This window comes from Corythoichthys intestinalis, chromosome 13, assembly GCF_030265065.1.
Source record: "Corythoichthys intestinalis isolate RoL2023-P3 chromosome 13, ASM3026506v1, whole genome shotgun sequence".
NCBI lineage: Eukaryota > Metazoa > Chordata > Actinopteri > Syngnathiformes > Syngnathidae > Corythoichthys > Corythoichthys intestinalis.
Genome location: NC_080407.1, coordinates 28,060,001 through 28,111,553, shown reverse-complemented (window position 1 = coordinate 28,111,553; position 51,553 = coordinate 28,060,001). Strand labels below are relative to the sequence as shown.

The 51,553-nt window shown below is 40.4% G+C and overlaps 2 protein-coding genes and 1 long non-coding RNA gene across 4 annotated transcripts in view; 1 reads left to right on the top strand and 2 right to left on the bottom strand.

Moving 5' to 3' along the window:
• Window positions 1-249: 249 nt before the first annotated feature.
• LOC130927909 (zinc finger protein 771-like) lies at window positions 250-36,415 on the bottom strand. Of its 2 annotated transcripts, none has more exons than XM_057854027.1 (3): window positions 35,914-36,415; window positions 8,341-8,712; window positions 250-1,549 (listed from the first exon to the last, which is right to left on the bottom strand). In XM_057854027.1, exons 1-3 carry the CDS (start codon window positions 35,918-35,920, stop codon window positions 486-488), a joined length of 1,443 nt encoding a protein of 480 aa, XP_057710010.1. In that variant the 5' UTR covers window positions 35,921-36,415; the 3' UTR covers window positions 250-485. The 2 variants fall into 2 exon arrangements, 1 of the variants encoding a protein (XP_057710010.1); XR_009066542.1 differs by lacking the exon at window positions 250-1,549 and adding an exon at window positions 13,511-13,568 and having other exon boundaries at window positions 8,606-8,712.
• Window positions 24,283-24,976, bottom strand: LOC130927917 (uncharacterized). Its single transcript, XR_009066551.1, has 2 exons — window positions 24,642-24,976; window positions 24,283-24,435 (listed from the first exon to the last, which is right to left on the bottom strand). It is a non-coding gene; the product is annotated as an uncharacterized LOC130927917 (long non-coding RNA).
• A 12,192-nt stretch (window positions 36,416-48,607) lies between the features above and the next one.
• The window catches only part of LOC130927906 (zinc finger protein OZF-like), a 37,912-nt gene continuing 34,966 nt past the window's right edge, over window positions 48,608-51,553 (top strand). Inside the window, exon 1 of the mRNA XM_057854022.1 lies at window positions 48,608-49,018. Coding sequence (XP_057710005.1) covers window positions 48,892-49,018 — 127 coding nt within the window. The 5' untranslated portion in view covers window positions 48,608-48,891. The remainder of the gene's footprint in view (window positions 49,019-51,553) is intronic.

Here is a 51,553-nt window from a genome sequence, read left to right as displayed (position 1 = left end):
AACGACTTTACTTTTGAAATTTTTCTTAATTTTTCTTTATTTGGCCCTATCACTGTCATAATGTCACTGTCAATCACGAGTAGTATTTTTTTTTTTTTTTTTATACGTATATACATTAATCTCACCACAAAAATCTAATTTGTGAGCTAGTAGTTTTAATTATTTTTACAATATATCATAACTTTTCATATTTAATCACAATATTCATGAGATTGAATTTTTTAAATTTGGGGTCTACTGTTTCAAATATTAACTGTGAAAAGTATTTTGAAAGAGGGTATTGTATAAATAATGACACGAGAATTAAATCAGGTGATAGAGCATTTTTGTAAATAGTGTGGATGCACATCATACAAGGATTGGACAAAGCACACATGAGGCACGAAAAGTAGCAATTCTTAACAAGGATTTGAGGAAGCTTTACAGAATACAATCATCCTGCGTTCAAAATCTGATGAAGCCAGCATGGATGACAGGCAAAACAGTCATTGGCCAAGGCTTCTCACACCAACACACGTGTCTCTTAAACCAATCCTTTCGAGTGAATCCTTGACCACAAACCGAGCAGGAAAAGGGTTTTCGCCAGTGTGGGTTCTTGTGTGGAAGAGCAAGGTGCTCTTGCGAGTGAATCTTTGACCACAAACTGAGCAGGAAAAAGGTTTTTCTCCAGTGTGGGTTCGTCTGTGTTGTGTTAAGTAGCCTTTCCGCGCGAATCTTTGACCACAAAACAAGCAGGAAAAAGGTTTTTCTCTGGTGTGGTTTCTTGTGTGCAGTTTCAAGTGTTGCTTTTGAGCAAATCTTTGACCACAAACTGAGCAGGAAAAAGGTTTTTCTCCGGTGTGGGTTCTTTCGTGTGTTTGTAAGTTGCCCTTGCGACTGAATCGTTGACCACAAACTGAACAGGAGTAAGGTTTTTCTCCCGTGTGGGTTCTTTCGTGTATTTGTAAGATGTTCTTGTGATTGAATGTTAGACCACAAACAGAGCAGGAAAATGGTTTTTCACCAGTATGGGTTCTTGTGTGTGTGTTTAAGGTGCTTTTCTGAGTGAATCTTTGACCACAAACTGAGCAGGAAAAAGGTTTCTCACCAGTGTGGCTCCTCATATGCGTGCGACAGTTATACTTATTAACAAAGGTTTTCCCACACTGAGGGCATTTACAGAGTTTGTTGTCACGGTGAGATATCTTATGAATATCATCATTTTTAGGTGAGTGTGACGTGGCGTCATTTCTGTCTGATGGAGCGAAGAAAATGTCTGCTTGCAATCCTTCTGTTGAGCTACTGCTGCCGCCGTCGCCGCTTGGAAGCTCCGCCCCTCTGCTGGCCTCACTCGGAACATCTTCACTCTGCAAGGGCTCACCAGTCAACGTGGTGATAGCTTCCTTCTCTTTAAAATATGGCATCTCCTGCTCCTCCTCCTTTATGAATGAAAATTGCTTATGTTGACAGGGCTCTGGCTCCTCCTCTTTGATTTGGGGGAGCTCAACATCCTCTTTAACACCAGGAGATACTGGCTCCTGCCGCTTAGCACCAAGATATTTTCTGAAAGCTGCAAGACACAAGAAAAAAACATTGAAATATTTTATGGACCACCACTTCGTCATCGGCCAGTCTTTCCTTTGTGCAAAACAAACGCGAGGACAGTGACCCCTCGCAACTTCCTGGATTACGTTTCACGGATTCAGTGCGTCTAGGGGTTCAGTTCAATGGTTCAGTTAGCCCACGGTTCGGTTTGAACCTTGGTTTTGGGATCACGGTTTGCATTTTGCATTTTTTTTTTTTTTTTAACTGCCTTTATTTTGCTTTTAAAAAAATGAAATAACACTTAAAATGTAAACATTTTCGACTGTTAAAATGCCTCTTAGCTCTTTGGCTAGTGTAGTGACTGACTACTGAAATACACATACAGTAGTAAAAATGTTACTTGGCAAAGTAACTGGTGATACCTTTCGTGTTTTTTTTTTTTCATTAAAAAAACAAAAAAACAAAACCATAGTAACCTTTGCTATGTTTGGAGCTCATTTAATGTTGTGAATCAACCGTAAAAGTCGAGAAAATTGCTCCCGTTTTTGCATTAGTTCCCTTCTGTCTACTTTCGACGTGAAAATTTTAAAACAGTTTTGTCCTTTTAAGACAGACTCAAGATTTTGCCGATTTAGGAATATTTTAGATAAAAAGTTGCTTAGGTTCGCTCGGAAGGTTTACTACAACAGCCTTTCTGAGAAGTTTACTGCTCTAAAATGGCGGCTGTTTACTAACACTACCGAGTCTGTCATTTCGCATGTAGTTCTATATGCATGAGATATCTAGGCGTAGATTGTATGCTGTCGGCTACACCCAGGAAATATTGGAGCCACCTAGCCTAGCATCGCGTTTGCTACAGCATCTCAACAAACACTCTTCCCTCTCCGTGTCTGACTTTTCTCGCGCCATTCAACCAACGTATTAACGAACATTGTCTCGTTGCAGAAACGGTAACCAAATCCGGATGAAAAAAGTGCAGATTTTGAACGTAACGTACGGCGTACACATAAACGTAAAAATAAGTGCTCACTTGTACAAATTACGACGGGACCGTACAACTTGACAGGTATGAATTATAGTGGACCGTCACAGTTAGGTAGTAGCACTCTGTAGCACGGGACATCCAACTATCAGTGGTCAGGGCGAAACTATGTGCTTTAGCGAAATCATGTTCGATGGCTTTGCGTGCCATTTCATAAATGTCGGGGATTACGTTGTTGGAGAAATATGTCCGCGAGGGACCAATGTAACGCGGGTCAAGTGTTGCAAATAAATTAACGAAGCCCTCCGTGTGTTTTCACTGGTGTCATCTTCGGGGTTGTCCTGCCCTGAGAAAGTGATATCTGTGGGTGATGCTGGCTGAGGAGACATGTTATAAAAGTGTTGCAATTAGCATGTGGAAAAAGCGCTGAGCAATGCTTGCAATTTTTTATTTCAATATTTTCTCTCCCTCCGCATTGTAGTCCACGGGGAAACCAAAATGTTGCCACACCGCAGATTTGAAAGAAGCTGGTGCTTCCTCAAAATTCGGTCTCTCCACTCCTCCGCTCGCCATAGCTATTTGTTGTCTTTTTTCACTTTCACTTCGCTCGTACGCGAGAGAGGGCGTTACTCGGCTTCTATTACACAGGTGCTTGACAGCGATCCGACATTTACTTGCGGGGCGGGAATTTATCCACAGCGGTGCTTCACGTCACACAGAGGTCGATCAAGTCATTACACAAGCGTTCAGAATACATTAATTGCAAAACCGAAAAGGCGCGGTTCATAAAGGCGTATTGAACCGTACAGGGTGAACCATACGGTTCGGCTTTGAACCGCAAACCGTTGCACCGCTAAGTGCGTCACCCAAAAAAAGCTAAAGATGCCATTTCAGTTTAAATGTTTTGAAGGCCGAAAGTTTACCATCGAATCGTGTCAAGGACCTTATTCCCTCTTGTGATGACGTCAATAAAATATGGCGAGAAGAATCACGCTGGCTGACGCTGTCTTGCAAAAACGCCTGGCTCATAGCCAACATGTCTGCAGTTTGGAAGTATTTTGAAGTATCAAAGAAAGATGCTCGGTCTGTAAAATCTGTTCCGCTGAAGTGTCTCGAGGGAGAAGAATATTTCCACCTCAGGTTTAATCAGGCACTTGCCCTACAAGCATGCAGAAGAATACGATAGGTATAAGAAAATCGCAAAAACAAGAAAAATGTCACTCCCAGACAGTGTTTTTTTGAGAGCCATTTTAATTTTCGTCTTAGTCTTTTGGACGAAATACTTCTTAAGCCTGAGTTATGCTCCTGCGTTGCGGTGACGGCGAAGTGACTACGGCGCCAATGAGCATTCGATAGTTCTGCTGTGAGGGAACGCGTTGCTCTGTAATTGACCGCCATGCCACTGGAGGGGTGTGGCGTTATGTTTGTGCGGTTTTGGGGCATGCTTGTTGACTTCTTCTAGCCTAGTTTAACAAAGAAAAAATAAACAATGCAAGATGAAACGCTTGAATGTGGATCTTCAGCTCATTAACATTGAATAAATGTTGATCATACAAATGTTGGGGCGCAGGCGACGCAGAAGACGATTTCGAGGCGGTCTGTCCGAGTTTTGATGCCGCAGAGAGAGTTCTAGCCTCGGGTGGAAACCAGCACGCTGTGGCGGCTAGCTTCAAACTGGCGTTGAGCACTGCGTCTAGTGTTTTGTCTGAGGTCTGCAAAGCCCTCCGGCCCAATTTGTTTGCCGTGTCCTACAACCAGCCAGTGGGAAGCCATAGCAGATTATTGGCGGCTATGGAACTTCCCAAATTGCGTTGGAAGCCTGGATGTTGAAATTACCATAAAAGCACAGAGGCACTCTCAATCAGTGATCATGAGTGTGAACTGTGTGTTGTGGAAAATTAAACATCAAAACAACTGTTTTGACACCAAACTAGAGCAGGGCGGTAAACCGAAAATTTACCGTCACCGAAATTCTTAACGATGACCGACGTAATTTTGACCATGTCGGTAAATTCGGTAAATTAATAAAACAAGAAAATATAGTCTTTTCATCCCGCTTTGATTCTGTGTTGTTCGTCTATGTTCATTTCCCTTTAAGAAAGCAGTGAATGTGCTTACGTAGGGAGTCACGTGATCATCAGGAAGCCAATCAAACAAAAGCCCGGTAAGCTAACGCTAGCAGCTAACGCTACAAGCAAAACGTGATGGAGTGTGGCTTAAGGGAGGTTCACCAAACTTTCAACCGACATTTAGTAGACTCTTGGTGGCATCCAGACGGGCTTTCACCCGCTGTCCTCCTTTGTTCTCACGATTTCCGGAGATGGTGCTTTCAGTGCTTTCTACTGGTAGCCAGGCTAACGCTAGCTAGCGGCTAACGCTACAAATGAACGTTATGGAGTCGGATAGCGGCTCTAACCTTGTCGAAACGACTGAACTTAATGAGTGGATTGGGCACGGACTGCATCTAGCAATTACTATGTGGCGTTATTTTGTATCTGTCTGTGTGTGATTCCTCTGATAGCTTTTGTGATGGTAAAGCATTCAGCATAAAGTACAATCCAACGGCAAAACTTATAATGACCGAGAAATGGCCCCAGCTATTTTTATTGTGCGTGCATTTATTAAAAAATGCACTGGGGGGGAAAAAACCTTAAACCATAAAGTAAACACTTGTATTTAATAATTATGTCACAGCAGCCATTAACAATAAGTTGTCTTTTTGAAGTGTACTGTTCAAGCTGCAAGTCATTTGTGTTACAATTACATGTTTGCACAGGCATATTGATTTTGACAATGTACATTGTTCAAGTCATACACGCTGTTATAAATGTTCATACTTGAATTCTTATTGCTTACATTTTTATAAACGTAATGTTTAGACTGCATGTACAATTGTTAAATACAGTATATCAAATTGAATGCTGGTAAATAAATCAACAAGAAATAGTTAATCTGTATTTCATGCATTGATTCAGATTTTCAAATTATATAACAGTCCGCTTGGGCGAATTTATCGTCATTTATCGTTATCGAGATAAACATGTATCACGATAAATTGAGCAGATTTAAGGCCATATCGCCCAGCCCTACACCAAACCTGTGCTTTATTCTTCATATACTTAAAGTGTGACACGTAAATAAGTCACAGACTCACAGCAAACATATGTACACAATAAATGATGAAGTGCACCAACCAAAAATACGACATGAAGTGATAAAAAGCTGGCAGTTTTTGACCGACTGGGTCACCACTTCGTGTGGCCACTCGATTCCGAACAGTCAGTGCAGCACAGCCTATCCCTCCTCCCGCAGACCAGCAAAGGAGCCATCGTCACCCCCCAGGATCCATGAGCCACCCGCGCTTCCATCAACCGGCCCTCAGGGATGAGAAGAGGGGACGCACCACCAACCCCACGCGCTTTCGGAAACTGATTACTATAATGATTATGAGTATGATCAAAATGTGTTCGTCATATCATCAAACAACAAGGATTGGACACTTTCGCATAAACACTAAACCAAGCATGAAAATGGGTCAGGGGTTAAAAAGGTGAGAATGGTGTGGAGGAAATATGTTCCGGCACAGTGTACCGGAATGCCTAACGACTTATTTTCTCCCGATTAGTCAGCAGACTATTTTTACGATTAGTCGACTAATTTAATATACAGTGATACCTCAGCTCACGAACGCTTAAGCTCACGAACTTTTCACCTCAAGAACATTAAATTCACGAGCATATAGTCTCTGCTGACGAACTAGTTTTCGGCGGACGAACCAATTCACGCGGTCGAAAAGCGCCACGAGAAGCTGACGCACGCTCACGGCGTCCCAGTTCGTCCCCTCACTTTCGTTGAGTGCGGACGTGGTTTGTGTTTGATAGACATTTTGGACCATATTGAGTGTACTTTTGCTATTATGGGACCGAAAAAGAGTTACCTACAGTCCTTATGGAAGGTGACTCGTGTTACCAATTCGCCCTCGACTGGTAATTGGCGGTGCTTTCAGCTTTCCACCGTAGCGAGAAGTGGACCGGCGAGTCACGTTGGCTCGTTGTCGTCCGTTGTCTTCGGTTCGCCCGATTTCCTCTCCAGAAAGGTGGCGGCGTGCATACAAACACCCAGAGGCATCGGATGGCTTTTTGTGGGCACTTTTATTAACAACCAAAAGCATGTGGGGGGCACAGCAGTGGAGTCTACGCTAACTGCGCACTTTGCCGGTAACACTCTCCTTCCAAACAGTAACTCCCTCCCTCCCTCCTCCTCCCACTCCATTCCATCAAGCCATCAACTACCATCACAAAGGTAAATAAAACGACTTTATTATACAGTACAGTTTATTTCTTTAATTATAATACAATAGCACATTTATTATACATAAAATAAGGTATATTTTTGTGTAGTTTTAAGGTTTATTTAGTAGAAAATTATGTTTTATGGGGACCTGGGAACGGATTATTCTCATTTTAATGGTTTCTAATGGGAAACAAATGTTCGGAAGACAAACTTTTCGCCTTACACACACTTTCTGGGAACCAATTATGTTCGTGAGCTGAGGTATCACTGTATATATATATACTTTTTAAACTAATTTAGCAATGAAATTTTTGTTAATGCTTATTAATTCACATAAAAATGTTTGGAACACTTAAATTCCTACCTTAAGTACAAATAAACATGTAAATAGCAATGATTAATTACACATAAACAATGAGGTCAAATGCTCATAGCATTTACTAGTGCAATAGAATGGAATGTAAACAGATTTAGAACACTGACTTCGCCTTTCCAACATGATTAAAAACAATTCTTAAAAATAATATCTAGCATTATTATTATGGTATACTACTATATATAATAGTATTATAATAATTGTAATAATTATAATAATTATTCATTGCCAATCATATTTTTCATATAGGGTGTCATTTAGGTGTTCTTAGAGTAGAATCTGAATTCTGTAGTATTATAGTATTTACATGTTATATTAATTCTGAAGTATGTGGGATTAACTCCAGAAATCGTTATTTATATGACGAACATGACGTGCTTTTATTTTGAAATGTTCACCGGAAGTAAGTTCGCTAAAATGCTAACCGTTAGCTTTACATTCTGTAAAAAAAATAATAAATTAAAAAAATAAAAACACTTTTCGTCATTGCTTGTGGTGTCTCTAATAGATTTTTTCCCCTATTTTTTTGTTTGCAAATGGTGTTAACCAGCGATTTTTCATGTTTGAAGTCCCACCTTTTAACCGCAGGTTTGCATTTTGGCGAAGACTGCCAATGTTTTATGGCAGGCTAAAGTAGGTCGTCTTTTTTTCCCCATTACTCTCAATGTAACAATGCTAACGTTTACAGTGTTTATACAGTGTTTGATATAGATGCTTTTCCTTATTTTGTATGTCTGAACTGTAAGTATACGGCTTGTTGATGACCAATAAACATCGCTGAAATGAACTGGAGTCTCATATGTCATCTACAGTACACGCACGCACGCAGTGATAAAACGCAGCCGTGAAAATTACTGCCCTCATTTTTATTTACCTTGCGACAGATGGACTCATTGCATATTGCGACAGGCTTAGCAACTTCAATAAAACATGTCATTAGTTAGGTAGATCGATTTATGACCCACCCCCACTTAATTTTTCTTCCTTGGATCTACACAATTCACATTGGTCACCTTTTTTTACTTTAAAAAAGAGAATTTCGCTGAAAGGTGAGAGACTTTCATGCCTGCTAAACTGATTGAACAAATGCCACCAAATGACAGTTCTGGCTTTATCTTCAGACAGAGCCCCGCACTCCCCTCAAGGTTAGTAATGTGATACTCACAGAGCAGGGAGTGTGATGTGAAATTGTCACTCTCTGATGGTCGAGCGATGAGGTTGTCTGCTTGGGATCCTTCTTTTGAACTGCTGCTGCTGCTGCTGCCACTTGGAGGCTCCGCCCGTCTGCTGGCCTCACTCGGACCTCCATCTTCACCCTTCAAGGGCTCATCAGTCCACTTGGGGATGTCCACCACCTCCACTTTAACATTTGGATGGTCCTCCCCCTCCTTTTCGAGGGGATGAGGTTGCTGCTGCTCCTCAATGTGGGGGTTCTCCACTCTATTGAAATACTCCTCCTGATCCTCTTTAATGTGGACGAATTCTTCCTCTATGCGAGGAGACTCCTGGCATTCAGGATGATGCGCTTGACTGACATCTGCAAGATATAGACCATAATCACACATGGGCCAAATTGTATGACTTCATTTGCCATAATCTGTCCACCCCAAAAACTATTGCTTCAGAAATAATCTTCTGCTACTATTTTGTATTTATTTTAGTGCTGTCAAATGTATCGCGTTAACGGGCGGTAATTAATTTTTTTAATTAATCACATTAAAATATTTGACGCATTTAACGCATGCGCGGAATGACCCGCTCATGCATTGCCTCAAATAGATTACAATGATGCCGTTTTTTTGCACGAGAGCTAAGAGGCATAGAAAGACGAGTGGACATAAGCGTTCATTGGACCGCGTCATTTATTGGCATAAGCTTTGGCAACTCCTTCACAACAAACATAAGTATCATTTAGTGAAAGCACAACAAAAATAATATTCCTACCGCTTAAGAAATAATAATTTTCACAAAAAGAAAAGTTGGCATTCACAATCAAAATAGCTATGCAAAATACACATAAAACTTACTCAGACTTTGGTCAAACTCCATTCAAAGATTTCGTTTAGCTCAACAAATACACTGGATGGCAATATTTAGTGACAATCTACAAACTATAAGAGGTCTCGTACATTGTGAAGCCAGCACTCAAATCACCGTGAAATACAACAGGTAGACCAGTAAACAGGGAACTACGGCGTCAGTCGAGGGACAAAACACACTCATTGGCCTGATTTCTAAGTAATTTAAAACTCGCCATTGACACCTTGTGGTGTATTTCAATCACTACCTTACGTAGTCAAAGACACTCTGGAAGAACGGCAGGGAGCGCATGTGACTTCACCGCTCGGCGACGTCAACAATGGCGAGCTACTAGTTTATTTTTTGATTGAGAATTTTACAAATTTTATTAAAACGAAAACATTAAGAGGGATTTTGATATAAAATTACTATAACTTGTACTAACATTTATCTTTTAAGAACTATACGTCTTTCTATCCGTGGATCCCTTTAACAGAAAATGTTAATAATGTTAATGCCATTTTGTGGATTTATTCTTATAATAATCAAATACAGTACTTATGTAGAGTATGTTAAATGTATACATCCGTCTTGTGTCTTATCTTTCCATTTCAACAATAATTTACAGAAAAATATGGCATATTTTAGAGATGGTTTGAACTGCAATTTCGATTAATTTCTAAGCTGTGATTACCTCGATTAAAAATTTTTATCGTATGACAGCCCTAATTTATTCGTATCTTGTTGTCACCCACAACAAAACAATGTAATAGAGCCGTCCCAACTAAACGACGTTGTTGACATAGTCAATGAAGTAAATGCATCGACGGGCGTCGACGGTTAAAGGCGAGTTACATGCATTGAAAGTTGAGAATGGCGGACGCTCGGGATGCAAGCGGGAAGAGCGGCACAATGCCCAAAAAGCAGACCACAGTGGCCTGAGCATGGACTTGTTGCAATGGATAAAAGGAGGGTGTCACTGTCATGTGCAGTCTGCAATACAGAGTTTAAGCCGCAAAGTGCTGTTACCCAGGTGTAATTTTGGAGGACCACAGGAGAAAACAAGCTGGTGGATAGTAGGTCCATTTTAGGGATGGGCAATATGGCCTGAAGTACTTACAGCGGTAAATTGAGCAGTGATAATGATAAATTTGCCCAAGCAGACTGTGAGATAATATGAAATTTTAAATCAATGCATGAAATATAAATGAACCGTTTCTCATTGATTTATTTGCCAGCTTTCAACCTAACATATTCAACAAATGTACATTCTGTGTAAACATTAAGTATATAATTTTTTTTTTTGTATAAACATTCAAGACCGCTTGTGTGATTTCAACAATGTACAACATTGTCTATATTGCTGTGGCCACTGTGCAAAAATGTCATTGTAACACAAATGAGAGCAAGAGGGGCTTGAACAGTGCACTTCAAACAGAGGACCAAGCATCAGAGACCTTATTGTTAATGGCTGACATGATCAGCCAACACAAATGTTTACTTCAAGGTTTCAGTTTTTTTCCAGAGCATTTTCTGAAATACACATATGCAGCATACACACATACACAATAAGTCACACTGCTCTCTTATGCCAATGAAACATTTAAGATTTTATGATGGCAGTAATGACACAGAATAAAGTAAAAACATACAGAAAAATAGCTGTGGCCATTAACCAGTCATATTATAGGCTACACTGATGGATTATGCTTTATGCTGAACTGATTGTAAATGGTATATTGTATCATCATAAAAAGCTATCAGAGAAGAAAGCAATCTCAAACACACACACACACAGACACACACACACAGATACAAAATAACGTGACATACTGATTGATAGGTGCAGTCCGTTCATATAGCACTGCACTCGCATCAACTCATCGAGTTCAGCCGCTTTGACAACATTAAAGCCATTGTCGGTGGGGATTGAGACTTCCCGTCCCACGCAGAAAGCATTTGTTTCCTGTCATTAGCAATCATTTCACCCATGTGGTCATCTGAGAAATAGGCTGTATTCAGCACCCGGGGTGCGCATCGCCCACTTGTTGTATAATAAATGAACCATCAAACTGATGTAGGGCTCCATGGTTCGTCGCCCTTCTTGAGTCCAAAATACTTTCAGACAACTGACATCGAGTTCTTTCTTGGCACCAGCCCTACACTATGAGCGTCAATTAATGCTATAATCGAAATGCCTGAGGCCTGGATACCGGTAGCCGTTTCACTAGTACCGTTAGCGTACCGGTTGTTAGCAACGTGCTTCTGTTTGTTTGATTTTCCGATAGCCACATGACTTCACACATAAGCACTAAGAGTGTGACAATATCTCGATACGGCGATAATCGCGATTAAAGCTGTCCCGACCAGTCGACGTTGTCGACATGATCGATGACGTAAATGCGTTGATGGGCAAAACATACCGTCGACAGGTAATGAAGGGTTGAAAAAATATTACATGCGGATAAAGTTTAGAATTGTGGGCACTCACGATGCAAGCGGTTGTTACCGGCACCCCCATGGGGGCCGCTGTTATTCTCAATGTGATCGGCATTGTCAGATTGAGCGGAGCGGAAGAAAGTGGGCGAGCAAGAGAGAGGTAGCGAGATAGGTGAGAGTTGGGAAAGTGCGCGGGTAGCGCGAAGTTAAGTGGCTGCATCCCCTACGTTTTTATTTTGGTCAATAAAAGTATCCATAAAAAGCTATCCTACGCCTCTCAGTGTTTTTATGCACGCCACCGCCTTCTTGAGGAGGAAATCAGACGAACCGACGACAACGAGCCAAGGCAATCGCCGGTTCACTCCTCAGTACGGCGAGGAGTTGAAAACACCGCCAATTACCAAAAAGGGCAGAATTCGTGACACATGAAAGTGGCGTAAAGCCAAAAAAGCAGACCAGAATAGCCAGAGCCTAGAATTAATTCAAGGAAAATATGGAGGGTGCCACTGTGTGTACTCTTTGCTAAGCTGAGCTCGCATACCACGGTAGCAAGTCGGCTATGAACGAACACTTGAAGCGCCGTCACCCAAGTATGATTTTGGAAGATGACAAGAAACAACAAGGTAGCGGATTGTAAGTCCATAAAACTTTCTAACGATTTTTTTTATTTGAAGTTGCCTTTATGTGCGTCGTATCAACGTGCATTTTTATTTAATAAAATAATTTATATATTATATAATTATATTTTTTAAATTATTATTACATTTATTAGGATCATGGAAGCTCCCACTTGGGGAAAATATATACATATATCCTGTATATACATAATATAATAAAAATATGTATGGAAACAGCACCAGCCTGCTTACTGTAATCCATGACTGCACTAATGTTAGTTACTTTATATTATAAAGTATCATTGTGTATATACATATCGTAGTATACTATAAAATGAATACTATATATTTAATTTTTGTTACTGTGAGTATGTGTGCCTCTCATTCAATAATATTTCAGTGTGCCCTCTATCTATTTTCAGGTTAAAACAAGCAAAAGTTGAACAGTTTTTCCCCTCCCCCAAAAATGCGGAATGCACACCAGAAAAAGCATCTGAACTCACACAGAGTATTCTGAAAATGGTTGTCCGGGTCATTGCAATTCACTTTAACATTTAGAGCAATATAGACAATGACATACCACAAAAAGAGTAAGAATTGTTTTGACTCCTGTTAGAGAGGTGAAGTCTCAGTGTTTCCGTTTACGTTTTTTTTGGTACTAGTTAATGCCATCAACGTTTGACGTCTTTGCTTGTGATTTGTTATTGATATTTATGTTATTTATTTATACGTAAATAAAGAATGTAGGTGTTCCAAAATGTTTGTGAATTAATAAGCTTCAACAAAAAGTTCATTAATAAAATAGTAAAAAAAAAAAAAAAAAATTAGATTAGTCAACTAATAGTAAAAATAGTCGGCTGACTAATCGGGAGAAAATTAGTCATTTGGGACAGCCCTAATCGCGATATTTTGCAACCCGATCCGCTATGTTGTAAATTGCTCATTCAATGATTGTTGAGCAATTCCTTGGGGGTCCATTGGGTACGCTCAAGAGTGGCAGTGATGGTAAAGTGCGCGCAAGTCATCTAGAGAAGAAGAGAGGAAGCTACAAGTGGGATGATTTTTTTTTTTTTTAATAGTTTTGCGAGACCTCTGGAGAGAAAAGAGAAAAATATTCCTACAAATCACACGTATGGACACACTTTAGATTTTACACCAACAAGAAATGAAGTAAGGTGAACAAGGACTTTGCTATATGCAAGAATTGTCTAACAAAAATAAGGTTCACCGGAAAAACAATAATTATGCACAACCACGCACCTTGTGTCAAAGTGGTCACCGGATTTCTTCACTGCCATCACTGCTTCGCTTTCATCATCTGAGGTGAGAAAGTTTTGCAATGTAATTGATTTTTTTATTTTTTATTTACATGTATTATTTTGATGACATTTGGTGTTGAATGATATAAAATAAACCAGGAACCTAAATTGGATGGGAAATGAATATCAAACAAGCCTAATTACTGATTTATTTGATATTACCGTATTGGCCCAAATATAAGAAGGCCCTGATTAGAAGACGACCCCATCTTTTTCAAGAATCAAGTTTTAAAAAAGACTTTTTGAATACCAAATTATTTTTTATACAGAAAATAATAACAGTACATGCAGGGGTGAAAGTGGGGCAGAACGGTCAGGAACGCAGTTCCGGTATAAGATTCAGGGCCAGAACGAAGTTCCGGTATAAGATTCAGGGCCGGAATGCTGTTCTGGTACACGGTGCTTTGATTCCAAAAATATGACAACTGTCAAAACGCTATGTTAAAAAAAAAATTTTTTTTTAATGCTAAGCTGCCACACATGCATTTCATCTCCAAGGAGAAAACAATCTACCAATATTAGATTTACATACACAAGTGTTAACAACAAGCATAATAAAGTGCTTTTGTAGCGAAAATCCGTTTCCACCAATATTTATTATTTAATAAGGGTGTAACGGTACATGTATTCGTATTGAACCGTTTCGGTACTTTGTGCTCGGTTCGGAGCGGACGCGTACCGAACGAATTTCTGACGTAATATAACCCTTACTTTTCGAGGCTGTGAGTCGATCGGGTTACAGTTTCTTTGTGTAGATTATATTTACTCCGTCTTCTCTACTATAATGAGGACCAACACGGTAAGACAGTCCAGAAACGTCAACAGCGAGACATGGCCGCCGCGAGAACGCAGTGAAACGCGGGCATTAGTCAATCAGCCAATGCAGACCAGTCGCAGTGCGGCCGCGTGTTAAATGCGTCCCAGAAGCGGCTCAACGTGACGCACGCGAAAAGAACGGCAGAGTTTATTATTTGACGCGAGACGCGCCCCTCCTGCGTCAATACTACTAGCTAGGATCGGGCGGAAGTCACTCGTGTAATAATACGGTGAATCGGGTCGATTTTCAAACTAATATGCAATCGTAACCTACTTTTTGAGTCCATCAGATCTCTTGAGTAGTAGATCGGGGCACAGTTGACTTGTCGTTGTTGATTTACTGCTGTCTTCTCTGCTATAATAATAACCAACACGGCCCCCCTGTTCAATACAAAACACTCTTACCACAACAAAACAAGTAGGAACTAATATTCACATATGAACTAAAGTTATACAACATAAAATATACACTATAAATGAATACTACATCACATAAAAATATAAAATATAAACACATAATAAAATAAATAATAGCCCATTTAAATAAAATACAGAAAGAAAGCTGACCAATACGCAGGGTCTGAAAGGCAAATTGTTGTTGGATTATCTTTAAATACCCGCTACTTTTTGAGCAGAATTCTAGCTTTGTATAGGCTAATGTTCCTATTGTTGAAAGCACAAAACTGTGTAATAAACAATTAGCACATTTATATTTTGCATTTTGTTTTTTTTACTGTACCGAAAATGAACCGAACCGTGACCTCAAAACCGAGGTACATACCGAACCGAGATTTTTGTGTACCGTTACACCCCTATTATTTAATTAATCCACGGACAACATGGAGGTTTCCCCAGCTTGTGCAGTTATCTGAGTCTGACGCTGAAGAGTCACGACAATGTGCGAATACACGCAGCAAAGCAAAACACCTGGACTCATTTGTCCGTTCAATTGGCTGACATACTGACATGTGATCAGCAGAGATAGTTAGCTCTGATTGGTTCAAATGTGCGTGTTTTCTGGAACAGCAAAAAAAAAATGTTGAATTAATGCGACAAAAAAAGGAAAATGTAACATAAAATGGATCAAATCTTTCAGAGCAACGAACGAGTTGAAGAGGCTTATTTATCACATTTAGTTTTATTTGCTCTGATGAGGAGGTTCAGAACATCTTCGCTGTCAATGTGCACTTTGGACTTATATTTGTTCATTTATGGTAGGCTACTTATTCATTTCTTTATGATTTAAAAAAGTCAATGCGCGATCTTCAAAATATATTCCATTTCACTCTGCATAAATCATTTGTACGTATTTTTCTGAATGTTACTTTTATGTTTATTATTTTAAAAAAATTGAATGTACATCCTATGTTCTTAAGTAGTTAAAAATGAGATTTGGCATTTAGTATGTGAGGAAAAAAGGGAAAATAAAAATTAGGAGATGGAGGTTGGGGTTATTGCTGTTTTTGTTAACTTTTATTTTGCAAATCATTGAAAAAAATACTATTTTGAATGAAAATCAGTTTTAGCATGTGTTATGGAAATAACTGCTAAAACAGTTTCCTTTGCATTTCAGTCGTTTAAGAGGTTTGACCCCCCCCCCCCCCCCCTCCCAAATGAAAGAATAAATAAATAAATACATAAAATGTCTGGCTCTGTGGTGACCTTCACGTCATGGCGTTCCGGCAAGAAATTCTAGCCACTTTCACCCCTGAGTACATCTGAAACAAATGATTATAGCAATATATTTGAGAGAAAAAGCATGTTGTTTTGCCTCATTCAAATCTTAATATCTGAACATTTAAATATGTAAACTAAAGTGCAGTCACATTCGTAAATGAATGGCTTCTGGTTTTTGAAATGTAAATAAAGCAATCTGTTGTGATAAAACAACAAAATTGCAATAACTGCATTAAATATCAAAGTGAGGTCTAACTGTAACTAGTCTTGAAACAAATCTGAATAAGGAAAAACATGGCACTAAAATAATGCAAACTGGTTAAAGTTGAGAGTAGCCGAGATCTGACATTACAGAACATTACTCCTCAAGTTCAGCATTCGCTTCAATGATATTTGGCGCCATCTAGCGTCGTGAATGGGTATAATGTCTAGACCCCGAATATAAGACGACTCCCACTTTTTCAGTCTTATTTCAATGCAAAAAAAAAAATCGTCTTATATTCGGGCCAAAACTGTATTTGAGAACCACTTTCCATCTAACTTACTACACAAACTGTTATTACTGCCATTTTGATACAATAGGTGAGTGTTTTTCAACTAGTGTGCCGTGAGAGATCGTCAGGTGTGCCCATATCGGGTTTTTTTTTCTAATTCAACGGGCCGAGTTGCAGTAGGAAGAAAGGTTTAGACAGAAAGTTGCAGTCATATCCAGATGAGCGAAGTATTGCTCGTGTCGCGTTCAATAACTGCTCGGATTTCTAGCCATCAGCAACCTTGCTGTCCGCGACAATGTGGACCACAGCACATCTACTGTCCATCTTTTGATTAGTCTCGTCAAGAGTTAATATACACAAAAGTGTCCTTTCCATTTTATCCATATGTGACGACTGTCAATCCTCCCCGTGTTTTATTTAAGCAGTTCTTGGACGCGACACGAGTAGCTATCCTAAACGTCATCTCCAAACGAAACACCCGTCACTTCAAAACTAGTCGATGCACTATTTTGTTCGCCTTTGTGAAAACACAGAGAAACAAGCAACTTTTTTGACAAAACTACACAGGTAAATAAGAAAGCCCTCAAAGCCAGTAACCCTGTGTTGTTAAATAAAAAAAGTCCTACACTGTGGCAGAGACCTTAATACTACCTGCCTACAAAGCTATTTTCAGCGAGATGCTCGGCCCTGATGCGGTTAAAGACATTGCTTCAGTCCCCCTGTGTGATAATTCTGAGCTTTTCAAGCCTAACTGCAATAAAAATAATAACAGAGAGCGACAGAGCTGCTGACGATGATTCTGATGGTGTTTGGGATGCTATAGGGAACAGACGAAGAGTACAGACCCACAATTCACACTTCCTAGATACAAGACAGCAACAAGCATGGCTGACCAAAACAAACAAGTTCTCCGTGAGATCAGAAATGCTCTCAAAAATGTAAAAGCAGACGTGTGGAATTATTTTGGATTTGACTAGAAAATCTTCTCGAAAATAGGGGATTTCCCAGAATGTTGAAAGCAATGGAGCTGAGGTACGTCATTCCATCCCGACGCTATTTCGCCATGATTACTACGGCAGTCCCGTAGTAATCATGCTATCACTGTCGAATGTTGATAGACCCGCCGTTGCGAGGAATGCATGAAAACCCCACGGGTTCTAATATGGCTGAGCTGCTAAGTAGGGATGTCCCGATCCAGGTTTTTGCACTTCTGATCTGATACCGATATAGTTTTGCACTTCCGATCCGATACCGATACTGGCTGATACCGATACCGGTCTCTCTGAGCATGTATTAAAGTTTAAAGTTATTTAGCCTCCTTACTTAGTTGTCAGACTCATGTTGAAAAGGGTTTTAGTAGTCTTGATAACAACTTGCCAGCTGAATTAGGTGAGTTGGAATAACACATAATGGTTGGTAACAAGAAACTGAGCTGTTTATTAAATATAAACACAAAACATTATAAATAACAAACCGAAATGACATATTCAGACAGTAAAACATGCTAATAATATTGTAAACTGTCTTAAAAAAGCAAAACACACAAACAACCTCAAACTATTAACTATTACACACTCCCTTAAATTTGCTTGCTCAGCCCGAAAAAACTCAAAATTTTATATTTTATTTGTAGGCACGAGCCCGAAAAAAACTAAATTTTATGCTTTATTTGTGAGGACTTAGGAGCGATGCGTGGTTACGTTTTGTGTGATCACGTTTGGTGACGCCAGTGCATATAAATTATATAACATAATTCCATAACAAATTAACATATAACATAACAAATTATAGCCTTTTGTAACAAATTCTCCCAGTTAAACAAGACTGTAAGATGGATATTCAATAAGCATTTATATATTTTACATTGCATGTGTGTTCTAAAAGGTGGATAGTGGATTTGACATTTACAGTGCCTTGCAAAGGTATTCCGCCCCCTTGAATCTTGCAACATTTCGCCACATTTCAGGCTTCAAACATAAAGATATGAAATTTAATTTTTTGGTCAAGAATCAACAACAAGTGGGACACAATCGTGAAGTGGAACAACATTTATTGGATAATTTAAACTTTTTTAACAAATAAAAAACTGAAAAGTGGGGCGTGCAATATTATTCGGCCCCTTTACTTTCAGTGCAGCAAACTCACTCCAGAAGTTCAGTGAGGCTTTCTGAATGATTCAATGTTGTCCTAAATGACCGATGATGATAAATAGAATCCACCTGTGTGTAATCAAGTCTCCGTATAAATGCACCTGCTCTGTGATAGTCTCAGGGTTCTGTTTAAAGTGCAGAGAGCATTATGAAAACCAAGGAACACACCAGGCAGGTCCGAGATACTGTTGTGGAGAAGTTTAAAGCCGGATTTGGATACAAAAAGATTTCCCAAGCTTTAAACATCTCAAGGAGCACTGTGCAAGCCATCATATTGAAATGGAAGGAGCATCAGACCACAGCAAATCTACCAAGACCCGGCCGTCCTTCCAAACTTTCTTCTCAAACAAGGAGAAAACTGAGCAGAGATGCAGCCAAGAGGCCCATGATCACTCTGGATGAACTGCAGAGATCTACAGCTGAGGTGGGAGAGTCTGTCCATAGGACAACAATCAGTCGTACACTGCACAAATCTGGCCTTTATGGAAGAGTGGCAAGAAGAAAGCCATTTCTCAAAGATATCCATAAAAAGTCTCGTTTAAAGTTTGCCACAAGCCACCTGGGAGACACACCAAACATGTGGAAGAAGGTGCTCTGGTCAGATGAAACCAAAATTGAACTTTTTGGCCACAATGCAAAACGATATGTTTGGCGTAAAAGCAACACAGCTCATCACCCTGAACACACCATCCCCACTGTCAAACATGGTGGTGGTAGCATCATGGTTTGGGCCTGCTTTTCTTCAGCAGGGACAGGGAAGATGGTTAAAATTGACGGGAAGGTGGATGCAGCCAAATACAGGCACATTCTGGAAGAAAACCTGTTGGTATCTGCACAAGACCTGAGACTGGGACTGAGATTTATCTTCCAACAGGACAATGATCCAAAACATAAAGCCAAATCTACAATGGAATGGTTAAAAAATAAACGTATCCAGGTGTTAGAATGGCCAAGTCAAAGTCCAGACCTGAATCCAATCGAGAATCTGTGGAAAGAGCTGAAGACTGCTGTTGACAAACACTCTCCATCCAACCTCACTGAGCTCGAGCTGTTTTGCAAGGAAGAATGGGCAAGAATGTCAGTCTCTCGATGTGCAAAACTGATAGAAACATACCCCAAGCGACTTGCAGCTGTAATTGGAGCAAAAGGTGGCGCTACAAAGTATTAACGCAAGGGGGCCGAATAATATTGCACGCCCCACTTTTCAGTTTTTTATTTGTTAAAAAAGTTTAAATTATCCAATAAATGTTGTTCCACTTCATGATTGTGTCCCACTTGTTGTTGATTCTTGACAAAAAAATTTAATTTCATATCTTTATGTTTGAAGCCTGAAATGTGGCGAAAGGTTGCAAGATTCAAGGGGGCCGAATACTTTTGCAAGGCTCTGTATTTTAATCTCCTCGAGTTGGCAGAAAAAAACGCAAGATTTCTCAATGTTTAAATACTCTACATATTTTTATCATTATAAATGCATTTACACAGCGAAATAACGCTGGAAAAGTACATACATACATACATCGTTTTAGTATAAATATATGAATACAGTGTTTCCCACAGGATTTTAGGAGACTGTGGTGGGAGGGTCTCTGACCCTCGGGGTAGGGTGTGTGTGTGTGTCTACATTTTCAAGCCTGGTGTATCTCTTTAGGGCATTTTGAGACCACTGAATGTAATATAAATTGCTGTATGTGGTGTCGCCGAATCGCGCCAAATGCAGCAGAATGCAGCAGACAGTAGTCCCGTAGCCTGGTACACCAGACTCAGCGGCAATATGTTCCAATTCGCGGTAAATTCGGTTTTACATGACCAAAAACACATCGAATCGCTAAAACCAACAGTCTGTCTCGCACTAGCCATGTTGAATATGTTGAAATGTCTCTCGCTAGTTTCTTGTCACTTTACCGACATCACGTCAGCCCGTCGCTGATTGGTCCGCTCAGCTGTCTATTTGCTGTGGCTGGCTCCGCCCTGGAATTTTTTTTCTGCTGAATGGTGGCCAGACTCATACTCTCATAGCCAGGCATGAAAATGGCTCAGGGGTTAAAAAGGTCAGAAGGGTGTGGAGGAAATATGTTCCAGTACACTGTACACCCCAACAAAATATTGAGCTGTGTCGACCCACACTGTGTTTCAGCAGGGCCGTGCAGAGACCTGTGGAGGGGCGGGTGCTCGTAGATCAAAAGGGGCACATGAACAAGTATTTAATACACCTTAAAACAACATAACTTCAATTTTAACCAGCTTTAGATAATAATTGGCTGCGACTGTGACATAGAAACAGTGAATAGAAATCAAAACTGTCATCAACACTTTCTGGCTGTGACTCAGTCAGTCTGCCTCTTTTCTTCCTTCAACCTCTGCATCAAAACTTCCTTCCTCAACTTATTCATCTGAGAACAAACCACATCAGATGGTCACTGAGCCACCAACAGCAGTTTTCTCAAAACTATTATTTCATTATTATCCATACTTAACAACTCTAGCACCTAATGATCAATAAAGCAATGACATAAAATCTTATAGAAAAATAACATTGTAATTGTGTTTATAATTGTATTTAATACCCGACTATCCTTGCAAACTTGTTCTTACCAGGTCTGCTATTCACCCAGCTGGTGAGGTATCCACTGCCTTTAGCAGCCTCATCCAACTCCTTTTTTTATCCCTCAATCTCCTTTCCTTACGAGGCATGTCTAAGTAATGAAATATAATTTTTTTTTTTTAAATAAATTTAAAAATTTTTTTTTTTTTTTTTAAAACAGACTCCCTGGTGGCTTTTAGTTTTAAAGCTTTCTTAATTTCTTTCTCTCTCAATAACGATGGAGGTAGATTTGTGTTTTTATTATTCAATCAAAAAACAAAGTTACTTCTTTCAAAAACAAAGTTGCTTCAATCAAAATACAGTATATACTTTTAATCCCAAAATAGTCACTTCAATAAAAAAAATTGTTTTTGATTGCAAAAATAAATTTGAGACAAAAAAAGCATTTGAAAACTATTTTTCTTCATTGAAACAAATTTTTCCATTGAAGTAATGTTGTTTTGCGTTTGGGCCATAGGACATTTGTGTCTGTATTATTCAATCAAATAAGTTGCTTCAAACAAAAAATATATATATAAAAAGAAAAACTTTGCACATGTGTCAATCACCGTTTAACAAAGCCTGAGAGGGTTTGAGTAGACTCACTATGAAGCATTTAATAAAGCCAAGCATTTTCTTATTATAAATGATACTTTGGGGAAAAAAGATAAAAAAACATGTCTTATATATATGTATCTTTTTTGCAATGTAAAATCTGAATATATACATTGAACACGCACAAAAAAAATGGGGGGGGCGCTACCTCACGGTTTTCACTTATTGCGGCGGGTTCTGGTCCCCATTAACCGCGAAAAACGAGGGATCCCTGTGTTTCTGAAAAGCTTTAAGAAGCAAGAGTCATTCCCACCACTCACCGGCCGTCAGCTCAAGTCCCAGCCGAAAATAACGCGTCTCAGGCGGACGACGGGAGCGATACGAGGCGCCCCCCTCCATCCGAGAGCATGCCGCTTAATTTGACTCAACAGTGTGTTTCTTCGTTTATATTACTGCTAAATACACAAGCTTGACGCCAATTTAACGGGAGCTATTTTTTTTTCATGGGAGATTTGGCTAGCTCTGGCAGTGTTCAACGCAAGCTGCAACGAATGGCAGTAACTTTTTTATATCGCAAAATATGAAAACGATTGAAACCATTACTCACCAAATTCAATCTGCTGGCAAATACAGGCAAGTGTGTATGCTGCGCTATGGTCTGCCCCGGTGTGGATAAGGCCTGCTTTTTGTTTTCGCAGGTTTGCAATGCAACCAAAGGCTCTCCGAGCACTCTATGTACACGTAAGGAGTGCGCGCGTTTGGAATAATGGAACGCAGATTGGGCATATGATTGGTTCTCGTCAGCGAAGCATCTAGAAGGATTTGCTGATTGTCCAAGTGTCACTTTTTTAAAGAACCGATTTCTTAAGTGCTCAGTTTACGTACTAAGTTAAAGGGGAACTGAAGAGGTTTTCAGATTTCGCTCTTAAGTGTTTTACTCAGTTGAATTGTATTAAATGCGTCATTCGCTCTCTCAAAAAGTCACTTAAAAAAAAAATAATAATAATTGACCGCGTAGTTTTTGAGTTATGGCCATAGCAACACCATAGCAACGAGGGACGCGCCGTCCTGCCGACCCCTACCTCGTGACGTAACTTCCAGGAAGCCTCGCCACCACTCTGAACACGGAAATATAGCACCACGCTATCCTCGCCATATATTGCAAACATTTTCTGGGTTTTACTCGCGGGATTCGTCATGCCATCTCGATGTGTAGCGATATGAATTACTCACAGGAAGATTCGAGACTCTAGGAGTGGTCCCAAAAAAACTTCTCCTGCAAAGGTTTGGACCGTTTTTGTTAGCATGCATACAGGTCCCCAATCGGCTCATTGTTTTCATCATTTCAGCCACGACAGCTTTGAAAACCTACAACAATGCAACCTTGGTTTTCCAAAGACGTAAGTAGAACATTAATGGCTTTTTTTTTTTTTATATAAACGAGGGAGACTCCTACTGCCAGTTTGTTGAAGTGCGACATTTTTTATTTATTTTTTTGCTGTTGGCCTGTCGTAAGTAGATAGGTTGGCTGACATGTCGTCTACTCATGTGATTTTATTACTATATCAATAGGTGTTATGTAAATTCAAATGTCCCCAGCACCAAATAGGTCCTTGGCTCGTTTTTTCATATTTCAACATCAAGGTCTGCCTATTTGAAGAGGGAACAATAGCATCAAATAGTTGCTGGTATGACTGGGGCATTATTTGATCACCAAGAAATTATTATTAAATTAAAATTAGGATTCATCCAATATTTTCATGCTGCTGTGATTTTTTTTTCCCTCCAGGAAGCCAAACATAAAAAATTAAGTGGCGGAAACCCTCAACACGATGAAAAAAGCGTTGCAAGTCAGTTGCCACCCAGTTTCCCAAAATCAAGAGAGAGTGGGTCGAGTCATATGATGACCGAAGTGATGCGGTGTCCAGCGATGACGACTGAAGAGATCCTATGAGGCCTGCCAGATGCTGAATTTCTTCCGTCTGCGACATCAGATGACGATGATTTAGGAGAAATAAATGTAGCAAATTTTGATGACATGAAATCATAAACTAGTCATATATACAGTACACATTTTATAAAAGAAAAATCAAGTTACCTTCATATTTTAATGATAATGCATTATCTTTGTATAGAGAACACTTCATGCTACAGAAAAGAGTAAATACATATTTCCCACTGCCGTTATCATTTTTCAATGTTCCGCTAGTCCGTTGCTATCCTAACTTTGTGTTGCTTACTGAAATTATGCTCTTTGATGTGTGCCGTTGTGTGCTTGGTATAACATGTTGTGTCACAATCTGACAACGAAAGCTAATGCTGATTCAACATAAACCTGGTATCATTATTGCGGCCTATTGAATATTTTTTCAGAATGTAATATAATTACAATATTTTATATAACAATAGAATACATTAAACAGTCAACAAAATGTGTCAATGTTGTTAACAATTTATGGTTTTATTTTTTTTAATGAAATTCATGCCCCTGTCAGTGCTTCAGCCTCTGCAAGTTTGGCTCTCACGTCTGGGATCTCCTGATGACACAGGCATACTCTTGGAAGGGTAATTACTTGATGGTTTACAGCAACACCTGGAAAATAAAATGGTTTTGTCATTTATTTTGAAATATCAATAACATTTCATTCATTTAGCCACATTTGGGCTAGCTTTACCATATTTAGATCGGTAGGAGCTGTCCCATTACCTAATATCCAGTTTTAGCTATGTGTAGAGCATGGAAAAATATACAACCATGTAATCGCATTCTAATAAAAAAAATCACGATGCTGGACTTACCACTCACTCTCCCGTTCGTGAAGTGTCGAGCTGTCAATTGGCATCATGACGCCATCTGCTGTGTCAAGTAAATCGCCGTCATCTGACGCCTCAGGTTCAAACATGTAGGGATTAATTGTAGTTCATCTTTCCTGGGAGCCTTTGCCATCGGTAGCGTCACGAAAGAGCGATCCTGAATGGTTACCTTTGGTGGAAATATCACTGACATCGTTGTTGCTGCTATGTTAGCTGTGGGTAGTCTTCTGTTGCCTACGTCACACTTCCGGGTTTGCGAAGGGACCATTAACGGAGTGCAAAAAAAATAAAAAAACGCAAATTATCCTTACAATTACGTGTTGATAATATCATGGTTGTTTTGAGGAACTTGTCCCAAGTTTATATTCATAAAATTACACCAAAATCCGGAAAGGTCTTCAGTTCCTCTTTAATCACATGATGATAATAATAATAATAATTGAATAAAACCTCCCGACCCCCCCCCAAAAAAAAGAATTTCTCCTCGGATCTACGCAATTCACGTAGGTCGCCCTTTTTTACTTCAACACGGCGAATTTCGCCGAAAGGTGAGCGATTTTCATGCCTGCATAGCACAGCTATGAGTCTGGTGTACCAGGCTAGTAGTCCCGTCTATGAGCGCGACCTGTTGGCGCGTGTGTCTGTGTGTGTGCACGCACGCGCGTGCTCTCGCTCGCGCGAGTAGTAGAGTGGAGTGGGCTACAGCTGTGCAATCAGCTGACTGACGCATCTGATTATTATCTTTTTTTGGGGGGGGCAAACGAGACTGTGGCGGCCCGCCACAGTCTTGTTCATTGGTGGGAAACACTGGAATATATATTTTTTGAAAAAAGTCTGCCCGATGCGTCTAAATCCCACTTTACTCACGAGAGATAATGGCTCGTCATCCAGAATGATTCCTTCGGCAATGACTCTTCCCTGGGCTTTGGGACTGTCAAGTGTCAGTTTGTCACGCATAGCAAAAGTTTCTGCCAGTGTTCGTTGCGTATGACCTTTCTTTCTGTCTTCGGTTTTCTCCTTATACTCCTCATATACTCCTCATACTCCTTGTATTGTTTGTGGTGGTATTTCGATAAATGCTTGATTAGTTTGGTTGTATTAACACTTCTTACAGCTTTACCACCACGCTTGACTTTATTGTGGCATATGTTGCACTCTGCCTCTTCGTCTTTGTCATCCTTTAAAGTGAAATAATCCCACACAGCTGACATTTTTACCGATAGTCTCTCAGTCAATTGGGAGACGGTAATGTAGTGTGTTAAAGGTGTGCGTAAAATGCGGACCGGATATTAGGGAAACCAAAGCAAAAACTGGAATGGATTATGTAAGTGGGTGCACTGGAAAACCCGGACCGGACTTTAAAAAAAAAAACTGGATCGAAAGTCTGGATCGGAATTTTTCCGTGTCGGCCGCTCCGATTTTTTTGCTCATATCGGCGTCCGATCCTATCCAGATATCGGATCGAGACATCTCTACTGCTAAGCGGTGCTGTAAATGAATGGAACATCGCAAAAAAGACGTTTTGTTGTTACAGACAATGCAGCTAAATATGGGTGTCGCTGCCCAGCTGGGTAACTTTAGCCATCTGCTACATACACACGCAGAATCTTGATCAATTTCTGTTATTATACAAGGACATGGAATTTTCTCAGTAGCTAAAAACACTTGACCTATCCTGCATATGGTTGAGGTTTGGATGCAAAATGACTTTTTTTTTTCAATTATTTGTATCTCAGGGAAACCCATTAATGTTTACATGTTCATGTTTACACAACTTAAAAAGCAGAAACGCACTTTTATGAGCCATTTGTATTGAAGTAGTAGTACACAGTGTCTTTCATGTATACCTGAGTGAACTTTCGATTGGATAAAAAAATAATACATTTCTGCAAAATGCTACAATTCTGTTGATACAAACTAAAGACTTGGGTTTCTTATTTACCGTTTTGAATGGTTATTTGATTCTGAAATAGTAGTTTATTTAAGCCCGAGAGGATTTGTGTACTTTTTTGGAACCCTGCAGTTCGAAACAGATGAACGTTTCTTCGTTACCCGCAGCCAGACCTGTTGTACAGGTTCACACTGCCAAATAACATGCAAATACAACCCCTAGCAAAAAGCATGGAATCACCAGTCTCGGAAGAGACTGCATCTGTGGCATGATGCATTGTCATCTTGGAAAATGACATATTTTCAATTGAAGATTTAACCACAGCCATCTCCCCGGTGCCTATGCCTGACATGCAGCCCCATATCACCAAGGACTGAGGGAATTTTTATGTTTTCTTCAGACAATCATCTTTGTAAATCTCACTGGAACAGCACCAAACCAAAGTTCCAGCATCATCACCTTGTCCAATGCATCATGCCACAGAGCTAAAACTGTTAAAGCATTCCTTGGAGAAAGATTCATCTAGTCAATGTCATGGCCTGCAAATAGCCCAGATCTCAAACCTATTGAAAACCTGCGGTGGAGATTGAAAAAAAAAAAATGGTCCACAGCAAGGCTCCGACCTGCAAGTATGATCTGGCAACTGCAATCAAAGAGAGTTTGCACCAAATTGATGAAGAATATTCATCAAGTCCATGCCTCAGAGACTGTAAGCTGTCAAAAAACCAGAGGGGCTGCTACTAAATACTAGACATGTGTTTTGATTGTTATTTTGATTGTTATTTCTTTGTTTGTTTCTCAAGATTCCATATTTTTCCCCTCAGAATGGACCGATTCCATATATATTTCCCTGCACTTGCTCTATATAAGTAACATTTACTGATCACCACGTTTGTATTCATTTCTTTAAAGCAGGGGTGTCCAAACTTTTTGCAAAGGGGGCCAGATTTGGTGTGGTAAAAATGTGGGGGGCCGACCTTGGCTGATGTCCTTAACATAGAAAAATATATTTAAGCAAATTTTAGCTAGCCATGTTGTGTCACATTTGCTTTATTATTTTTTTAAATTAATAAATTCAACAATCTCGCAACTAGCCTTTGTGGCATTCTCTTTCGACTCTCAGGCTCTTGCGAAATACTGTTGCTGTGAAATTAAGCTAGCTTCAAGTTGCTTCAATTTCTCACTACGTATCTTCCCTGTAATCTTTTTGTACATGTCAGCGTGTCTTGTTTGGTAATATCGCCTCATATTGAACTCTTTTAAAAAAGCGACTGTCTCTTTGCAAATGAGGCAGACGCAGTTGTTGCGTATTTTAGTGAAGAAATAGTCCAATTTCCACCTATCGTTGAAGCGTCGGCCGTCGCAGTCAACTTTCTTTTTTTTGTTGATGTTCGCCATTTTAGAAAATTGGAAGGGTCACATGGGGTAATGTTGCTTGGAGTGCTCCTGCCTTTTAGTGGGTAAATGAGGAGCAGCATTTAGTGTGTAAGCTACTTCATATGCTGGTAGCAGTACTGTTGACCAATTTATTACGTCTGTGTGTGGGCCAGACATTATTGATTTTATGACAGAAGCTGGAGGCCAGATGAAATTTGACCACGGGCCGCATTTGGCCCCCGGGCCAGATTTTGGACATGTCTGCTTTAAAGTGATCTTCCATCTTTAAGACAAGTAATTCTTAAAAGATAAATATTCGTATGAGTTATAATAATTTGATATTAAAACCCCTCTTAATGTTTTCGTTTTAATACAATTTGTAAAATTATTTTAAGTGATAGGTCGCCATTCTTGTTACCAGCGTGTCACTCTTAGCTACCCCAACATGTCGTCGGTTCTGCCCTTTCAATTTGAACCAGATCGGAAAAGTGAAGAGCAGGACAGCACTGTCGGTCGTTCACAAGACGAGCAGCAAAGGCAAAATGAGAACAGGAAATACAGTTCCTAATAAGAGAAGAATTGGGCAAAACTGGTGATGTACTCGCTGCAAGTGCGTCTCAATGATAACGGAGCAGAGAGTGTATGCTGTTGAGAACTCCGGTTTTTGTTGGCAGATCTTCAAGGTAAGATATTGCGTTTTCAAACTTATCCCAGTATAATTATTAGGGGCGTGCGAAATTTCCGATTCTTAGATTATTCGCGATTCGGCCGTGGAAGATTCGAGAACGATTCACAAATATCCAAATTCCGATTATTGAATTATACCAGGTAAAGCGGAAGTAAAACACAGTCAGCGCGGTATTTGGGATGCAATGAGGAACGGACCGAGAGTAAATATCAAGTTCAACTCATGCCGCTAGATAAAAAAACAATCATACCTGACTGCGGCTGACAACCGCTACAAACAACGCCCAGTTGCTAGTTGCTACAAACATACGGCTACAGTAAAATATCATATACTATATGTAGAACTAGATGCAAAATGACAGACGACGTCAGTGTTAGAACATGTATTATTGAACAGAGAGGCGAAATGACAGATTTTCCGGCCTAAGTAAACAGCCGCCATCTTAAAGTAGTAGACCTCTCTAGAAGGCTCTGTTGAACCTAATTAACTTTTTATCTAAAATACACCTAAATCGGCAGAATCTTTTCTTGAATCTATCTTTAAATGATGAAATCATTTTAAAACTTTGACAAAAGAAGACAGAAGGGAAATTATGGAATAACGGGAGCAATTTTAACAACTGTAACAGTTGATTCACAACATTAAATTAATTGAATGTAGTTTAAAGCAGCTGATATAGAATGGGGACTGGAGTTTTTTATTTACTGTTATTTTTTTATATTTGTTTACTGTTATATGTTAACTTGATACTGAAATAGTAGTTTGGTTTAGCCTCAGAGGATTTTTGAACCATTTTGGAACTAATGTACAAAACATTAAAAAAAATAATAACAATAAAAAAATAATTATGTAGATTGTTAGTGTCCAGAGCTGTCGTATGCTTTACATACAGTACAAGCCAACAGTTTGACGGGAACAAATCCTGGAATCAAGTGTAATCCATGTGTTGTACATTGTAATGCGTGGTAGGTAGGATACGTGCATAAAAGTACCAAAAAGGGGAGAAGCTTCCACTTATGCACATTTATTCACACAAAAAAATAATATTTTCACCTTGACCACTCGTCACTCGGGAGCTCAGCGGTACGCACACACGCGTTCCCAGAACTCCAACATAAAAGTAAGGTGCATTTTGAACTAATTCATTATTTTTTCAAGCTACTATAGACCCTACCCACCGACGTCACAAAATCACGTGCTCGCTGTATGGTTCCGCCCCCTTGTCCGTCATTTTGTGTCTGTATTATCAATGGTCTCAATTGATCGAGCAATTTATAATGCATTTCATGGAAGACCCGGTGCTTTCGGATGCCGTAAACTCACTTGATGCGTTGCATAAAAGGCGTTATGTGGAAAAGCTTCAGTTTATCCATTCGCCAGATCCATAATTGATGCCTAAATCGATGTTTTTCGACCCGCTGTCTCCGCCGTATTTGCCTGACATCTGCTAGCTACCCTGATATGTACAACTATCTTGTCCACACAAAATCAGCCCATTCTCACGAAAGTTTGAAAAACTTTAAGAGCTTGGAGGCTTATAAATACTTCGTTGCTGGTTGGGTGAAACAGGTCCTCGTCCACGAAAATTCGGCAGGAATCTATCTTGTGCTTGGAAAGGTGAGTTACGAAATGTTCAATTCAAAATCTTTTGTTATTGCTAACATCCACTGTCAAGTCTAATGGTTTTCATGTCGTTTGTCAATGGAGTTAGGGCTTTTAATGTTTATATGGTTTAGCGATAGCACTCTCACTACATACATACGTGTATGTTGTCGGCGATTAGCCTAGCAATGATCTTAATTGTGGTTGTCAGCCCAAAACACTCTAAATATATATTAAATGCATCTTACCAGATATAAAATGACTACTACATAGTCTGTGGTAATCGTTTGGAGCCCAGTTTTCTCGTCGAATTGCAGCAGCCCATCTCGCTCTCTTCTCTCCGGGTCTCTCGGAATCCGGTAGAACTTCAAGTCTCTCCGTCTATCTTCTCTGTTATTGCAACCGACCGCCACACACGCCTTCACCATTTTGATTATTAATGTTAACGAGCAGAAAAACCCGTCGTAAATAGGAGGAATGTACGTAGCCGTAACAGGTAAACATGATATGTTGACGGACAATTGGGCGGCACCAGTCAGGAGGAAGGAGTTGTGACGTCACGTGGGTAGGGTCTATAGGGAATGGGACGTACTTGTCATATCTGTATGCCTTCTCAGTTGTTTTTTCTTTCCAGCATCTGATTCAGCTGGATGGGCGGGGCCGTGGCCGCACACCTGTGGCGCATTAGGAGCGCTCATTATTTAAGGACTCCTGTCACCGTCTGCGAGTGTCGGACTATTGCATTTGCTTGTTACCTGCTTTGCTTACCGCTGTGTGCTCATCGTCACCCTTGGTGCTTCCCGACATTCTTCGATCGTGTTCTGGTTTAATCTCATTTACTTTTGTGTTTTTTTGGGGATTTTGTAATTGTAATTTTGTACTGCTATATTCACGCCATTTTGGCGTGCTCTCTCAGTTGTATTTTCTTACTCGCGTTTTCTAGCGTGCTCTCTCAGTTGTATTTTCTTACTCGCGTTTTCTAGCGTGCTCTCTCAGTTGTATTTTCTTACTCGCGTTTTCTAGCGTGCTCTCTCAGTTGTATTTTCTTACTCGCGTTACTTAGCGTGCTCCCTTTGTTGTACTCATTAAATACTAAATTCGCTCTCTGATCTCCTGGTCTGTGTTTTGGATCCGCATTAACGGCTTGCCTGTTACGTTAATGCGTAACAGTACTACGTCATTGTTTGGATACGCCTCCATACTGGTAATATCCTTTACTTCCGTTCCGGCAGACTCAACGGGGATTGTAACGTGTGGTAGTGCTAAACTAATTCCTTCGGTCATGTATTCGAAAGAAAATATGGGTGTGTATTGTTGTGTTACCGGGTGCAACAGCGTCTCCCACGACAAAAAAAGGGCGAGGAAAACTGGACTCACTTTTCACCGTTTTCCTGCATGGAGGACCATATATCAGATCACGAAGGCACGACGGATGGCTTGGGTTGCGGCGGTTCGTCGGAAAAGCATTTGTTTTGATCATATTTCTGCTGGAATGAGAGTGTGTTCCCGTCAGTTCTACTCTGCGAAATTGAACGATTTATCCACTGTTTTGGTTACAATACACGCTTTTTTTTTTACCGTTGTGTAAATCTGCCTCGTTAGCAATGCTCACCTACATTTGTTGTGTTCCTAGGTAAACCTGCCTATGAAATGCTGACAACACATCCCGATTGGTCACCATCTCTCTTCTTGGATTGTTTAACAACAAAATTTGTTGAGTGGTTCCATTTGTCTTGTGTCGGACTCAAACAAGCCCCTGCAGCAGACGCCATCTGGGTCTGCCCTTCTTGTCAATAGACTGTGGGCTTTTAACTTGCGAAAATGCAAGAACTTTAATGCACATATTTATTCTGTTTGGCTATTCAACTAAGGCCAGTGAATTGTTTTATTATTTTTATTTATTTTTTTAACCACTTTGACAGACACTTTTCATCGTAATGTTGAATTTACAGTGCCTTGCAAAAGTATTCGGCCCCCTTGAATCTTGCAACCTTTCGCCACATTTCAGGCTTCAAACATAAGGATATGAAATTTAATTTTTTTGTCAAAAATCAACAACAAGTGGGACACAATCGTGAAGTGGAACAACATTTATTGGATAATTTAAACTTTTTTAACAAATAATAAACTGAAAAGTGGGGCGTGCAATATTATTCGGCCCCTTTACTTTCAGTGCAGCAAAATCACTCCAGAAGTTCAGTGAGGATCTCTGAATGATCCAATGTTGTCCTAAATGACCGATGATGATAAATAGAATCCACCTATGTGTAATCAAGTCGTTTATAGAGACTATAAAGATTTCCCAAGCTTTAAACATCTCAAGGAGCACTGTGCAAGCCATCATATTGAAATGGAAGGAGCATCAGACCACTGCAAATATACCAAGACCCGGCCGTCCTTCCAAACTTTCTTCTCAAACAAAAAGAAAACTGATCAGAGATGCAGCCAAGAGGCCCATGATCACTCTGGATGAACTGCAGAGATCTGCAACTGAGGTGGGAGAGTCTGTCCATAGGACAACAATCAGTCGTACACTGCACAAATCTGGCCTTTATGGAAGAGTGGCAAGAAGAAAGCCATTTCTCAAAGATATCAATAAAAAGTCTCGTTTAAAGTTTGCCACAAGCCACCTGGGAGACACACCAAACATGTGGAAGAAGGTGCTCTGGTCAGATGAAACCAAAATTGAACTTTTTGGCCACAATACAAAACGATATGTTTGGCGTAAAAGCAACACAGCTCATCACCCTGAACACACCATCCCCACTGTCAAACATGGTGGTGGCAGCATCATGGTTTGGGCCTGCTTTTCTTCAGCAGGCACAGGGAAGATGGTTAAAATTGACGAGAAGATGGATGCAGCCAAATACAGGAACATTCTGGAAGAAAACCTGTTGGTATCTGCACAAGACCTGAGACTGGGACGGAGATTTATCTTCCAACAGGACAATGATCCAAAACATAAAGCCAAATCTACAATTAAATGGTTCAAAAATAAACGTATCCAGGCGTTAGAATGGCCAAGTCAAAGTCCAGACCTGAATCCAATCGAGAATCTGTGGAAAGAGCTGAAGACTGCTGTTCACAAACTCTCCATCCAACCTCACTGAGCTCGAGCTGTTTTGCAAGGAAGAATGGGCAAGAATGTCAGTCTCTCGATGTGCAAAACTGATAGAAACATACCCCAAGCGACTTGCAGCTGTAATTGGAGCAAAAGGTGGCGCTACAAAGTATTAACGCAAGGGGGCCGAATAATATTGCACGCCCCACTTGTCAGTTTTTTATTTGTTAAAAAAGTTTAAATTATCCAATAAATTTTGTTCCACTTCACGATTGTGTCCCACTTCTTGTTGATTGACAAAAAATTAAAATTTTATATCTTTATGTTTGAAGCCTGAAATGTGACGAAAGGCACTTTTGCAAGGCACTGTATATATTCTATTATTATTTATAATTTATAATATATTCTTGTTTGCACTAATGTAGACTTTAGACCAGACATCTCCAAAGTCCGGCCCGGGGGCCAAATGCGGCCCGTGGTCAAATTTCATCCGACCCCCAGCCTCTGTCATAAAATCAATAACGTCTGGTCCGCACACAGACTTAATAAATTGGTCAATTGGTTAATTGGTTTCTTCACTAAAATACGCAACAACCATGTCTGCGTCATTTGCAAAGAGACAGACGCTGTTTTAAAGAATTCAATGTGAGGCGATATTACCAAACATGACATGTTGACATGCACGACAAGATTACAGGGAAGATACGTAGCGAGTAATTGAAGCAACTTAAAGCTAGTTTAATTTCACAGCAGCAGTATTTCGCAAGAGCTCGAGAGTCGAAAAAGAATGCCACATAGGCTATTTGCGAGATTGTAGAAATTATTTAATTGAAAAAAGTAATATAGCAAATGTGACACACAGAATGGCTTGCTAAAATTTGCTTGAATATATTGCCAAGGTCGGCCCCCCACATTTTTCCACACCAAATCTGGCCCCCTTTGCAAAACGTTTGGACACCCCTGCTTTAGTCTGTCAATTCAAATAGTGTTGGAAAAGTTGCAATAGCTAAAATAGAAATGCAAGAACTGTAACGTACATATTTATACATTTATTTACCAAAGGCCACTGAATGTTTTTTTAACCGCTTTGAAAAAGACAGGTTTTGTTGTGATCTTGTATTTTTATAGTATATAGCTTTTTATAATGTATTATATATTATAATATTTGCTGCCCCCTGTTCAGTTATGCACTGAAAGGATATTAAACTGTCAGTTCAAATATTGTGTTGGACAACTTGCAATACTTAAAACGGAAATGCAATTACTTTAAAGCACATATTTATTCTGTCTGGCAATTTACCAAGGCCAGTGAACAGTTTTTTTTAACTGCTTTGACAAATACACGTTTATTGTAATCTTGTATTTGTATATTACTTATAATTTATTATATAATATTTGCTGCCCCCGTCAGAGGGTGGGCCTTGTTTGCACTAATTTAAAGATTTTAAACTGTCAGTTTAAATATTGTATTGGAGAATATGCATTACTTGAAATAAATTTATTGCAACTTATCAGTCCCAGGTCTTGTCTACAACACTGTCCAAACATTGTCAATGCATATTCCAAATAGAATAACAATATTAAATCACCTGACTTTGTAATTATTACACCTGTTTATTATGAAGAGCTGAAGTAAACAATAAGCAGTTACAGTTTGTCAAGAACTTGTTCAAGTCATGTTTTGGTATTCAGATTTTATTGACTTTTCACAACATCACTTGGGCTCATGTTTGTAAGAGCACAGCAAACACAGGTTTCAGCGTGCACTCTTCGCCTTTCCAACCTCTCATAACGCTCCGATGTGGTGCGTTTGACCTCAGAATTACCCAAGAAGAGAGACAGTGACCAATCGGGATGTGTTGTCAGCATTTCATATGCAGGTTTACCTAGGAACACAACAGGTAGGTGAACAGACAGCGGTGAGCATTGCTACCGAGGCAGATTTACACAACGGTTTAGAAAAAAAAAACGCATTGAAACCAAAACAGTGGATAAATCGTTCAACTTACAAGAGTAGAGATGACGGGAACACACTCATTCCAGCAGAAATATGATCAAAAGAAATGCTTTTCCGACGAACCGCTGTGACCCAAGCCATCCGTCGTGCCTTCGTGATCTGATATTTAATCCTCCATGCAGGAACACGGTGAAACGTGAGTCCAGTTTTCCTCGCCCTTGTTTTTTGTTGTAGGAGACGCTGTTGCACCAAGTAACACAACGATACACATCCATATTTTCTTTCTAATACACTGAAGGAATTAGCTTAGCACTACCACACGTTACAATCCCCGTTGAGTCTGCCGGACCGGAAGTAAAGGATATTACCAGCATGGAGGCGTATCCAAACAACGTCCCATTCCCTATTATCCAGCAACTATTATCGGCTGTTACTGAAAGGTCGTTTCTCCATTTTTCGATTAGTAAATATGTAGAATTGTTAAATGACAATAATTTAATTCAAGTGCTTTACATTACATTCAAATTAGTAAGTGATGATCAAAAACAAAAACAGCAAAGATAGAAAACCATAAATGGTATGCTGCGCGACAGCACTAATCATACATTTTGTGTCTTAAAACATTAAAATTGTAATGTATTGTATTTGCGAGACAATTGAGTCATAAGTCAACTTACTCACCTGACATTTTGGGACTTGATGTTTGCTTGCTCGGCGACGTGTTGATCCCAGGCGCGTTGTCCGTCCTCTTTGTTAGCGGCCAAACTAGGCTAGGCTAACCTTAGCAGGCCTCGAAGTTTCCACGTGCACCCAAACGACTCGAAGCAGAAGCGAGATTGAACGGATCCTTGGCGTGGCCGAAAATATCTGCCACCTTTCAGTCGATTACATTAGGTCGTTCGGCAAATAGTGGATTGTTTTCACAGCACCACTTTTCCAAAGCAATCGGACAGCAACTACAGCCACTCACATCCTCTACGTCATGACGCATGATGCGCACGACAGACTACACCGCTTTTTTTTTGTTTTCGTACTTTTCATCGTCCAGCGTGAAACAGGAATGCTACTTTTGAGGGGATGGGCAACATTTAATAATGGTCATCGATGGTAGCAGTAAATAAAACAGTTCCACTAAAAAGGTAAACGTTTGGTTTTGCTTCAATCGGTTGTTGTCACCTACGTCATCACCAGCACCCGAGCCGCCATCTTTCGTGTATCCCAGTGACCAGGACTACATCCCCCGCAGTCACGTTTGTTTTGTTGACAATTTTGCGGGTAAGCAGTCACGCGAATGTCACATCAAAATGAAAAAAGCAAGAAGAACGACAAGACCCCTTATGTGGAGAAGCTTGAGAAAGTAGCAGGAGCTCGGTATTTGTCAGTTATGGTGCCACTGCCGTGGTCTGGAGACCAAAGATGACATGGTTGCGTGTGATAATGAGAACTAGTGTTGTATCCGTCGCGAACGATTCGGTCTTTTTGAAAGAATTGTTTGGGTGAACGAGACCGAACTAATCACCATCTGCACTGATTCGTTCTATGAAGTTGGTGGCGCTTGTTCGCTGCGTGGGAGGGCGTTGAGCAAGCGGCAGCGTCTTCTGACATCGCACACGACCAATCAGACGCCAGCCTCATCGCGGGCAGGGGAGGGAGCGGAAACAGAATCAAGGCGTCTGTCACTCATTTCCACGTGTGGCCAATAAGCAGCCAGCGTGCAGGCAGGGGGGGAAAGAATGAGTTTTGTCACTTCCCGTTCAGTGATTCGGTCCTCCGGTGCCTGACCTAGCTTGCTGCTAACTTGACTTTCCAGTAATGACTATGCGGTGAACGAGTCATAAAATGAAAGGAAATTACTTTGTCACATATTTGTTAACGTGGAGCCTATCAAATGCTGCTCAAACAGACAAAACACCACACAAATCTAGCGAGCATGGTTTAGTGTACTACTCTATGACTTACAACATACTATCAAATTTCCAGTAGTTAAAACACGGGTAGCTAAAAATAAATTTAAAAAAAACACGGATAGCTACGAGGCAAGCAAAAGTGAGCTGCGGTCGCGTGACGGCACTCACGGCAGTGAAGGGGGCAGAGAACTGTCACTATATGGAGGCTTCATGGCAGCGTTATTTACCTCATATGCGCACAGAAAAAATATTTAGTATTATCACCATAATACTGATTTGCAATGAAACTGTATATACATGTCAATTTTTTCCGACTGTTTTATTTTATTTTTTTTTCGTGTCAGCGTGTCGGGTGTTGATTTGACAAATTATGTCCATCCGTCCATCATGTGCTACTCAAAAACAACGCACGCGGACACGGGAGATGTCGCAATATGTCTACATTTTTCTTAACAGACTAATGAGAGTAGAAAGGCAACATCGTAAAGAGCAAACAATTATTTCTCGTCAGCATTTGACAATCTGAGATGAGGGGGCGACAGGGGAGCTGACCGGGTTATTTTATTTGTTAATACCAGTGCAAAAATTCAATACGATCATCTTAATACTGATTTGCAATTAAACTGTCGAATATCAAAATGTAGTATTGTTTTTATTTCGGAGCAGCACATTTGACAACTCGCTATTTACACTTCAGTTTTAACAATAGTGACCTAAAATAATAGTGATGAGCATAAAAACAAAAATACAACAGAGCGAGAGGTAAATATGATGTGTTGGTCGTTCCATATTTAGAAATTAAACTTTCGATTTATTTTTATTTTCGTGACAGCAAGCATGCTGCGTTGGCTGGTAGCATATGTGATCAAGATCATGCTAAAAAAAAGTCCGTGTGCCCCCGATCCCAAACCCCCACTCCCCCCACAAAAGGAAAATGTTTAACCGTGTCCTAAATCGAAATGCAAGCACGAGCCATGACTTTGAGCCCATAGAACTAGGACAGACGACGCGAAAGTTCTCCCTCGCTTTTGCAGCAGGAGGGAGACGAGGCTGTCTGTGAAAGCAGAATGATACCGCCTGTCACTCATTTCTGAAACTACGACGAGTGGTGCCTGTGTGCAAGAGAGGGAGGGACCAAGCAATGTCACTTCCCGTTCAGTTATACTGCGAAGCGGTCTTTGGTGATTCGTTCGGCAACGTCACTTCCCGTTCAGTAACCGAACGATTTGTTTGGACGGGGAGGGAGATGAGGGGGGCGAACGATTCGTTGAACGATTTGTTTGAACGAATCTTTTTATTGAACGAACCGGAATGGATTCGTTTACTCAAGTGAACAACAGATCCCGTCACTAATGAGAACTGCCCCATTATGTGGTACCATTTGACCTGTGTTGGTCTACAGCATGACACAGCTAAAGACGTGTTGGTTCTGCTGTGCTCCACTTAAGTTAGTGGTAATTGGTAGTTTGTGATGTTTTAACTGACAATTTGGCAACATTAAAAGTACCTTGCCAAAGTGGGAAACTGTCTTGTCCTTTGTATTAACATCATTATGTATATATATATTTATAAAATGCAGTATTCGGACACAAATGCTGTACTTACCAAGAATAGGATTCAAGATGACTTAATATGATGTTTTATCAAGTACAATCAAGTCACAAAATATCAATAACAGCTAAGTTTGAAAGGCACAGCTAAAGCATTCTTAAATGCAAGACAAAATAAACGGTTAGCATAGTAAATGATACCTTTAACGTATAACAGTACAAACTACACAACAAGTGGGCAAAGGTTTGGAAGGGCACCGCATACATAAACATACATAAACAATCTTATCCAACAATGTGCAATATTCGCGTCACATGGCAGAACCAAGTTAATAGGTATAGTTCCTGTTAGGATCTTATACTTCTGGCAACGATTACACGCATGCAGGCTATTTTTAGACCGTGACGTTGCATCGTAAAGCGGAAGTAAAGCCGAAGTGGGACATTATAGACCCGCCCTCGCATTGACACAACGTAATTTGTGCTACTTTTTGCCGGTAATCTTTTTTAAAAAACGAACATGCCGATCACGCGTTGCTTTTTTGGAACTTGTAGAAACGACTCTAGACATTACGACACATGAAGGATGTTTTCTTCATACGTTTCCGGAAACAAAAACTTGGGAGGAAAAAATGTGAAGACCTAATCAACTTGTGCGGACTTTTAACACCAGCTCAGTGAATCCATTCACATTTCATATGCAGTAAACATTATGTTGGGTTGGCAGGGTCTTTCAGAGGACAAAGAGGTAAGCCATTTTTATATTTTAACTTATTTTTTTAGCGTAACGTTGTGCCGTACTGCTTCTGTCTGACAATGAATGACCTGAAAAGAATTACAATGGCATCTGACTGCCACTGTTTCCGTTTCTGTTATATATATATATAAGTAAGGGGGAAGTGTAAATAAATCATAGGATTAAGATGTGTTATCAATTAGGCATGTGCCGGTTACGGGTTTCACGGTTTACCGTGGTGTGAAAACGTCGCGGTTTCAAAACCACTAAAATTTTCCGTCAGACCGTAGGACGGTATTCGCTATTTTTCTTGTGTCAAAAATGCAGCCAGAAGCGGCTTGGCGCAGCAGCGCTCACCCCCTCCCGTTTGTTGCTGTGTGTGAGTGATGCTATCGGCTACACAGCCAGCTAACCCAAAAACAATTACTCCAAACATGAGGCGTACTGTTCTTCAATTTATTGAGCTCTCAAATCGTGGTAAGTTTAATATACAAAATGAATACATTTAAAATGTTGTACAATTAGATTTTTCCACGTGAGTAGCTTCCACAGATTAGCACCATGGAAAAAGTTCGCCAAAAACAAAACACACATTGTCCTTTCAAATTCAATATACAAACAAAGTAAAAGCTTACAAAGATGAATGTTAGCCTAGGCTCAGCTGGGAGAGCAACTTCGTTGAGTGTTACAGCCGCAGAGTGAGAAAACAAGCTTGATTCGCTTGTATGAAGGGGTAAAAAGTGATAGCATCAAAGATTGCTAATTGCGAACAATGATCTTGCCCTAAGCATAAATCCACGTTCGCTGGATCAAGGTGAGGTCTCACTCCCAATGTGTTTTTTTTTTTTCTAGAATGAAACCTTTCCACAACAATATTGACATTTTAACTAACTTATACATTTTTACCTAACTTATGAATTCCTTATGTTCTTTTTAACACAAAGGCATGACATCATGTAGACTAGAGTTGACACAGTGGCTGAAAATGGCGAAACTTCACTTAAGCTTTTCCACCTTAAAAAAAAGTCATGCAGTATAAATTTTTTAAAATTTTATTCAGAATTGTTTTTACTTTATAGAAATTATTTTGTTCTTGCTGTAATCTTGTGCAACTTGAGCTGTGGTTGTGAGTATAGTCTATAAGTTATATTTATTTTAATTTTATTTCAAATACAGTGATACCTCAGCTCACGAACATAATTGGTTCCCAGAAAGTGTGCGTGAGGCGAAAAGTTCGTCTTCCGAACATTTATTTCCCATAAGAAACCATTAAAATGAGAATAATCCGTTCCCAGGTCCCCATAAAACATAATTTTCTACTAAATAAGCCTTAAAACTACACAAAAATATACCTTATTTTATGTATAATAAGTGTGCTATTGTATTATAATTAAAGAAATAAACTGTACTGTATAATAAAGTTGTTTTATTTACCTTTGCGATGGTATGGGAGTGGGAGGAGTGGGAGGAGGAGGGAGGGAGTTACTGTTTGGAAGGAGAGTGTTACCGGCAAAGTGCGCAGTTAGCATAGACTCCACTGCTGTGCCCCCCACATGCTTTTGGTTGTTAATAAAAGTGCCCACAAAAAGCCATCCGACGCCTCTGGGTGTTTGTATGCACGCCGCCTCCTTTCTGGAGAGGAAATCGGGCGAACCGAAGACAACCGACGACAACGAGCCAACGTGACTCGCCGGTCCACTTCTCACGACGGTGGGAAGCTGAAAGCACCGCCAATTACCAGTCGAGGGCGAATTGGTAACACGAGTCACCTTCCATAAGGACTGTATGTAACTCTTTTTCGGTCCCATAATAGCAAAAGTACACTCAATATGGTCCAAAATGTCTATCAAACACAAACCACGTCCGCACTCAACGAGAGGGAGGGGACGAACTGGGACGCCGTGAGCGTGCGTCAGCTTCTCGTGGCGCTGTCCGACCGCGTGGCTTGGTTCGTCCGCCGAAAACTAGTTCGCCAGCAGAGACTATATGCTCGCGAATTTAATGTTCTTGAGGCGAAAAGTTCGTGAGCTTAAGCGTTCGTGAGCCGAGGTATCACTGTATTTTTTTATTGATTATTTATTTTAACAATATATTCATGTTCCAATTTGCAACTATGGTCTGAAAAAAAATATACTGTTCAATGGAAAAAAGTTTTTTTTTTTTTTTTTTTATAACCCATACATCTCAAAAATTTTGGGAGCTATAATTGCAATACCGTGATACCGTGAAACCGCGGTATTTTTGCTCACGGTTATCGTACCGTCAAAATCTCATACCGGCACATGCCTATTATCAATGAAAAAATTAAAAGTGTTCGTTGGCTGTCACTGAGTAGCATTTGCGATCGCTACACAAAGCTAACTAAATTACCCCCAAGAACGGTAAGAGATGTAGGACAATCAAAGGATATATAAGAAAGACAGGGCTGATGGTAGAGGGTAGCTTGTTGAAACAGGAGAATGTCATTGTCAGTCGCGTCGATAAAAAAGCTAAAGTCGCTTAAAATGCTTAAGTCGGCTCGTTTTTTTCGTCTTTTTCAGCCTTCGACACTAAAACCATCTCTTTGACTGAACATTTTTATGTTCTTCCACATCTTTGCCAGTCAATTTGGCACCAGGTACATCATTTTCGGAGAGAATTGGTAGGTTTAGCTCTGTAAAAATCTCCTTCGTACACGATTTCCATTCATTTCCTATTAGGGACAAACGGTGGCTTGTCCCCACTTAGCAACAGTAGTTAATGTCATGAATATTAATGAGTGGAAGTGACGTGTTGCTTGTGTAACGGGTACACGCAGGTCCGTTGCAGAGCGTGGAAACCTCCCTGCCGATTCCTTCATGTAAGGACGCTAATGACTGTGCAGTTGGCTCGAGCTCATTGGCGCAGTGGTTACCGTCCTTGCCTGCCGAGTGGAAGCGTCGCGGCGCGCAGGTTTGCGTCCCGGCCTGGTGGGAGCAGAACGCGGGGCGGCGCTGACACACCAGTTACAATGGTGCCGTGACCCGGATCGGCAGGTTTCGGGGAGTGAGTGTAACGGGTACACGCAGGTCCGTTGTTGAGAATGGAAACCTCCCTGCCGATTCCTTCATGTAAGGACGCTAACGGCTGTACCGTTGGCTCGGGCTTATTGGCGCAGTGGTTACCGTCCTTGCCTGCCGAGTGGAAGCGTCGCGGTTCGCGTCCTGCGCAAAGGATGGGGGCCCAATCTTTGAGCTTCCCCCGCACACGCCGTAGCGGCGGAAAAGTCGCGCGGCGGCCCGCCATTTCCCGCATCGCGTTTGACGGATCGGTCGAAACGCGCGCGCTGCGGGGCAGCGTCGAACCCGCGACCCTCTGCATCAAATGCCGGGTGCGCGCGCCGTTCTTACACGTCATCCTTTCGCTCCGCAATGTATCTGTCACGTGGTCCCTCATCGGAGAGGAGAGCACGTTCTTTCACTTTAGAACATTCAGATTGTGTCATACACTCAGATTCCTCGCTTGTTTCAATTGATTCCTGGATAGCAATTTATCTCTTAGATAAATGAAGTATTTTTCCCATTTGATTTGCTTTTCATTCATTAGAATAGGATAGAATAGCCCTTTATTGTCATTATACGGTTGTGCAATGAAATCTCCCTTTACAGTGCAGGACAGGAAAAAAAAAATCTCTAAAGTGGCTTTCAAGAATAAAGTATAAAATCTAAAAAAATATATAAAATATGTAGGAGGTAGTCCTATGTTCAGGCAGTACAAATAATTGAAGTGAAGTAGCAGCAGTTGACAGTGAAGGCATTTAATATTGCACACTATTACACTATCCGGACAACTTCATTCCTTGACCTATTTTCATTTGTCAATATGTATAGTTTATAAATGGTGTAATACGTACTCGGCCTAGTGAAGTAGCAGTACAAAATGCAGTCTAAATTTTCCTCTTTAAATTACATATAGTCATAGAATCCAATTTCTTGTTTACTTTAATACCCAGTACTACTTTATATTACTTGCATAAACTATTACTACAAATATGTTTTGCACAAAGAATCATGAGAGTTAGAAGAGACAGGAGCGGCCGGCGGAACACGAGACACGAACTCTACTCACGATCGACAAGACTGATCCAACATCATCCGCTACACATTAGTCACGTAGCGTGTTTAAACCATCCTTATTTGATATAACTACAGGGACACTAGAGAGTTAGAAGAGACAAGAGCGGCAGAACACGAAGCACACGAACTCTACTCACGAGCTACGAGACTGAAGGAGTTCACTAATGAGCAAAACAGCAAGCATTACGCATTTATTTGTTAACAGAGAAAGATATTTTCAAACTTACCGTTCACCAAAGCAGCCGTCCTGTTAACTTGCAATGAAGAAAAGGAGTCGTCCCGATAACTTGGAATGAAGAATGAAGCGACGTCACGACGGCAGTGAGGAATATTCCCACCAGCCCATGTCGCGAATTGCGCGTGCGCGAGAGGTCTGCGCTGATTGGTTTAGTTTTCCGACCCACTTTACTAACTTTCCGCGAGCTCTGCGGTGATTGGCTTATTTCTTCCCTAACTTTCCGCGAACTCAGCGCCGATTGGCTCATTTTGCCCTAATTTTGCTCTAACATCATAGTGCAGCAGGCGCAAGGTCAGAGGTGGGAACAGAACGCGGGGCAGCGCTGACACACCGGTTACACTTGCGGTACGCCATTAAAGGCTACAAGATTTTACGTCCTAGATTTGCAGAAAATACAGTAGGCCTGTTTGTTAAATGTCATTTTTTTTGTGTTTCAGGTCAAACCGAGTCTTTAAAATAAGAAAGAAAATGAAGATTTAAGCGAGTAAAACGCACGAGAATTGAACTCCTCAGCTGCCCTTTAAAGCTGTAATGTGAAGTAATTTCATAACATGCCAAATAGGGTCACAATTAAAGTAATTAAACATTGTCCAACAAGTAAAGCATGAAAAAATAATTTATATGTCGTATATTTGACAAAATAATCGCGTTTCCAAAGTTCGAGCCTGAAAGGGGACGAACCCGGAAGTGATACGTCACACCGAGAACAGCGATGGCAGCGCTCCATACAGCCGCCATACAAAGCCCTTCAAACAATGATTCAAACAGCGATATAAGCAGTAGATCGAGCGCAAGGGAGGACATCCAAGTTTTTGAAGAGTTGGAGGAAGAAGAGGAGCTTGGAATTTTATCTTGGACCTAACATGTATTAGCCAAACGCTAATCAGGATGCAAACAATGTGCCTAGACTACCTGACATGGAATGGAGAAAAGACCCATCGAGATTATAAGATTGGTAAGATATAGGCTGCTATTATTTTCATGATTTGAAGATGCAGGCATTTGCACATAATTTTATGTTTTTGTCTATCTGATGACATTGTTTAAAAAAATAATAATTAGACTGCATGTTCATTTTGGCAGATCCTGCAGCTCTCGTGCATATAAAATAATAATATAAAAACGTTGAGGGGGGAAGAAGGAGATTAGTCGTTGAGGGCTTTCTCCACTTTATTGTGGCAACAATAAGAAAACAAAATAATAGCAGACTGCCGGCACATTCGACCACGAAGTTTTGCTTCTCACTCATCTCCGCCTCGCCTCGTACTACCAGTTACTTCTACTTCCTGGGGCTATCGGCAGGAAGTGGCGTCTAATGGCGTGAGGAAATGTAGTTTTTTCACACAAGCGAACAGATTACAAAGCACCACTTCAGTGTTGTCCCGAGACTACATTTCCCATGATTCACTGCGGGACTTGAGCTGTCAACGTTCACATTTGACAGCATTCTGCCGCAGTCCTCCTCGCCAGCTGTTTGCTCGCCATTCACGCTCATTTGCATTTGATCGCTAGTCTGATACACTCCCACTTTTTCGGTGAGGTCTTTTGTGTTTATTCGTTAATCAGGCATGAAAATGGGTCAGGGGTTAAAAAGGTGAGAATGGTGTGGAGGAAATATGTTCCAGTACACTGTACACCCCAACAAAATATTGAGCTCTGTCGACCCACACTGTGTTTCAGCAGGGCCATGCAGAGACCGGTGGAGGGGCGGGTGCTCGTAGATCAAAAGGGGCACATGAACAAGTATTTAATACACCTTAAAATAACATAACTTCAATTTTAACCAGCTTTAGATAATAATTGGCTGCAACTGTGACATACTTTAATCGGGAGGGGGCAACATTGAATAGAAATCAAAACTGTCATCAACACTTTCTGGCTGTGACTCAGTCAGTCTGCCTCTTTTCTTCCTTCAACCTCTGCATCAAAACTTCCTTCCTCAACTTGTTCATCTGAGAACAAACCACATCAGATGGTCACTGAGCCACCTACAGCACAGTTTTCTTAAAACTATTATTTCATTATTATCCATACTTAACAACTCTAGCACCTAATGATTAATAAAGCAATGACATAAAAATCTTATAGAAAAATAACATTGTAATTGTGTTTATAATTGTATTTAGTACCCGACTATCCTTGCAAACTTGTTCTTACCAGGTCTGCTATTCACCCAGCTGATGAGGTATCCACTGCCTTTAGCAACTCCTTTTTTTATCCCTAAATCTCCCTTCCCGACGACGCATGTCTATGTAATGAAATATAAATATTTAAAAAAACAAAAAAACAGACTCCCCGGTGGCTTTTAGTTTTAAAGCTTTCTTAATTTCTTTCTCTCTCAATAACGATGGAGGTAGATTTGTGTTTTTATTATTCAATCAAAAAACAAAGTTACTTCTATCAAAAACAAAGTTGCTTCAATCAAAATACAATATATACTTTTAATCGCCAAAAAGTCACTTCAATTAAAAAGAAAAAAAGATTTTGATTGCAAAAATAAATTTGATACAAAAAAAAGCATTTGAAAACTATTTTTCTTGATTGAAACAAATTTTTCCATTGAAGTAATGTTGTTTTGCGTTTGGGCCACATTTTGGCTAGGACATTTGTGTCGTTATTATTCAATCAAATAAGTTGCTTCAAACAAAAAAATATATAAAAAGAAAAACTTTGCTCATGTGTCAATCACCGTTTACCAAAGCCTGAGAGGGTTTGAGTAGACTCACTATAAAGCATTTAATAAAGCCAAGCATTTTCTTACTACTTTATTCTTGTTTAAAAATAATTCGGTGGGGCAGTAATATGTTTAAAACATCATAATTCTTACATTTTGAAGTGCTTGAAAACCATTTATAAATGATACTTTGGTGAAAAAAGTGAAAAAACATGTCTTATATGTATGTTTTTTCCAATGTAAAATCTGAATAAATGCATTGAACACGCACAAAAAAATGGGGGGGGGGGGGGGGGGCGCTACTTCGCGGTTTTCACTTACTGCGGCGGGTTCTGGTCCCCATTAACAGTGAAAAACGAGGGATCCCTGTATTTCTGAAAAGCTTTAAGAAGCAGGACTCATTCCCACCACTCGTCGGGCCGGTGTTGTGCCGACACCGGCCGTCAGCTCAAATCCAAGCCGAAATAACGCGTCTCCGGCGGACGACGGGAGCGATGTCAGGCGCCCCCTCCATCCGAGAGCATGCCGCTTAATTTGACTCAACAGTGTGTTTCTTCGTTTATATTACCGCTAAATACACAAGCTTGACGCCAATTTAACAGGAGCTATTTTTTTTCATGGGAGATTTGGCTAGCTCTGGCAGTGTTCAACGCAAGCTGCAATGAATGGCAGTAACTTTTTTATATCGCAAAATGTGAAAACGATTGAAACCATTACTCACCAAATTCAATCTGCTGGCAAATACAGGCAAGTGTGTATGCTTCGCTCTGGTCTGCCCCGTGTGGATAAGGCCTGCTTTTTGTTTTCGCAGCTTTGCAATGCAACCAAAGGCTCTCCGAGCACTCCATGTAGAGTAAGGAGTGCGCGCGTTTGGAATAATGGAACGCAGCTTGGGCCGATGATTGGTTCTCGTCAGCGAAGCATCTAGAAGGATTTGCTGACTGTGTTCTTAAGTGCTCAGTTTACGTACTAAGTTAATCACATGATGATAATAATAATAATAATTAAATTAAACCTCCCGACCCCCCCCCCCCCCAAAAAGAATTTCTCCTCGGATCTACGCAATTCACGTAGGTCGCCCTTTTTGACTTCAAAACGGCGAATTTCGCCGAAAGGTGAGAGATTTTCATGCCTGGTTAATGGATCGTTTTTGTGCACCACTGTAAATAAGAGCACTGAAACAAGAATGGGTAAGTCGCCATTTCTGTTCAACCCGGTTTCTCCTGTTTTTTTTAGCGTAAGAAGCTAGGTTAGTGGCTGTCTTTTCTTCATTCTTTTTCATGATCAGTGTTTAGATAGCGGTTGGGGTTCAAGTGTAGATTCCTTTTGTTTGTTGTTTTGGCCTGGGCTTACCCTGAAGCCGCGCTTCATCTACATTTTGTACATATTCATTGCGAGTTTGATTGTTGTGTAAATTTTGTGCCACTTGTGAAATTGTGTGGCTCGTTTTATGTTACGGCCTTCGCGACCCGTCCTTGGGACGTAACACTAGCGAACACAACAACAACTATGCCACGACTATTGCCACGAGTTGGCTTTCGGCTAACGTTGCTAGCTTCTACTGTACGTTCTACAACAGTTGGCAGCTCTGCTTTGACAAAGTCATCAGTCATCTATCCAAAAATCACACTTACTTTTTGGCAAATCCTTGATCATAAGCAGACCGGTTAAGGAAGTAGGCATCTTCGAAGTGTTTGCAGCAGAGAACACTACTCGATGATGTCGTGAAATTCATTCACTTCGTGCGAATGAAAGATTTCCATTTACGTGCCCTGCTATCCTTTGGCCACTCATACAACTTTTCGTTTGAGTGAGAACAAAACATCGCCACACACCGCCGTGGCATCTTACCGAGAAGCAATAGAACAATACTGTTCTATGGCGGACTTCCCTGGCACTTCCCGGTGTGACGTAATTTCCGAAGATTGCCGAAGAAAGGCATTTTCGTTGTCAAGGGCGTTGCTATGGGTTAAACAAAGAATCTGGAAGGGTTGCGTTAAAAAAATAACGAAAATATGCTTATAAATGTTGAGCCATTGATATTATTCAAAAACATGGTTGGCCAACCTTACTTCACATTACTGCTTTAAGTAGGCGTGTCGCAACCCAATGTGAGTCCCGACAGGATGTGAGTGGCGCATGCGCAGTCGCGAAGCTACTCACGGAGTTAGCCACATCTGGTCGCCACACACGGTCAGTTAGCCTTGCGGAAAATAAAACGTGCTCAGCCACACGCTGCTTTTTATGCGGAGTTAACCCACTAAGTTCGCGACGCAGGAGGTCTAAAACTACGTGACTGGAAGAAAATCGAAAGATTTGCTCCGTCCATCTTCATCTGGTCTTTGTGCGCGTTGAAGTTTCGCAGCCAAGTTAGCTTAGTTTAGCTTAGCATGCGAACACAGAACAACGTGTTTCGACGCTTGACCATCAAGTTGGAGTCTCTTCAAAACACACTACAAAATGCCCGCAAGAAGGACGCCAGCCGCAAAGTTCGAGGCGGAACTTTGTGGCGCTAAAGATCAGCGACAACATCAACTCTCAACTGCTTGTAAAATGCAAGTAAAAGATGTGCCCCGCGGACTACCAGGTTGGATCACCGATTCGGAAAATACTATTCATTTTTTGACCCCATGGTGTTAAATTTGAATTGGAAGATGAGCATTCATCCCTGTTTAATTAAATTTGACATCAATCGTTTTGAATCTTATAGATAATTGATTGAAATTTGGGAATGGCGGAAAGCACTCGGGTGTTTTGAAGTTCCGTTCTTTGACCTTAATTTAGCTATAGACACTAGTGTTGTATCGGTCGCGAACGATTCGTTCTTTTTGAACGAATTGTTTTGGTGAACGAGACCGAACTAATCATCATCTGCACTGATTCGTTCTATGAAGGTGGTGCTTGTTCGCTGCGTGGGAGGGCGTTGAGCAAGCGGCAGCGTCTTCTGACATCGCACACGACCAATCAGACGCCAGCCTCATCGCGGGCAGGGGAGGGAGCGTAAACAGAATCAGGGCGTTTGTCACTCACGTCCATGTGTGGCCAATAAGCAGCCAGCGTGCAGGCAGGGGGGCAAGACTGAGTTTTGTCACTTCCCGTTCAGTGACTCGGTCCTCCGGTTCCTGACCTAGCTTGCTGCTAACTTGATTTTCCAGTAATGACTATGCGGTGAACGAATCAGAAAATGAAAGGAAATGACTTTGTCACATATTTGTTAACGTGGAGCCTATCAAATGCTGCTCAAACAGACAAAAACACCACACAAATCTAGCGAGCATTGTTTAGAGTAGTACTTTTCTCAACAAACTCGTGACTGCCTATGACGACATACTATCAAATTTACAGTAATTTAAAACACGGGTAGCTACGAGGCAAGCAAAAGCTGAGCTGCGGTCGCGTGACGGCAGTGAAGCGGGCAGAGAACTGTCACTATATGGAGGCTTCATGGCAGCGATATTTACCTCATATGTGCACAGAAAAAAATATTTAGTATGATCACCATAATACTGATTTGCAATGAAACTGTATATACATGTCAATTTTTTCCCGAGTGTTTTATTTATTTATTTTTTTCGTGTCAGCGTGTCGGGTGTTGGTTGGTTTGACAAATTATGTCAATCCCTCCATCATGTGCTACTCAAGCGCCCAAAACAACGCACGCAGACACGGGAGATATCGCAATATGTCTACATTTTTCTTAATTTCACAATTTCACAATTTATTCACACACACACATATTTACAAAGTGTACATCATATCTCAGTGCTGAGCCAAGATTATGTGTGAGTCAGGTCTCCTTAAGAAGCTACTAAAAGCTTATGGTCAGGAGCCTGCATACATCAAGACAATCACAAGAAACGTGATCAGATCATTATCAGATGAGCATAGGGTGAGTTGCAGTTTTTTACAGTGTTCTCTTACAAAAACATAGTAATGTACAATAACTCAATATATATATACACAAACACACTCACACACGCCCACCCACACACACAGAAAAAAAAAATAAAAGAAATACTTCCCTAAAGACAATTTATAACCTAAGTATGTTGGAATTGTCATATTTACTGATCAGGATACTTTTTAGCATCGTTTTAAAGGTGGAGATGGATTTCAACACTTTTAGATTTTCATCGAGCTCATTCCAAATCTGGGGGCCTCGAGTTGCAATGCCCAGGCTGGTGCTAACAAGTCTTCTCTTTTTTCCACTGATGAGGTCTTTGTTTCTGGTGTTATGAGTATGGAGAGGAGTCCAGACTGGAATGAGCTCAGACAGTCTGCTATTCATATTATTTACAATTTGGAACATTGTACATGCGTTATGAAATGTGTTTAAATCAGTGAGTCGGAGAAGGCGTAAATTATAAAACAAGGAGTAGGTGGGAGCATTGAAACTAGCCCAGGACATGGCCCGTACCATCTTCTTTTGTAGAGTTTCTAATTTCTTTAGGTGACTGGGGAACGTGTTGCACCATATGATGTTACAGTAGTTGATATGGGGCTCAAACAACGTTTTGTACAAGGTAAGAAGTGCGGTTAAAGGGAGATGGTGTCGTATTTTGAAGAATAGTCCAACATATTTGGATAGTGTAGATATAAGGTGTTCTATATGGCATTTGAAGTTGAGAGACTTATCAATGAAGACTCCCAGGAACTTTGTGGAATCAACTTGTAATAAATTGTCGTCGTTTACTTTCAGACAAATCCTGTTTGTGTCAACTGCTTTCTTGTTTGATCTAAATACTATGTAATTGGTTTTGTTGATGTTGAGGGAAAGTTTGTTGCACCTGAGCCAGCTATCTATCTTTAATAACTCTGCATTTAAAATATGCTGTAGGTCTAATGGGTTTTTATGTGAAAGAAACAAGTTAGTATCATCAGCAAACAAAATCATGTGTAGTATGTCAGAAGAATTAACAAGGTCATTAATGTAAATAAGAAAAAGTAGTGGGCCCAAAATTGATCCCTGGGGGACTCCATGTTTTATTTCCTTTTTTTGTGAAACGTGATTGTTAATACTTACATATTGTTGTCGACTAAATAAGTAACTTTTGAACCAGTTGTATGCTATTCCTCTAATACCATAATGATGTATCTTATCCAGTAAAATACTATGGTCAAT

Bases quoted from the DNA above. Each gene is read 5' to 3' on its own strand.
- LOC130927909 (XM_057854027.1), bottom strand. The intron at 1,550-8,340 runs GTGAGTATCACA...TGTGTCTTGCAG, and splicing joins CACATCACACTCCCTGCTCT to CTTTCAGAAAATATCTTGGT.